Source organism: Wolffia australiana, chromosome 16, assembly GCF_029677425.1.
Source record: "Wolffia australiana isolate 7733 chromosome 16, ASM2967742v1".
NCBI lineage: Eukaryota > Viridiplantae > Streptophyta > Magnoliopsida > Alismatales > Araceae > Wolffia > Wolffia australiana.
This window is the reverse complement of record NC_135850.1, coordinates 3,256,683-3,319,270: the sequence shown is the minus strand read 5'-3', so window position 1 is coordinate 3,319,270 and position 62,588 is coordinate 3,256,683. Positions and strand designations below refer to the sequence as shown.

The 62,588-nt window shown below is 38.2% G+C and overlaps 3 protein-coding genes and 1 long non-coding RNA gene across 4 annotated transcripts; 2 read left to right on the top strand and 2 right to left on the bottom strand.

Annotated features, from left to right (window-relative positions):
• Positions 1–4,007: 4,007 nt before the first annotated feature.
• On the bottom strand, positions 4,008–6,408 carry LOC144713764 (heat stress transcription factor A-1a-like). Its single transcript, XM_078588440.1, has 3 exons — positions 6,086–6,408; positions 4,359–5,572; positions 4,008–4,283 (listed from the first exon to the last, which is right to left on the bottom strand). The coding sequence occupies exons 1-2, from the start codon at positions 6,299–6,301 to the stop codon at positions 4,760–4,762; spliced, it is 1,029 nt and encodes a 342-aa protein (XP_078444566.1). The 5' UTR covers positions 6,302–6,408; the 3' UTR covers positions 4,008–4,283; positions 4,359–4,759.
• Positions 6,409–14,914: 8,506 nt separating this feature from the next.
• On the top strand, positions 14,915–19,363 carry EMB2656 (ARM repeat superfamily protein). Its single transcript, XM_078588665.1, has 10 exons — positions 14,915–15,361; positions 15,725–15,928; positions 16,007–16,152; positions 16,236–16,504; positions 16,717–16,811; positions 16,997–17,144; positions 17,211–18,087; positions 18,152–18,452; positions 18,532–18,793; positions 18,889–19,363. Exons 1-10 carry the CDS (start codon positions 14,930–14,932, stop codon positions 19,140–19,142), a joined length of 2,988 nt encoding a protein of 995 aa, XP_078444791.1. The 5' UTR covers positions 14,915–14,929; the 3' UTR covers positions 19,143–19,363.
• A 4,737-nt stretch (positions 19,364–24,100) lies between these two features.
• On the bottom strand, positions 24,101–24,683 carry LOC144713768 (uncharacterized). Its single transcript, XR_013584140.1, has 2 exons — positions 24,389–24,683; positions 24,101–24,297 (listed from the first exon to the last, which is right to left on the bottom strand). It is a non-coding gene; the product is annotated as an uncharacterized LOC144713768 (long non-coding RNA).
• Positions 24,684–43,136: 18,453 nt separating this feature from the next.
• LOC144713919 (nudix hydrolase 18, mitochondrial-like) lies at positions 43,137–44,477 on the top strand. The gene is made up of 5 exons (XM_078588662.1): positions 43,137–43,504; positions 43,588–43,675; positions 43,752–43,835; positions 43,934–44,062; positions 44,140–44,477. The coding sequence occupies exons 1-5, from the start codon at positions 43,152–43,154 to the stop codon at positions 44,230–44,232; spliced, it is 747 nt and encodes a 248-aa protein (XP_078444788.1). The 5' UTR covers positions 43,137–43,151; the 3' UTR covers positions 44,233–44,477.
• The last annotated feature ends 18,111 nt before the right edge of the window (positions 44,478–62,588 follow it).

Sequence of the window (62,588 nt, the reverse complement as noted above, 5' to 3'; positions counted from 1 at the left end):
TTATATGCCCTGGTTTGATATCTGATATTTATTTTAATTTCTTTTTATGAAGATTTTTATTGGTCTGGCCAGTTGACATGGAAAAAAACATCCACAGTAATGTAGCTTCTAACTCACTGTGATCGTTGATGGGGACATCAGTTGTTGACAAAGATGGTGGCTTACGAGGGATGGGGAGCACATTCAAGAGATGTTCCATGTCTGCAATTTAATCACAACAGCAAACCCCTTTGGTTATACAGATCAAATGGCTAGGGGATACAGCTGTCAATCTCTACCTCCATCGTCCTCCTCTAGTCGAATGACAGTTTCTCGCAGAGAGAAATGCCAAAAAATATTCAATAGACTCAAAGGGCCTTTAAGGACAGCTCACACTATCTACAACCACTACAGACCCTCCAAAATCCTTAAAAACAGTATATATCATTTCAGGTCATCTTATGACGGAGAACAAAAGAACCAGCAGGAGACCCATCATATGACTCACCTATTGACCATGAAAAATGACAGCAAGGTGGCAACAAGCTTGGAGAGGCACAGGGGGATCTCTAGAAAGGCTTGTATCTGTGCTAGTATAGAGGAGGATGAACAAGGATAAAAGCTGAAGTTAAGAGATGGTGATCATGTACCTTACCCTTTGCTCAACTGCCTTAGGGAAATTATGAATCCCTCATGTACTTCTTCCTATTGATATTTATTCATTAGTCATCATTGATTAAAAATATTCAGATTAAATGGAACCTGAATCAAAATTTGATTCAAATGTATCAAAACAGCCCAACTGAGACATTTCATTGACCACTAATCTATTCATAAAACTTCCATCAATTTTTGCTTCCATTTTATATTAAGAACTACTATAAATAACTTATTAACTATTTCAAAATATCTGAAAATTATTTCTTTGACTAATCTACTCCCATAATCTTTCATTAATCCCCGCCTTATTATTCCCTGTGATCACCCACTCTTCTTTCACTTTCTTAATAAACATTTATCTTCACTAAAATACTACCACTAGTTCATATATTAAAACTAGAATACCTCTCTACTATCTTAATGCCTATCCATACTATAATACCCTAAATAGATTTTATTTTACAAGTATCCACCTCTCATCTATTAATAATAATAACATAAAAGTATCTTATCCCCTATAAATACTATTCCAAACGGTTATCTCTTCATTCTTTGCTTTACATAATGTCCTTCATCATCATGTGATCTTAATCCCTAACTTTTCCCAATTATTATTATATAATAATAATTTCTTCATAAATTTTATTATCATCCTAATTAGTATTCTATTGCGTTCTTATTTTGTTACACAACTAACTTCTCTTCTTATCCATATCATCTTATCCTCCCTCGATCAAACCCATATATTAAACAAGTCTAAGCAATAGTCCCCATGGATACTACCTCACTCACCATTAGAGATACTGAGTGAGTTTAAATATTTACAAATTTTATTTGATTAAAGTAAATTAAAAGTATGACAACAAAAGTATGCACCTAAGTTATCCTCATGAATGTATCCAAGCTAAAAAAAATTAATTCCATAAATAGAACTCAGAAGTCACATTCAAAGCACAACCATCAGTCCATGAGAGGTCTTTGGGGTCTCATGTTAATAACTTACACAGCCATGGCATGATTGACTCCAGGTAAAAAAACATTCATGGATTCTTAAGCATTGGTTTATTGAATGCTTTTCCCTCAAGAGATCCCCTTATCAACCCTTAGTGTCTCCACACTGAGAGGTACAATACCAACCATACTCATGTTATTAGTGGGACTAGATAGTGCTATTATATCAGGATATTTGAATGTCCAATATTGAATATCATTTGAATAATGATATTTAAATTACAAAATGAATAGATTTTATCAATGAACGTTAAATGAAATGTGCGATTAACTTGCCAGCTATAAATTTTTTCATCACCAATTAGTAGATGTAGGGGGAAGGGTGGCTCGAAACATGGCAATGCTTGCTCTAGAGAGAGGCTGAGAGAGAGATTGTAGACTCTCACAGTTACCGCCTAACTGAAAGAGAAAGAGAATTGGGGGAGGGAGGGATGGGCGGAAAGAGAGAGAGAGTGAGTGAGTGAGAGAGAGAGAGCAAGAGGGAGAGTGACAACCAATGGAGAGAGTGAGAGAGACAATGGGGACAGCAACATAGAGAGAGAAAATCCAACAGAGAGAGAGAGAAAGAGGTAGATAGAGCAAGATCGGGCGAGCGAGAGAGAGAGTTCAAGAGAGATATAGTGATAGAGAGATCAAGAGTCAGAGAGAGGGGCAGAGTGACATACAGCAATTTGATAGAGAGAACAAAAATTAGAGAGAGAGTGAGACTCTGACAGAACAGATAGATGGAGCAAAAAAGAGAGCAGAAATATGATAAGATTATGAGAGACAGAGCAATAGATAGAGCAGGAGAGATGGTGAGTGTTTCAGAGAGAGTGCGAGATTAGAGTCAGACCAGCTGTGGAAGAGAGAAGTGGGCCAAAGTTTCTTACCCAAGAGCTAAACTAAAAGACCCAATCACCCAGATTACCATATACTATTTGAAACAATTTATTTCATAATATGTTTCTTTTTGACAGACAGTGACGCCTTCCATACGATGTGGCAAAGCAAAGTCTTGAATCTGGAGAACTAGCCTTTTCCCCCTTTGACTCTAAATGGGAGTTGCACTTGAGTCCACAATCACTGAAGCACTCTTTAGAAAGGAGAAAATTTAAAACATTATCCTTCACAGTTATGATATAGGGCAGTAAGGCAAGAGGGTCAACCAACTTGAAAATTCCTATGAAAGACAACTTAAAACATTGGGGAAAACAATAGTGCCCAGATGAAATTGACGATTTGAAACATGATAGACCTGATATGTGATATTCTACAGATTATGGGACTCGTGGAATCTGTCAGAATATACTATGTCGCTGTATAAAATTCTAATGAGATCAAATATAAGATTTCCAATACTGAAAAGTTGTATCAAAGATGTTTTATCACTTATGACAATTTTAAAATCTGTTCAAGGTTTTGTGTTCCTCTAGGTGATTGCTACGTCTTGTAAGTTTTGACAAGAATCTCACCCTAGCCAAGCATCTATTATTGGGCTTCACAAATGGCTCCTAGGATACATCAGTGTGATGCCACTAGGCTGCATCCCTGGGGTCACATTATCTATGGAACTAGCATCATCAAGGACTGCCGATCCCTAGGCCCATATCATCCACATCACCTAGTCCTCATCCCATGCGTACATGGGGTGTGATGACATGATGGCCCAGATGCTATGGTTCCTCCAGTCTCGTTGCAGCAAATCAATTGATGACATGAATTCTGAAAAGAAATATAAAATGTACCTCTGTTGATCAGTGTCTCAGTCTCTCTTCATCTTTCCCTTTCTCTCACTCTCTTAATCTCTGTGCCAATTGTCTCAATATCCCTGTGAAAATCTCTTTCTCTCTCTCTCACACACATTCCAACACATATGGGACAGAGATACAGGCCTGTCCCATGTCTACAGAATAATTTCTCCAACGGCCAGTCATTAGGTCCACCAAATTTCTGGGATTGCCGTCCCTTCATCCCTGATTTCCCCAGAGCCGGATGATGCATCTCACTTTGGGCACTGCTTCCTTCCCTACATGTTTATCCAACCAAAAGGGGAAGTGAGGGTTAAACCTAGGGACAGGCAAACTTGGGGTCAGGACAGGTTCCCCCAACAAAGTTTTGGGTCTACTAAGGCAGGTCCAAGTTGTCTACACTTGAGGCCAGGTCAACTTTGAGTCAGGTTAACAGGCACAAAAGATGTGACAACCAACCCCAACTCGGATAATGCCTAACACTTGGTCTATTTGGAGTCCATGTCAGAGGAATCAGTTCTGATCCCCAAATACAGATGTTTAAATTACTAAAGAAACATGTAATGCTCTTGTTGTCCTTTTAAACTCTCAAAACACTTGATCAGCTTGAAATTTTCGTATGACATATTACCAATAAAACCGTATGACATATCATTCATTAAGGAATATCTCAAAAGCGATACAGAGGGAAAATAAAAGAATGTCTGATACTCGTTGACCTGGCCATCTTTGAGCCAATATTTATATTTTGTTAATTTGGGCAAAACCCATGAACAATAATGAATGATGAATTAGGAAACACCAACCATGTGTAACCAGTTGACAAAGCATCCATGGCCAGACTTCCCAAAAGCAAGAGATGACCTCCAGCACCCTTTTTCTAGTAAGGTGGCAGCAGCAGCTCTATCATCAAGAGAGAAAAGGAACCATGAACATCAATGGCACAAGGAGAAAAATTCGGGAGCTTGTCCAACTTACTCTCAAATCAGAATGTCCAATGAGGGACCAGGAACAGCCCCCACGCTCCCAGCATTGACCAGCGTTGACTTTTCTGCTCCCCATGACACAAATCTACACAGTCCGACCAAAATGGAGGGTCTCCCATTAAGCCTCTCACACAGAATTAAAAACCTACCCATCATCTGAAAATTCAAGAGCAGTTGACATCTCTCCGTGCGTCATTCTCTGCCATAGGAACATTCAGACGCTTGAACAAATCAAACTCAAATTCAATATCAGATTTTCTCTTCAGGGGTGCCACTAGACCCGCCTCAGAAATTACATTATCTTTAGACAATCTCAGGGTATTCATGCCAGTTGATAGCTGACATTGGTAAATAAAATGTCATTCCTTGAATTCTGTGAAATTCTTAGCAGGATCATACTGATGAAGGCGGATCCAACTTGGGGAACTCCTCACTTGACGTCTCTGGCACGAAATCAAAGTTTAGCCCAACATCTGTGAAGTCAAGAGCAGTAGACACTTCCCCTCGGCCATCCTCCGGAGTAGGACTATCCAGTAACTGGAACCAGTCAAAGTCAGAAGACTCCTCATCAACAATATCCATCTGACTCGTCTCCGTAGAGAGTGCAGATTGATCAGCCTTGGAAATCGTATCGTCTTTGATCAAACTTAGCTCATGCATCCCATTAGAGAGTTGACCCAGGTCAGAAAGCACATCCTTCTCGATGTCGGTTTGACTTAAAGTCAACGACTCGGGGGTATCAGGACCTTGTTCTGGAGCCGGGAGGCGCCGTCTTTTGTTCGCCTTGAATCTTAACAAGCTGGTCCCACCCTGCTGAGCGAGTTGACTCATTATCACCGGGTTCTGCACAGCCATGGCCAGGAATGAGAGCATCTGCTGCTGTTGTTGTTCAATAACCTGAATTCGATCTCTCATAAGGTGTAGCTCAGCCTCTGTGTTCTGTTGGTGCTGCCGGAGCTTTACTAACTCCTGCATAAGAAGAGACTTATCCCTCTTCAGCCTCTCTATTTCTTCCTCCAGCCCAAACTTTCCGAGCTCAATGCAGGCCTGAGATTGGGAACTGGAGCTTCCTTGTGCAGGTATCAGCTGCGTCGCATTTGATGGCACTGGTTTCCTTCGAATTATTGTCTTAAGGAGATGCTTCTGACCTTTCATAAACCCTTCGTTTGCAAATTCTAGCCGATCATGGTTGACCTTGTGAAAACCCTGACATCACATTTGAAAGAGTTGGTTCGAGCTGATTAGAATCAAACTCACATATTCTGCAATATGAAGTGCTTGGGATAATCCAGACTGATGAGAAGACCAGAGGTTTGTTCAAAAATACGATGGAAATAAGCATCAGAAAACTTTACACCCATTTACAATAGTTTGCAGTATCAAAACAATGTGCGACAGGCCATGAAAATTTAAAGCGTTCTTAAAGCAAGATACATCAGAGCTCTGACGAATCAAGTCGTCGAAACCCATCGCAATTACAGATCACGTAACATTAAAATGAAATATGAAATTGAAGGATTCCGGGAGACATTTAAATAAAAAGTTCAATGAAAATATAAAGCGTTCTTGAAGCAAGATACATCAGAGTTTTAACCAACTATCAATCGTGCCCATTGCTAAATAAATATGGCAAAAGTTAAATTGCGCGATCCAAAAGAAGAGTGAAATTCTAAAAATACTGAATAATTAATCAAAACATCCAAAAACTGAGACCCTCACGTAGGTGTTGAGCTGCCGCACGAAACTAGAGATATTATTGTGCTTGAAATACTTGGGAAGAAGGACGCCCTCGAAAGTGTGAGGATCCCACACGACAAAGCCATTACCGGCATCGTTCCAGGAGACCATTGCATCGGTGGAAGGGTCGTCCACCATGTCATAACATTTGCTGAGGAACGGAGGGAGCTGCAGGTATTGTAGAGGGGCGGCCGCCATCGCCTCGATCTTTACCGTCGCCGGAGCTCCAAGAAAGGGCGATCGCAACCCTACAGAAATCTCCTACATTTGTAATTCTTGAAAGGGTCAGAACCTTCCGCCATAGCCTATATATGAAGAGAAAGAACAAAATAAATATCAGCGACTGACATTCATAATATAAAGTTTTCGATTTTACGAAACATTTCACCACTCGTCATCCGTCCGTCAACTGTGTATTCTAAAGAGTTATAGTTCCGGATCGTCCGATACGTTAACGATGGACGAGACGGGACGAAAACCGCAACAAATGTATACTCGTCCTCCGTCCAGATCGTCCCGTCTGACGTCCGGAATCAACGCAGGGACGCAACGGGACAGTTTTTTGTCCGAGACCTCCGGACGGAACGATTTTTTCGTCCTGGGATGAAAAAACAGTCCTGCCCGCGTCCCTGCACTAGTATAGTTCCGAATCATCTGGGACGGGACGGTTTATTCATCGGATACCTTCGGACAGGAGGGGTTTTTCGTCTGAGTGGACGAAAACCATCCTGTCCGTTCGTCTCGGGACAAATTTCTGTCCCAATTTTCATCCAACCTCGTGGACGAGATGATTTTTTGGCCTGGGATGAAAAAACCGTCCCGTCCGCGTCCCTGCGCTATATCTAAAATACTTGGTTTTAATTTTAAAAGTTAACTTTGTGCATGAAACGTGACAAATAATATTTCAATTCTTAAAACTATTAAATTAGATCGTTAAAAACATACTCTGACTTGGAAATATTTTTTATGAATATAATGTTAGAGAATTCCATAGAAATATCTTAAAATACATAAAAATAGAATATCGCTCTATAAATAGATTTAAGCATTTATGATTTATAACACACATTTTGTATATATATGATAATTTAATGAAGATAAATATGTAAAAATATTGGAATTAATGTAATAATTTGTATGATATCAACACCTGCTCTCCACTGTCAGCATGCATCACTAGAGTATCGGCAAAGATTATTTCATATAGTTTATAATTCTCATTGTTTGCTCTAGAAAATTCCCATAAATTCTAAATCCCATGAAACTGAACTAAAGCATTTAAAAATATAAGTAATATTTTTAAAATTATAATCATGAGATAATTCCATAAATTTTACTAGCCATTGAAATCAAAAAATTGAAGACTTTTTTTCATAAATGTTTTTATAAGCGTTAAGTTAGTACATTCAGTAGTACATCTAGTAAATAGATAAACTGATTAGATAATGAGGATCCATCCCGAGCCCAAATAAAATGTCAAAATTAAAATTATATATTCTACATTCCACTACCTGTTTATTGGTTAATCTCTATTGTGAAGTGAATGAATAGTAAAAATTGGTAATATTTGAAGACTATTTATATATATAAGGTGATATATGGGTTTATTAACGTTTCAAAATAATAGCAAACTTTAGATAACTGTATTACAGATAAATGCATTTTTATTTGGTATACAGAGCAGAATAATTTGTAATGCCCGCAGATTACATTCAAGTTTCATAAAAATTCAAAATCTTCTTTATTGATCTATATTATTCTTCATTTTCTATATTTCAACCCAATTGACTGACCCCAATTTATCATTACATCTTATAAAAATATTTTCCATCACTAACCCCAATTGACTTTATCTAACTCGATGCTTTTTAAGTATGATAATATCTTACAGTTTCATGTGTGGAGAATTCAGGGGAAATGGATTTGATAATTATGAGTGGCTTCAAGACCAATGGTCCAAGAAGGAAGTGCTCAAATGGGCCTAAATAAGGGGGATGAAATAGGTTCAAATTTTGATTATAATTTTGACTTAAATGATGACAAAAAGATTCTATGAAAGGTTGCTTAAACCTTTTGTACCTTCTAGAACAAGTAGTATACCTTGGCACCTCACATGTAGGCGAACCAATCTATCCTTTGTATTTAATTGACATTTTATTAATTAATCTAAATGTTGGATATATATAGGTTATTAGTCAATAAGTTAAAGAGTTATTGGGCTTGTGGAGTCATTACCTAGACTAATACACGGGTCTAGAGGTTCATACACAGAAGGTTTATTGGACACTGAATGATACTCTAGAAATACAAGGATTTTAATGAAACATCCCCTTAAGTATAAAGAGAAAAAGGTCATTACCGAGATATGCTTTCCAGTTTATCTTGGGATATCTTTACCCTTTTCTCCTTAGGTTCCCTCCCCTCTAGTATAACCATAATGTCAAGAAGATCATCAATGATGGACGATGTCACTAATCAATTATAATATGAGGATATTCAACATCCCTAGGACTGCATGTATATGTCTAGAGGCCAAATAATTGTATATGTTTTAATGATTCATTCATGGAAATAAAATGATATCAGAATCGATTCAACAAAAGGGGATTGCATCATTAATTTGTTAAATTTTAGTTAAAATATCTCATTGGATTCATATTTCTTCTGCTTGAAAATATCATCTCAGCACCAATTATTGGTTTTTGTGATGGTAATTTACTCTACTTTTAAATCCTAATGTTATTTTAGTTTTATTTAGTTATTCATAAATTTCATGGGGTTAATGCCTGTGATCTCGCTGCCTTTTAGGACACAATTGAAGTTATTCTATCGGGAAAGGTATTACATAGGATGCTATTAAGGAAGGTGATTCGATTAGAAAAAATCACTAGATTAACCTCTGTTTCTTCTAGCTCAGACCTCAGGATAATATGGAATAGTTACAAAATAGTATCAATTACTGCTTAATACTTAAGGGAGAACTTTTTTATATATTTAAATCATCAAGCTCTTTGGTGTCATCTAGATAGAAACGCATATTTGAGCTTACTTCTATCACTTAGAAAATAATTAAATATCTAATTCACTGCTTCTAGGTTAACTAGTTTCTAGTTGTAAATATTTTATAATGTCATATTCATTGGGGATAAATATAATAGGCTTCCAGAAAATACCTTGAACCAATAAATCAACTTTAAATTTCATGATATTGTTATAAATTATAGATTTTAATTCAAGCTGAAATCACCTATAAATCCATGTTAGAATGATTTGTAGTTTTATAATGTAAATTTCTTATAATTTAAGGCTTGAGAGTTTGGTGAAAATATTCTTGCTCTAACAGTAATATAATAATCTCCCCAATTAAATCAAGATAGCTAAAAAATGCAAGTCAGCACCATTGACCACTCCTAGGGGTATCAGTAATGACATGAAAATTTATGTTGCGTTCAGACTTAATGGAACTTCATGTATTTCCTATGAAATGAACCGTATTACCATATCATCATGCATTTATATCATTAACAAATCAGACTTGATGACCTGTTTCAGCAAGAGAGACTGGTCAACTTGAGGACATATGATGTGGAAAAAGCAAGAGGATGTGAGATCAAGTCCCCTCCCTTGGAATACCTGACTTACCTCTACTCCAATTAAATATTTTTGTTTTAAAATTTATGAAAATTGTAGGGGTAGGAAAGTTAAAAGATAAATGTTGAGATGCCCAATTTCAATTTATTTAAATCTCTTATACAGATTTCATGCCTTATATAGACTCATGGCTACAACAAAATCAATACAGGACAATAAGGAAAGAACAAAATGGTAAAGTATGAACAAAGAAATGGAAACAGAGGTTGCTTATATTTCATGAAATGAAATCCTACATTCATTAAGAAAAATTAATTGGGTTCTAAAGTCCTTGATATGGATGAAAAAATGAAAATGATCCGTAGCATATGACTTTAAACATAATTGTAACGACATCATTAAAATATGAAACGAAGTGCATGTGTGCATATCAGATATGTAATTTCTTGGATCCCAGAGAAAAATGAGTTTAGCTGCTCAAGTGTGCAGCCTCAAGACATATCCATACAATCTTCCGCATGTCGAGTCTCCTCCTTCACCCTTGCAAACTCCGTTCACCCTCCATCGCTATCGTTATGTCGTCTTGATCCCAACGAGGGTGGAGAGGAGCCATGGGGATAAGGGAGAATAATGGGAATGCCCCAGAAAAATTCTGGCATGGGTGAATTTTGTTCAGAGCCTCCCCCTATTTACACTAAGTGGGTATTTTAAAAAAAAACCCCCAAAGCTTAAGTATATCATCCGATATCCAAAGACCATTTGTGTGTGACCCTCTTGGCCTATGTATTAGTCTACTTAATATATATCATCATGTAGAATAATTAATGCCAGACCTATTTAAACCCAATCAATAGGTTGAGTTTCTAACACGTGGGGTGTGAAGCTACACCTCATGCTCTATAAGATACAAAGGAGTGTGTATCAACTGACTCATGGAACCTGTTCGCCATTGGTTATTGTGTACGTATAGTTCCTCATCCACTCGACACTCCTACAATGACTTATGGCATGGTCAATTGTGAAACCCTAATCGGCCATCCGAGATAGTACTAATGCGTTCAGAAATCATCAAAGAACTCTTGTATGATATTTCATTACCTTAGCCAAGGACTTCCTATCATCATCTTCCTTGAGCTGTCACTTGTTATACTGAGGGTGGACGATCCCATCTCGACCACTCAATCGTCTTTGTGAACTCTTGATGCACCCGAACTAATAATGTTTAGAATAATGTGATTAGGGACTCATTGGCCATAAAAAAAGTACAGTTGTCCGTCCACAAGGCATCTTTGGTGTCTCAGGTCTAAGGACCACTTGCACAACCGCAATGTGAATCAACCTGATTGATAATTTGGTATAATTCCATTCAGAGATCCGTACATATCAATTAAGTGAACTCTTTCCAGTAAACAACACCCACTATCTATCCTTAGCGTCTCCACAATAATGGCTACGAGAAAGACCATTCTCATCATATGAGTAAAACTAGATAGTGTTATTCTATTCGGATACTTCGATGTCTTTCTTGAGTATATATTTGAATAGAATTATTTAGAACATAACCCTATAATCTAGTGATCTCCATATTACGATCTCATCATAATTCACTAAGTTCGATCATGTGTTCATGGACTTCGTTATTAGCTCCACACTTGCACTATAATGAATATGTTCAATTAATGAACATGGAGCGCGATATGGAATGTGTGATCGGATTGCGAACTACATATATTTCCATCACACTTTCACATCATATTTGTTTGTTATCTCATACCATCTATCACTTATAATGAACATGGTTATAAAAAATCTCAAGAGGTATTCATCATTTAATAATTTAAAACTTTGTTTATCATGCATGTCCACCTTAAGCATTATGCTGTGTGTCGTAATGGCAATTTATGGAGAGTTTAATGACATCATAAACCGCAAGAGCTATGGAGAGACATGTGAATGACATACATGATGATATTTTGTGGCATACAAGCCAATCCGGCTACCATGTCTCATTTACCATATATTTATTCATTATTATTCTCATGCAATGTTTAAATATGAAATCCTTGAACACATGCAATGACCAAGTGAATTATGATGATATATTAATACAAAAATTATTTCAGTTTAAAAATGTATTCTTAATATTCGTATTTGAAGGATACTCAAGAGAATGATTGAAATATATGGATAGAATAATATTGTCTAATCCTAATCGTATGAAAAGTAAGGGTGATCTTGTGGCCATAAGAATGGAGACACTTGAGATGAATAGTGGGTTCTCTTTAGGTAAAGAGTTCACTAATTTTTTTTGTATGAATCCCTAAATGATATTATACATGAGTATCAATCAAGTTGAATCATGTCATAGTCGTGTAAGTGGTCCATAGACCTGAGACACCAATAACTAATTTCGATGAACAATTGTACTTTGACTATGACTTATGAGTTGTTATTTATGGAATTCCAACACGTCTGAGCTTAAGTGCTTGAAGAAGTTCGTGAATATGATTGAGCAATCGAGATGGGATCATACACCCTCGGTATAAGAGGAGACATCTCATGGAAGATGACATGAGGAAGTCAACGGCAAATGTAATGAAATACGAAAGGTACATTTCTCTGATGACTTTTCAATTGCATTAGTAATCCTAGTTATCTTAGGAGCGTCAAGCATATGAGCAATCATATATACGCAATGACTGATGACAATAAGGTTCCTTGCTAGTGTTATCATACTCCTTTGTATCTTCTAGGGCGCGAGGTGTAACTTTGTAACACATGTTTATCAACTTAACCAATCGATTGGGTAAAATAATCCTCGATTAATTAATCTACATGCAATATAAACAATTAACAAGGTCAATCGAAGAAGGTTTATTGGGCTATTAAAGTCGCTAACTCGATGGATACATGGCCTTAGAGGGTCACATACATGACATTTTTTAATATAATTAATCAATATACTTTAAGTTGGGAGGATTTTATTAATTAATCTCAAGGACAAGGACATTTATGAAATTTATGCCAATTTTGGATTTGTAGTTGTGGGATCATGTTCAAAGATCACTTATGAAGTGATCGGTTGGGTTAGTTTTTCATAATCAATTTATGAAAAAGCATTTGGTTTTTAAGACATGCATTGATATACTTGGCATTATGTAATAAATTTTAAAATACTCTAGATGTTTTGAAAAATTTTGCCATTTTTCCTGAATGTTAGGCGTAGCATGTTCATGTATAAATCAAAGATAATTTTTTCTTAAAATGTTATATACTCAAGTGAAAACTAATACAATATTTTTATGTTCAAAACCATGATACTAATATTCTGATTAATCACCAAAATCTAACACCTTAGAGTAAAGGGTTTGATGGCCCTGGTCTCGTCCGGGGTTTTAACAAAGACCTAACCCTTACCTAAACTTTGGTTTGATTCCGGTTCGTTCAAGTTCAGTCTTGGTCTGGTCGCAGACCCGTTCCGGTTTGGTCAGGTTGACTAGTCAATATCAAAGTCAAAGTATAAAATTTATGTTCATAGTAATGTTAAATATCCTCTACATCAAGTGGGTGCCCACCGATGGTCACCTATATGGTGTCTACGCTTAGCTCAATAGAAACATCTCCGTCACGTTGGATTTTATATTTTTAGAATTTTATAAAAATATTAAATAAATATCAAATAATATACTTTCGGTTTTGGTCTGGTTTGACCCTTGGACCTTAACCTGATTGACAAACCGATCCAGCCTCAAATGGAGGATAGAGCTGGAGGACGGATGACGTTTCATCATCTGCTCGTTTAAATTTTTTCATCCGTCATCGTCCGTAGCGACGGATGGATGACTGAACGGTTGGATTTCCGTCATTCGTCATTAGTCATCTGTCATTCGTCACGAATGACGGATGACAAAAATGATGGATGAAACGATGGTAATGACGGATGACTTTCACCGATGATGAATTTTTAATGTATTTATTAGAAAACATAAAAAAAATCGTCAAAATTTTTATCGATTCAAATGTGCATTTAAATAAAAATCCATAGTTGCTTTCATAATCTTATGTCTGTATAAAGTATCATTTTGCTACGTCGATTGTCTATAGCCACATTTTATGTATTTTATTGAGGGGCTATCTACATTTGGGCAAATACATTTGTTACATGGTGATTAAAAACCCTTTTCATTTCAAATCATTACTTAAATTTTCCTCAACAACAATAGAGATTACATGGCGGTGGTTGTTAAGTTGGGTAAATACATTCATTACATGGCACATGAAGAGGGAGAGAGGCGAGAGACAGAGAGAGGGAGAGAGGCGACATACGAGGGAGGGAGAGAGGTGAGAGAGGGAGAGAGATGAGATACGAGGGAGGGAGAGAGGCGACAGCTGAAGAGGGGGAGACAGGCAACAACCGAAGAGGGGGAGAGGTGACAGACGAAGAGGGGGAGAGAGGTGAGAGACGAAGGGAGAGAGGCGAGAGACGGCGAGAGGGAGAGAGGCAACAACTGAAGAGGGGGAGAGCGGCGACATACGAAGAGAGGGAGAGCGGCGATAGACGAAGAGGGGGAGAGAGGCGACAAACGAAGAGGGGAAGAGGGGGTTCAAGGACGTCCGTTCCGTCACTGGGACATCTGTTCCGTTCCGTTCGGTTTACTTCAATGGACCATTGGCAGAATGAACGAATGATGGAATCGTGAAGATGACAAAATGGTGACTAATGACGAAAATGACAAAAAAATTTCATCGGAAGGATAACAGAACGCAAGTTCGTTCCGTTCCGTTCCGTCCGTTCAAAAGCGGCATTCGTTTTCGTCCTCCAGCTCAAATGGAGGACCTACGGTTCCGTTTTGGCCCGGCCAAACCGGACCTCAGTCCTAGATGTCCAAACCTATGAGTAATTGTCAAGTGGAAATTTGAGACATCGGTCTTCACGATCAGGTCAAAGGTTTAAAGTTGGTCAATCAACCTGTTAATGATGATATACACCCATTAATAAGAGTATTAAGTTTAAAACTATACTATTAAGCCCCTCACATTAATCCGTTCTGGTGAGCAAAACAACCCACCAAAATCAAATGAAAGAAAGTTTAAAGAAGAGAATTAAAAAATATCTTTAACTTTTAAAGAAGTTTTGCACTCGACGGCCCAGCCCAGTATAAATATAATCAAAACGGCCCAAATTCCTTTTCTCTGATCATTTTTCCCGCCCACAGATTTCAAATATCAACGAAGATGGTTTCTATGTTTCAGAGAGAGAGAGAGAGAGGGAGCGAGAGTTGCAGAACAATGGCGGAGAGAGTGGAGGGAGAGGAAGATGGGAAGCAACTGGCGCTTAAGATTGCAAGGATTCTGGACGAATGCAGGCTATCTCAAGCAGTTCATCAGCGCAAGCTTCGGGAACTCTCGGCAATTCGATCCACCGTTCAGTTCGATTTTTTTTCGTCGTTTATCCGTGCTTTGACACCACTATTTGAGGTCTCGCAGAAGACCGCCTCGGCTGAGAGGATTGTCCGATTCATTTCTGCTTTTGCCGTGCGGGGGGATGGGAAGTCCGATCGCGTCTCCTGCAACGCATTCCTTCTGCAATTCATGAGATTTCTTCATGTGGCGGCGCAAGCGGCCAAGAAAGGAGCACGGCTCCGAGCGTGCCAGATTATTTCTCAGGTGACGATTCCTTTTCAGTAAATGCCTGCGGCCGTTCGATTCATGTCTTCTTTTCACGTTTTTTTTCTTAATTATTTGTTTTCAAAGAATTTTTGTAATGCCAGTCTGATCTCACTTCTTCTCCGCTTTTCCCTTTCGATTCCTGGTGAATGATGTTATTTCTAGAAAAAATCGGCCTCAATTACAATTTTTTTTCACTAGAAGTAATTTTACCATCTCCATCAGCAAATCGAGGCGTTTCAGTTATGGTCTGTGAGCGTATCCATCTAATCTTCCGAACGTATCCAGCAGATCTTACTATACTCCAGTATAATTCTCTACATTTTCTAAGTGTTGTGACCATCATGATGTCTATACTGCTAGATCTTACTACTGCTGTCAGATGATGCTGATGTGAGCGATGAAGTCTGGGATGATGTCATTGAATCCATGAAAGAACGTGTCGAGGACAAGGTTCCTGAAGTTCGGATTTGTGCTGTTCGCGCGCTTTCACGGTTTGCAAACGATGAGGAAAGCTCTGATATTGTTGATCTTCTCCTCCGTGCTCTATCCCAAGAATCAAGCGCGGTACTTATCTCATTAACATCGTCTTTACTCATGATTTGGCAGCTTTTTATGCCTATATTAAATTTCACCAATGAACAGGAAGTTCGAAAAACGATTTTACTGTCCTTACCTCCTTCAAATTACACATCAGCATCTGTCATCAGTCGTACACTTGATGTTCACGAATCTGTGCGAAAAGCTGCGTACGGGGCTTTAGCATCTAAATTCCCACTGCAAAGTCTCAGGTTTTCATGTTGATTAATATTTCTAAATACTTACAAAATGGGTTTTGATGAATTCTCATGAATTCTTTTCCTATGATGTTCAGCATCAAGCTTAGAACCCTAGTTCTTCAGAGGGGTTTGACCGACAGATCGCCATCAGTGAAGACCGAGTGTCTTAAGATGCTGAAGGAAGTCTGGCTCGCCAAGTGCTGCGATGGTGATCCCATTGCTCTTTTAAGATATCTTGACGTGGAAACGTATGAATCGGTCGGGGAGACGGTAATGGAAGCTCTTTTAAAGGACGGAGCTATTCAAATTCATGAAGGTCAGAGCATTCGGCAATTTTTATCATCAAAATCCGACAACCCTGAAGGTAATGCGACGCTTTGAACCACTGTGTTCCATTATTTATCGACCCCAATCTTTATTACTCAACCTGAAGATTTCAGTTTTAGGATTTTGGACTCAAGTAACGATACTAAACCTTTTGAACAAAAAAATGGTTCGAATGTTTAAAACTGATGCTGCCAATATTTAAGCAGAAAAAAAGGTTGACTCTAAATTGTTATTAATTCTGAACATCAGGGGAAAAGGAAAGCATGACAGGAGTCCAACTTATGGAGCCAGAAGTTGCATTTTACTGGAGGACAGTATGCAGACACCTGCAAGTTCAAGCAGAAGTATGATTTAAAATATCCACAATTTCAAAACGCATTCTTTGAGGCCTAAAACGTATGGTTCTTGTGTAAACGAGCAATATCTCCATCAAAGTATTCATCTTTAAGTCATGACCCCCACTTTAGTCAACACAAGTTAATTCCTAATAACAAGAGTATTAAAAAATAAATCGAAATTTATATTTCAGGCCAAAGGCTCGGATGCAGCGGCAACAACAGGCGCCGAGGCTGCCGTCTACGCATCCGAGGCTACGATGAAGAACGACCTCCTTGAAAGCGTCCTTCCCGCCTGCGTCTCCCACTACATCGCATTGGTCAACGCCCATCTCTCTGCAGGTAACCATTTTCAACCGTCGGACTACGATCATCAAGCCCGGGGATAGTAATCAACGGTTGTCTCAGGTCCGAACATGCGTTTCTCGTCGCGTCAGCTTCTGCTGCTGGGCGCGACGCTTGACTTCTCCGACGCGGTCAACAGGACCGCAGCGGGCGGGTTCGTGCGCGGGCTCCTGTGCCGGCCGCTTGACCACGACGTGGACGAGATGGGCGAGAAGGTCCTGATCGGCGACGGGATAAGCCTGGGGGGCGACCGAGACTGGTGCGGGGCGGTGGCCGCGCTGGCCAAGAAGGTCCACGCCGCCGCCGGCGAGTTCGAAGAAGTGGTCGCGGCGGTGGCCGCCCAGCTCGCCCGCCCGTGCCGGGAGCGGACCGCCGACGCCATCGGCTGGAGCCACTGCCTAGCCGTCGCCGGCCTTCTTCTAGAGAACGCCGCGTCCTACCGCACCCTCGCCGGCCGCGCCATCGAACCCGCCGAGCTGCTCTCTTCTCTGCTGCTCCCCGCCGCGAAGCATGTACACGTGGACGTCCAGCGAGCGGCCACGAGGTGCCTCGGGCTGTTCGGGCTGCTGGAGAGCCGGCCCAGCGAGGAGCTGGTGAAGCAGCTCCGGCTCGCCTTCGTCGGCGGCGCGTCGGCGGTCCGGGTCATGGCCTGCCGGGCGCTCCTCGATCTGGTCACCTGGCATGGGCCGGATGAGCTGGACCGGGCCATCGGGCCGGACCCGGACGTGGGTCTGCTGGATCTGCTCTACGCTGGGCTCGGAGAAGACGAGGTCGGCCCGCCATGCGAGCCCGAGACGGTCCAGGGCGTGCTCGGAGAGGGCTTCTCGAAGATTCTTCTTCTACATGAGCATTATCCGAGCATTTCCCCGTCTCTGCAATCTCTGATCTTGGGCAGACTCATTCGCCTCTACTTCTTCTCCGAGTCTAAGGACCTGGACAGGTATCGCAGTCCGCTTGTTTTTTTTTTTTTGGTTTGAAATTAGTTGACCTTTTTCTCTCGACAGGTTGAAGCAGTGCTTGTCGGTCTTCTTTGACCATTTCCCTGCTCTCTCGGAGGCCAACAAAGCGTGCATCTCGCGGGCCTTCGTCCCCGTGATGAGGTCAACGTGGCCGGGGGTCAACGGCGGCGCAGGGGTAGGCGGAGCTCAAGCCCGGAAGCGGGCGGTCAACGTTTCCCGTTTCATGCTACAGCTGATGCAGACTCCTCTCCGAGCCAAGGCCGAGGAGAAAGAGTACAGCCCTGGGGAGTCAACCTTCGACGTGGAGAACGGCGAAGAAGGCCTCGCTATTCGCATAGCCACGGAGGTAAAGATCAAGTAAAAAAAAAAAAACTGAAAATTCCCAGAAATAGGACACGTGGCGATAACCCATCTGCTGGTTTCAGGTGGGGGGTTTCGCAGGGAAGAGAAGCGCCGCCGGGAGAGCGTACGCGGCGGCGCTGTGCAGGATCGTTCCGGCCCTTAAGTTCAGGAGCTCGCAGCAGGAGGCGATTAAGTTCATGGGTGGGCTTTTGGGCCCCTTGACTCAGGCCATGAAGAAGGACAAGGAGCTAGCGAGGGAGCTGGCGGAGATGGCCGCCGAGCTTAGATCTTTGGACCGAACCCCCGGCGAGGACCTCCCGGCGGAGACCGCCGCCCAACTCCGTCGTAAGATTTCCTTTAATTTTATAAGATTTTCAAGATGTTAATGTTTCGTTTTTAAAAAAAGATTTTCTGAGCTTTTTCCGGAATTATTGTCTCAGAAAGGTTGCAGCTGGACGAGGAGCTGCCGGCGGCGACTGGGAGGAGGGGAAGAGCGGTCCGGGCGGCTTCTTCCTCTTCCTCTTCTTCATCTTCCTCAGAGGACGAGAGAGTTTACTACACCCCGGCGGCGGCGACGGCGACGGCGCCGCGGCCGGCCAGGAGAAGCAAGACGGTGGCGATGAGCAGGATGACGGCCCGCGACGACGAAGACGACTCGGACGTGACATCCGCCGACGAGTCCGTCATCGACTAGCCACCTCAAGTTGGCTACTTGTCGACGGTCTTTCTCTCTCTCGTATGCACACGCGCACTTTCTCTCGGTTCTGTAGAGAGAGAAAGTGCGCCTGGCGGAGTTCTCTCTGGCCGAGTCTCCTGGGCTGGGACTGGGCCGAATTTCTTTTTTCTTTTCCTTTTGGGCCGGGTGTGAAAAGTTTTTTTTTTTAAATGGCAAAAATATGGTGCCGCATAACTCAAGATCGGTCCAGCCAGCCCTTTCGATGCTGCCCTGGGGGATTTTATTTATATTAGTGTTTGCAAGAGTTTGTAGGCTTGGAGTGAGCTTAAGTATGGGAATTTAGACATGGATCCCGCTCGTCCTTGCTGATGAAGGCACACAGTAGGCCTCGGAATGCAGAAGCGGAATCACGTCTTCTGAAGGTGTTGGTGCGTATAGGAGAGGAGGATCTGTTATTTTCTTTGTCAAATGCAGTTGTTGGAGCTTCACATTGCAAGTTATGAAAAGAAGTTTATATTATTTTTGGTGGAACTTTTGTCTACTCGGTGTGTAGTTTCATTTATATTTATTTTTGGAAACAAAAAATTGTCATGGTTTTGGTGCATTAGTTGTTGATAAGGCTAAGTTTTGGAGTTCAAAATCATTGAAGGTTAGGTTCTTTCTTGCGTCCATTTTTTTGCTTGTTTGTTTCTAGTCTCTCTTTATAATTACTTCGATGCGCTCCCAAGATCAGTAAAGATGAAGGCCAGATGAAGGGAGAAACTTCCTTTGCAGTATAAAGTATGATTTGCATTATTCCAAAATTAATTTAAAAATCATAAAATATGTTTTCATTAAGAGTTCAGATTCCAGTTATAATCTATACATAGTCATCTACTTTTCGCCATAATATTCTGTCTCTATTTAAGTTTTAACTGTTGCCATGTGATTTTTCAAGCCCGACTAATTGTTGACTATCAGCAATCAATATTAAAAATCTTCCAAACACTAGAATGTACATTTTTTCACTTAAAGGACATTTCTGAAGGTTTTAAATAAGTTAGAAGTGAAAGGTCAAAGTCTCTATCAGAAGTTATTTATATGGAGATAATGACAATTGATTTTCTTGACAAAAAAAATGCATCTGATAAAAACTATTCAGTGGATCAAGTGCATGGACGTCCTAGATGACATGATAAGATCATCCTTGTCCATTGTCGCAGTTATTTCATCACGTTTGACTTAATCCCTTCTCGCATTGTCCCATATGATAAGACGGTTTTTTCATCTGAGGACAAAATTAACATCCCATCCATGTCAACTCAGTAGGCCCTGCATAATGCACTTTATGATATTGATACGTTTTTCTTCATTAAAGTTATCTTGGTGGAAAAAATTATTGATTCACAATGTCTTGATGCTAGAAAGTATCTGAACAGATTTATTGTCTAGACTTCACAAATAATGTTGGTGGATTACCAGTAACATCAAATTAAGTCAATCATAATGTGCTTTTACACTTGAATTGTACCACTTATTTTCAGGTTAGCAAATACATTATTCATCATTTAAGGTTGAAAATACAGAATTCAAATTTATTTGATATATATATATATATTACATTTTATTGAATTTTTTGACTAACCCCACTTGCCTCCTTGGAGTCAAGTTGAATTTTCTCATATCTTCTTGGAGGTTCAATTTATATTCTGGACCTCTTGGCCGTTGGGAGAAGTGACAACAAGGTTTGTGTTATCTAGTATATTTAATTTAAATTTTATTGAGTAAAGTATTGTAGAATGTGCCAAAGATGTCAAGCTTTCCAACACTACAAACCACATCTAAAAATTGGTTGTGTGGCTGAAGTTATTGTGAATTTATTGCAATGCATGTCAACTTGATTCAACGATGCGGATTCAACTTGATCAGCCGCAACCAAACCGATCGTGAATTGGTCCGATCAGCCAACTTAACAACCATGGAGCAGACCTCTAGGCCGTCGACTAGTGCTACATGTTGTCCACTCAATTTCATATGCCCGCCACTTGCACCACAATGTGACAGCACCAGGGCACCAACAAAATGACTCTTTAATATTTTAAATAAATATTTTCCTTTGAAAAATCACAAAAAATCCCAAAATCATATTGAATTAGTAAAATATAATAAAAATAAAATGAATATTCATTTATTTTTAAAATTAATTCTAGTTTATGTGAATTTGTTCTCACTGAAATTAATACCTATAAAAATCAGAGAATATAAAAAAAATGTTTAAAAATATATAAAAAAACATTTCCGAAAAAGAAATTTTACTTCGGCATTACCTGCTCCCAATGGCTTACCTTGTAATAAGTGTGAAAAATTTAATGAATATTCCTGCATAAATCAGATATAGAAATGAGAAAAAAATATATATGAAAAAATCCCGAAGTAATGATTAGATACATAACAAAATTATTTGGCATTGAAAATGACTGGTAAAACATCAATACCACCTTAGAAGAACAAGATAATATGCAATATTAAGTAGTCCATGTTTTATTATCAACTTGACACATGAAAAGTTACTCACTATATTTAGTTAGGAAAATAATGTCAACCCATGAATTTAGGGGAGAAACTAGGAGAAAAAATATGGTTAGTGGCACTGGATTTGTTCACCAATATTATCATTTTTTGGAAAATAATTATCATTTTTTCTTAAGATGAAACTTCCATGTTTTTTATAGAATTTGACTATAATTCAGAATGACACATGTTATTATAAAATATCTATGAATGACCATTAAGTGTGACACTTATCCAATTAGAAAAATATTGTCCTGAGAAAAATGATAGAACACAACTTGTGAAATCAATTGAAAATGCATTCGTCAAGTCTTAAAAGTATCCATAATTTGTTATGCAGTGCAGAAAAAAGAGTTGAAGTGGGCCGTAAGGAAATCTGAGACAATTATAATTCTAATGACCTGAGGTGACTTCTTCATTCTTCTTTGAGGATTTTTGACAGGTTGATAAAATATAATTAATAATTCATGCATCATTTTTAAGGGAAATCAACATTCCAAATATTTGAAGGCACTAGGATCTTCCAATATTACAATGCCTCCCTCTACTATTATTACTTGTTTGCATATCCTCCCCTGAATTTAATGGACCATTATGGGTAACAACATAAAATTAGATATTATTTTTCCTACCCTCCAATAATTTGTTCTAAAAATACTATCTGTATGAAAAATTTAGCATATGTAAGACCAATTGGGAGCATACTTTCACTGAACGGTAGTTTTAGAGTCTATCATCAAAGATATTTATATATATCACTTTATATAAGATTCCTCTAATATTCTGGATCAGTTTGGGTTCAAATTTTCATTCTGACAAATATCCAAGGAAATTAAAGTATATTATAAGACTGGGGAATTTGGATTGATAACATTTTAAGTACGTTAAATATTATACCAAATTTATCCATCAGTAATTAAGGTAATGAAGTTTACCAAAAGTTAAATGTTAAAATACTAAACTTTTGTTGAAATCTTTCTAAAAAGGCCTTGATTGCAGAAAAGGCTATTTTCTTAAAAATAGGTTAAGTCTGAATGTAGGTTTGACTGGGCATATCATATCCCACCAATATGAATTCAAAATAAAAAAGTCCTTGTAATATTTCTAAAAATCTCAAATCATAGAATAATGATTAGATACTAAATTTATGTACTGAAGAGGTCAGATTAAAACTCAAATTATTGTAGTGGGTTATTCAAACCATTAAGAAATTTAATCCATGACATCTATGCTGAATCCAGGGGTGATTAGGAATATTCAGATTAGGAAATGTTCGTCCGATATCCGATATCGGACATTCGATATCCGATATGTGGAAAAAATTGGGCGGTGTCTGATATCAGATATCGGATATCAGACTGATATCGTTTGGCAGGTGAAAACGTATATCGGGGACGGATATCGCATGGGTAAGGATGAGACGGATGCCAGATACGGGATATCGGATTTTGATATCCAGATATTGGAACTGGTACTCAGATTTCGATATCCAATATTAAGAGGAAAAATCAATAAATTTCATAATTTCAGATGATTTATGTAAACAACAAGAAATGCTTTTCCTATTTGTTATCTTGTTTACTATATACAACTCAAACTTTTTGTTTTCTTCTATATGGGATAATAGGATTCGGAGTTCAATATTAAACTCCTAATCCTTTTGTCCCATATGGAAGAAAACAAGAATTTTGAGTTGTATATATTAAACGGGGTAGGATATATATTAAACGAATTAATAATACATTTAATATATATATATAAAGATAAATAATTATTATATTTTTGGTCGTATAATAAATACACCTCAGAATTTTTGTTTTCTTCCGTGTGGGATAATTGGATTCAGAGTTTAATGTTAAACTCCGAATCCTATTATCCCATATGGAAGAAAATAAAAAATTCGAGCTGTATATATTAAACGAGCCACTAAATTATTCAGAAAGTTTTCCGCTTACCTGCTGCCCACGGATTTCCTTTACAAACTATGTTAAGATGACAACTACGACGAATTATATTTATTTTTACAACCTTTCTTTGTTGGATATCAAAATCTGATATCCAACTCCGATATCCGATATCGCCTTTTTTCTTGAGAGATGGAGGCAGATGATGACATCGAGACGGATCTCGATATCGAGTATCGATACGGTAGCCACCGATAGCTGATATCTGATAATCCAGAAAAATTGGGTAAAATGTGTCGTTTAATTCCCAGATCAATCCAGTAAAATTTATAACCCTTGTTAGACTATAGAGAAATTATAGTAGTGAGCAAGGGGTCGTCCACAGGGAGCAGGAAATAAGTTTAGTAGAATTGTTATCAAGAAGATCTCTTTTGTGTGTTTTTCTTAGTAGAAAGAACTAGTGATAAAGAGACACTTAAAATTATAAAGAATTTGATAAACTATAGTGAAATGAGACAGAAATGCAAAAAGAAATGTAAAATATCCTAAGAGATGGTTAAAAAACGTGAAAAAGTTACAAGAAGTAGCGCCCGTCGGCGGCAGCGGCGGTCTTCGCGGTGATGGAGGTTCCTCCACTCAAACTTGAATATCCGGAGCTGCAGACCTCCGTTTCAGGCAATCTTGGAGGCGTTGGAAAGAGGAGACACAGGCCTATCCTTCTGGATAGGTTGCTGGTCAATCTGGAGTGGAAAAAAAGAAGGAAACTTGGCAGGGAAGAAGGGGGTCGTTTCTCTAGCAAGGGACTCTCACCTATGACAACGGTTTACAGGATTCCTGCAGAGCTCCTCTCTTGCCTGAAGATTCCTGAGCTGGGATGTTGCTTCTATCCTCTCTCCACTCTCAAGATCAAGATCCAGAGCTGAAAAACTCCAACAATTTCTCAATAGAATCAAGATCCCTTACAAAGAGGAGGAAGAGAAGCTTAAGTAGGGTTTCTTGGGACCAAATCTGGGCTGTTGATTCCTGACATGGAATGAACGACCAGATTTGGTTCTGGGGCCCTACAGCCACGTGATAGGCCCCCCTCCAATCATATTACAGTCTTCAGAAACCATTTTTAGCTAGATAATGATTCCTCCCTTAGTTAGGATTTCTTCATTTTCTCCTTGATCCTTCCACATTGGGAGCTGCTTTGGTTGGTTTCTTGACTCTGTTCCTGGGCTTCTCTCATAGAATGGGGCCCATGGTTTTGGGCCTGTGTTGAGTCTCCTGAAGTCCTCTGAAGAGCCCAGGACCATGGCTTCAGCTCCCTTCAATTTCTTCATGCCGCCTCCATCATTTGAGTCAGTCTTTCATCCTTCATTCAGAACACTTCATACTAGCATTAGATCTTCGCCACTAAACTTGATGAGTTGAGTGGGGGTTAGTGGTAGAATTCGGGAATTAACAGCAATACTGAATCAGGGTGAAAATGTGAGGAAGACATGAAGATCAGTTAATTAAAGTATATACATGTATTTAAGTAATGATAATGACGCATTTTAGCATAGAAATACATATAAAATCATGTGATAATCTGGGATTATCAATATCATCATCTGATATCCGGATATAAGAAAAAACAGATACCAGAAATTTGATTTCTGGCAACCGGTACAGCATTTGTCTCGATACCGGCATCAGGACGAGAGATCCCTAATTCAGATCTTTCCCCGGTATTGGAAAGATAAGCTAGAAAAGCTGGATATTTAAGCCATTATTATTTATCATTTACCGCACATGGAGACTTTGGCATCAGACTTGGAGGCTTTTTCAAAGCTTTATAATAATCATTGTAGACAAATATACCTGATAACATGATATTCATAAGTTATAAACATATACAACTCAGTAACTTGATTTAAATATTATATGAATAAATGTTATCGATGATAATTTAAGAATTATCATAAAATTTTTTGGTAAAACTCGTATGAAATAAAATTATCAAAAAATAACATTACTAGAAAATGATCCCATCTTGACCACTTAACCACCTCCGTGTATGTCTTACTATATCTGAGCTAAGCCATTTTTGAATCTCATGATTAGAGACTCATAAGCCTTAGTTAACACATTGTCTTACATCCATAAGATGTCCTTGGTGTCTAAGTTCAATATATCACTTATAAAATCGTGAAATGAGTCAATCTGGTTGACATTTAGGAATAATACTATTAAACAAGGCTCATAAGGCCACTTCTTTCTCCTGTCTCTCTATGGTGATTATTCCCACGTGGGTTAATCTAATTACTCTCACTCTCTTCTTGCCTATATCAAGGTGTGTATCCTTGCATTCTAATTCACTCAATACAATCATGTTTCACATTGTATCAGAGAACTAGGCTGCACTGACCCTCCTGTCCTCTCTTTCATTCTCCGATCATCCTAATTGGCGACCCTCCACCTACACTCCAACGACTCTCTAATCGCCGATCTCAGGCCACCGCACCCCTTCAACCGGCCTCTCCTCGTCGCTGGCATTCTTCACTATGATTGCTCATCGTCGTTGGTAGCTGATAAGCCAAAAATAGGGGTGAAAATTACGCAAATTTTTTAGCCCTTGTCGTTGTGAATTTTTGGCTTATGCAATAAAATTTATAAAACTCTACTTAATATGTATAGTGATAAGTATGAGTGTCGTCCAAGGGAAGCAAGTAGGAATTTCAATTTGATTTTATTTTTGGTGTTTTAGATCCTAATTAGAGTGAATTTGATCTTCAATGAGGATCAAGTCACCCTAATTAGGTGAGAATTTAGAGAGGGGGGTAGAAGAGATGAGATGAAAAGAAGAAATGTGGGCTCTAGATTGAATTAATTGATCCAATTGGATGGATCAAAGAATTCAATTAGAGAGGTTGGAAGAAATTTTTGATTTAAGTTTTGGTTGGTTTTGAGAATTTGCTAAATCAGAAATAAAAAGGGAAATCTTAATCTCCTAAGAATTAAAACTAAATTTTTTAGAGTTTTCTTTTGGAATGCAATTGAATGCCAAGGTAAATCCCTCAATTTCTCCTCTCAATCCTAATCAGGGCTTGTACATGCCGCTCAAGCCAAGCGATTTAGAAGTTCAGATCAGAATAGAGATGAAGAAACAAACAACTTAACCTAATTCATTCAAAATGCATAAAAGTTCAAATACAATCAAGGAAAAAAAGTACCAGATAACTTGATCCAAGCTAGAGCTCCTCCCTGTCTTGCAGCTGTGATAGAGCACCATCCAGAATGAGCTCCCCCTCTCAAAATTTAGCTTTTATACTTAGGTTATAGGGTAAAAATCACCATTTTACCCCCTTTTAGCACTTAATATTTATCTATCAATGTAGGCTAGATCTGAATGATCTAACCGTACAGATAGAAAGAGGGGATCAAGACGAACAAATCCATAAAAAATCATCTCAATCGAACTTCAGGATCAAAAGTTATTAATTAATCAATTTTAAACCAATTTAATCCATTGGATTTAAAATTGATTTATTTATTAGTTTCGTTTTTAAACACGCAATGACGTGTCGCTCTCTCATTGGCTGGCGCATTTTGAATCCTCCTTTTTGCAGAAAAGTCCTTAAAAAGCCTGGAATTGCTTTTGGACACCGCCCAAAAGTAATTGCGTATATGCCCCTGGCGCACTCTCTCTCCTCCGATTTCTTCTAAAACATTAAAAATATATATTAAAAATTGCAATAAAACCCTGAATGATTTTAAATAGGATCTTTACGCCTGCCGTGGCGACCGAGAGCTGTTTTCAGGGTCTTTTTGCAACGTTGCCCCGAAAAGTCTAGAAATTGCATAAATACATTTTTTTCTCTTATAAATATGCCCTTTTTTCATAGAATAAATGCATTTCTTCTTGAAATAAATCCCAGAAAATTCCTAAAACTTCGTAAAAAATTCTATAAAATTCTAGAAAATTCCCTGATTAATTCCCATGTTGATAAATGTCGAAATAAACTTTTTAATGTGCCATTTTCATCCAAAAATAATTATTTCGAGCTTCAATAAATCCTTAAAAATTCATATAATTAACAGAAAATTAGGGAAAATCAGAAATTACTTGGAAGCATTATTTTTGTGTAAATATATGATAACAACCCAAATTTAAGCCTTTTAAATGCATAAATCATGCTAATAACATGAAATAAAGACCGAAATTAGGGTGTTATCAGTAGCCTCTCGCTGTTTGCCACTCTAGCCGTCATTGGCATCTCCTGTCATCGGTCCTCACGGAAGGTCTCTCTTCCAGCCACTGGTGCCAATAACATCTCTAGCCGTCAGCATCTCCAGGGGTCGGCATCTCCAATAGGCGGCCTCCCCAGCCACTGTTGGAACCCTAGCTGCCGGCAGCCCGCACTGCCAGCCCTATCGCCGGCAACCCACACCGCCATTGGCATATCTAGCAGGCGGCCTCCCTAGCTACCGCCAAACCCTGCAGCCCGCACTACTATCGCCGTCGACACCTCCAACATGCGGTCTCCCCGGCTGTCTCCAAAACCCTAGGCGCATGCCACCGCCATCATCTTCAGCCCTCGACGTCGGCACCTCTACTGGAAGCCTATGCTTCCTTTGGAAGCCCACGCTGCTGCCGCTGCCGACATCTCCACCGACCTCTCCAAACATCGACATACCTAGCCGACACAAAAAAGGGGAAGGGGAGTCATCTCAGAAGCCATCCATTTCCTCCTAGCCGTAGGCCACCACGTTGCTCCATCCAGTCAGTCATGTTGCCACAACAGCCATCCTCTCGCCGACCTGATGGAGGACCATCTGCGAGCCGAAGCACAAGGTCAACCCGCGGCGGCACGCCAACGACCACACCGTGAAACCCGAGCCGATGAGAAGGACCTTGCATTCAAGTATACAACCTGACGCTGTCCTCCCGGCGAGTTCTTTCTTTTATGCATTTTTAATTTTCCCTAGACTTGTGCGCGTGTGCGTGTTTTGGGAGGACCTTCGTCGTTTTTGGGCCCCTCCTGGTTTTTTTCCAGACCTGTTCTGGGGGTCCACTAGGGGGGAAGGGATTGGCCTTTCTGGACCACACCTTCCCCTACAATTACAGGGGTTACCCTTAGGGTACCCTCCCCTCTCTCTCCCCTATATAAGGAGAAGAGACGACTGATTAGAAGTTGCTGTTATTGTTGTTTTTTTTTTTTGAAGAATGACTCTTGTAGTTAACGCTTACCCTTGAGAAGGTTGCCGTGAGTTTCGCAAGGAGAGAGGACTCGTCCGAGGGAGACTGGGCTTCTATAGTGACGAGGAGCTGGAGCCGTCGCTGCTACGTTGTCACCGCTGACCGTCTCTGCCGTTATGCCGCACCGACCGCCGACGCCGGAGGGTCCCCGCGCTTCGCCGCCGCTGCCATTCTCCCCCCCCCGTTTTCCAGGGGGAGACAATACCACATACGTCGCTGCGACCATGTGTCTCTCCGCTTGATGCACCGGTTCCTCTTGACGTAGGCGGGTCGTCCGACCGCCCTCCATCGCCCAGACGAATCCCGAGCAGTCAGGGCACCGTCGTGAGCTTCGTCACCGGAAGAGGAGAGGCTCGCCGAGTCACGGGCGACCAGACTCGGTCCCGATTGTTGCCTCTTCCCAGCAACTTGCAAGTATCTTCACCAAGAGTCTGTCTGGACTCTCCTATGACACAACAAACACCAAGCTGGGCATGATTGATCTATTTTCTCCAGCTTGCTGGAGAGTCTTAAACAAGGCACATTAGGCCACTTCTATCTCCTATCTCTCTATGATGATCAGTCCCACGTGGGTTTATCTAATTACTCTTTCTCTCCTCTTAACTATATCAAGGTGTGTATACTTCCATTCTAATTCACTTAATATAATCGTGTTTCACAAATATCATGTAGGGATTATATGGATCAATTTAGTGATTTTTTATATCAAAAGAGCACCCACCATATGTCCTTAATAACTCTACACTATCTGAAAGAAGATCAAACATACTTATCGTGTAAGTAGGATCAGATAGTGCTATTATATCCAATTAATTTGATGTCCATCAAATTGGAACAATTAAAATACTGAAAACATCACACGAGAATAATAATGAATAAATATTTCTTTTAATCAAATAAAATATGGTAATCTAGTTCTATCACTTATGTCTTCTCAAGGCATTAGGTAAATGTCACATATCATTTTAGCTCTCACAATAATTAGAGCTTCAACCATTTTAGGTCTTTTACATGAAGTATTATACATGATGAATCTTATTATTCTGGTATAATGGACCTCCCTAAGATTTTTCCCTGTCCTAACATGTTTGGTGATGAATCCTATGTTCATGGATTTGGAGAATGCTGATAACCTTATTGACATATCTCTATAGATCTATTTTCCCAATGCATACATTGCTTCTTCCAAATCCCTTAATGAAAAAAGATATTTGACAGCCATTCCTTTATTGAGGACAATATTTGTACATCATTATCAATGATTATAATGTCTTCTGTATAAAAATATGACAATTAAGATAGTAGTTGTGTAACCACTGGTTTTGATGTATACACACATGGTTGATCTTCATTCTCATTCAACACATAAGATTTGATCACTTAGACAAATCATATCCCAACTTAGGGAAACTTTCAGTCCATAATTGCACACCTTGGATGTATAATACAGGTTGTATTATATACTCGTTCATCAAATTTGTTGATTCCATAATCATGGTGTGCTTTTATTGTGAAAATGATTCTGGCCAATCTTGTCACGTCAGCTAATGATAACCCTTTGATGGAGTACCATCCAGCAGATCAAGCTCAAAGTCGTCAACAATTGCGTCATGGAGCCCAAGCTGATGTGAAGAACCCAAACTTTGGATATCAAGTTTGACTACAACTTCCTTAGTGTTGTTTTGTTTTATCTCTTTTCATTCCTTTGTCATTAATGAGCCCCCCAGTGTGTACAGGCCTCCTCTGCGTTCGAGGTTTATGTCTTTTATTTTGCTTTGTTTTGATCCTTAGGGGAGAGGCTTTGTTCGGACTCCTCCTCTAAGGTGGCACATTAGGGCAACCACACCCCTCTCCTCCCAGATAAAGGAAAGGGTGGAGGACATTTTTTTGGAGACTTTTTGAAGAAGAACATAATTCGTCGTTTCTTGCACCAAGGAGTCTCCACCTTCCCCCTCCTTGGAGGAGCACTACTTGTGTTTTGCAGGTTAAGATTGTAGGAGCCCTGGTTGTTGGCCTCTACTGCCGGTGATTCTTCGCCAATCGTCATCACAATAATTCACTATTGATCTTGCACCATCGGCGTTGTACCAACGTGCTGCTCGCACGTCTTCGCATCAGCCCGTTTAATTACACTACTTGCGGGCCTCCTTGCTACCAGCATCCTCAGAAATCATCAGGTGCAGGTTCCCCCCGCTGCTCAAGAACCACACGGCGTGACTCGACCCTCCTCCTTTGCCACCGACGGTCTCACCTGGCCATCATGGTTCCCAATCGCGGCTGCCACAACCGCTGCCGTGGGCTATCACGGGTACCTTTGCATCTCCGTGACTCAAACCCCTGTCGTCAGAGGTCCAACCGTTGGACCCAAGTCCCGTCTTGCAAGTCCTGTGGTCCTCCCGCACCTCGACAGTCGCTCTTCTCAGCTCCTGCGGCCCCTTACAACCCATCCTAAATGCCAGCGACCTCCGTGCACGGCCCAATGCACAATGACACTCAACTACAACACCAACCCAATCGCGCCTCAACCACCTGCACTACCTGCAGCCCCACCCATCATCATGTGGTCCTGATATACTCGGCTTGTCCCTCCCTCCCTACGTGCAGCCGTCGGCTGCGCCCTCCACTACAACTGATCACTCCACTACGGCCGATGACCATTGGTGTGTCGACCCCACTGCGCTTGCCCAGAGCCCGAGATCCTCGTCCTTCCCCTTCTGTCCCCTTGCTTCCTTCCACGAATTTCTCTGGCCTATGCGCAACCTCTGCGGCCTCCACCCCCCACCTTGGAAACCCTTGGTATGTCCGCACCCGGCCCTTGGCAACAATGATCACGAACTGGACTTCCTCGTCAATTTGCTACAGTTGGGCTCCGTCTCGAGCACCCACGGCTGCGCTCACAGGTCACTTCTTCCCTCCCCTCCCCCCACTTTACAATATCATAAAGTTCATCAGTGTCGTCCTCGACCGCGCCGCTGCCAAAGGTTTCCATTTGTCATCCTTGAATTATAGGATTAGCCTCCCAAAATACGTGTTAGGGATTTCTCTCTTTGGTGTCGGATATGCATCGCTCTCGGCGATGATCGTGGACGCTCATGGATGGTGATCGTCCCCCACTCCGTTGGTCTTTGAGCCGATTGTCTGGGTCATTGGGAGCCTATCAGTTGCTAAGATCCCTCGTGTCAACTATCGGCCTACCATCTTGGGTCAGTTAGTTTCCTGTCATTCTTCTTGTTGATTCTTCAAAAGATCGCATCACTTACCCATGTTGCATCACACATTTCTCGCCTGCTCACTATGGTGTAATACGAGTCGTTCGATCGTGGGACTTTGTTTTACATCACCCTTCATGAAGTTTGAGTTTTGAAAATTCTACCTTGTCTATCAGCTCCAATATTTATCGAAAGTTTTACTTCCACCCCCCGCCATAACCTTCAAAACATTACCAAGTGATAAACTTGGTTAGGTGGGCAGATTAAATTTCGGAATCCATATGTTCTTTTTCATAACCAATGTTTGAATAACATCTTCATAAGTTGTATTTCCATCTCTAAGATAAAGTATCTCTCTATTTACCTAAATCATTTTTTCAATCATCATGATCAAGTAGTTTCGTCCTACATATCATACATGAATTTCTTTGGTATACATCTTAACAAGTTCAGGAATTAGTTGTCATTAAATGAGCTTGTGATAGTTATGGATAGAATTTATTTAAGACTATTTTGCTTCTTATCTTCTCACAGAAGATATATGACTTCCAAAAAGAAAGCCTCTTCTTCTAAGATTGCTCTTCATGACTGTAAAATTAGTATCGAATGTTTCTAATTTGGAAATCAAAATAAAATCCATACCTCAAAGCCCTTGAATATCTTATTTGAGCCATTCCTCATTTCATGGGCTAGAATTCCCATACTTTATTTTAGTTAAAGCTGAATTTCCTTTTGTGTCCAAAAACCCTTATGGATTATAATCCACAGATTTACTAGGTAACATGTTAAGCAATTGTGGAGCTAAAATGAGTGAAAATACCCATGAGATCATGAACAATCTTCAGTAGCTCGACCTGGATCACACTGTGTTCATCAATGTGTAATATGATATGTATGTGTTTTCAAAAGTTAAATTAAGATATTATCCTCCTTCATGAACTATGTGAATTCAATAAGTATTGTTATCCTTGATCTTATCAAAATTTTTAAAATATTGTTTCAGGTGGTTAGACACATACATCAGTGTGTATTGAATCTTACATATCAATCACATGTTTTTCATTCCCAAGATCATAGATGTATGTACTTTTTCCACAAAACTACCACTTATGAGTCTCTAACCATGGGATTCAAACAAGTCTTAGCTCCGCTATAGTAAGAAGCACCTTGAGGGGATTGAGTGGTCAAGATGGGTCATCCACCCTCAGTATAAAAGGAGATTGAATCAAGGAAGATGATGCAACAAATTCCCTGGCCAGGGTAGTGAGAATATTGGAGAAGGTTTTCTCCAATGATCCCCACACACAGTAATACTCGAATGATGGATTACAATTTGATGATTATCCATACCCTAAGTCATTTATGAGGCTCACATAGATGAAGGAATATACATAAGCGGTAATTGATGGAAGTAAAGGTTCAATAAGAGAGTTTGAACATTACTATGTATCCTCTAGAGCACCAGGTGTAGCTTGGCACCCACATGCTGGAATCTTTACCCATAAATTGGGTTAAATCAATAAGTATCAAATCAATATATTTATTGATATAGTTAATTAATAAGGTAGGTTAATAATTATTTTGGGCCACTAAAGTTATTAACTAGAATGATACATGGGCCTAGAGGATCACCACAAGATTATAGGAGCATTTATGGACTTAATGGATTCTTAAGTGAAGGATAAATAGAGGAGGGGCATCCATTTTAGGCAGCCAAAGCTGGTGCCCCCCTTTCTTTCATCTGAGTTTCTCCATTCATTTAAGAAGAGTGTCTTCATGGTAAGACGATCTAAAATAGCATCAAGAAAAATTAGAAAAGAAGAAGTGGAGATCCAAGAGCACCTTGATTGCGTGGACACTTCTAGAGGATGGACACGCAAATGACTTCAGAACAATCTCCACGGGAGAAAGTCAAGGGTGGAACAAGTTCCCCACAATGTACACATGGTGTGTAATGTTTTAGAGATGATTTTGGAATCGATTATCACTTATCTTGCACAGAAAATAGCTTTCTAGCCCTTCAATCAATACACCAAAACCCAATAGGTACGATTAGCAAGTTGTATATGAATCAAAATCAAATGCACTATGTATCCCATGCATTTTATCTAATCTACCTTTGTCTATATTTTATAGCTTATAAAGATAAGCCTTACTCAAATGGTTTTTTATCTTCTTAGTAGAAATATCAAATTTAGGTTATGATAAGATATATCCAATAGATTTATTACCATATTATTGATGCTGAAGTAATATATTTATTTTCAAATAAACAAAAAAACTATTGTTCATAATGATTAGGGAATATTTAAGTCTTCTCCTAATACATAAGATGTTCTTTATCACTCTAGGGGAAAAATAATCTTCAAAATATCTCGTATCTCCCAAGTCAAGCTTGAGGTTCAATATCTTCACCTTTTCCTCCAAATGGCTTCCATTGGCCTTCCAATGAAAAACATATCTAATTTTTTGTCTTAGGTTTGAGAATCTTAAGATGTTTTGGAAGTTTACCTAGTTCACAAAGTATAGTATGGTTTCTCTAAATATAATAATATTCTTTTTCTTTAAAAATTATTTCTGGTTGAAGATGATTGACAAGATTCACCAGCTCTCTTTTACTATGTTTACATATATGTAATAAATTGGTTGATAAATAATTCCTGAGTCTGTATTATTGTGATATCATCTCAGAATTTTCCATTACCACCTCCTTTATTTTCTCAATGACTTTAAGAATCATTTTGTTTACAGGTCCTTCCTCTGTCATCCATCATATAAAGTTTCATGAACTTCTTGGAGGAACCCATAAATAACTTTCTCAACGAATTTTCTATTCCCAAGAAGTGGTATTTATCCAAGAGTTCATATTCAATTTCTCCTAAGTGTCTAACTAAACATCTAGTTTCAAAAACAATTCTCAAGTTCAATCCGTGGTTTAATTGAAATACCATAATCATCGACTTGTATCACAGGGTGCTACCAAATTGGTTCATCTCATCAACCATTGAAAATTATTCAATGTGCTTGTATTATTCTTCCAAATATATTCCATAGTACTATAATTTATTTATAAAGTGATAAATTAATTTTCAAATATTGGTCTGTCAGTGCTTTGAAATTAAATTAAGGCATATAATTCACTGGCGATCCATTAAGATTTTTGTTTATTACCTCTCTGATTTGTTTGGTTCTGAACCATGGGTAGCGGCCTTGAACTGAATTCCTAAGGAGGTGAAAAGAATAAAAAAATCAGTAAAACAGAAGAACATGTGATACATTTCTTTATGTACCAAAATCAGGGATCTATGATTTTTGCCTACTACCCAAATCCCTATGTAAAGCTTTCTAAGCCTTACATGGAGATATATTCACTCCTTCAGGGAAGTCCTATTGGTTTGTGGATACGGATATTTTTTTTTGCATCCATGGAAAGTACATCTCTATTGAAATCCCACACGCAATTTCTCTGGAAAAGGAGTGATATAGTAGATCCAATAACCCAAAATGAAGTAAAAGGAAAAACAGTGAATTATGGAAATATTTTATTTATATCTGAAATTAAATAAATTATAGTTTATTTTTTAAAAATATTTTATTTTGAATTGTTTCTCAAATTTTAAAAGTAAATATAAAATTATAATAATCAAATTAATATTAAAAATGTGTAAGATATAAATAAATATATATTTCCAATATACATGAAAGTGAAACAAAGATGATGGATAAACAACATAATATATATTTGACATTAATGATTCTCATAAGTATAGAAGTGATTCAAAATTGAAAATATATGGATAATAAAAAGTTAGGAACTATGATTTATCTGGATCATATTTGTTTATTATTTTACTTAAAGTGACATAGGTAAGAGAAGTTGGGATTATTATAGTGCCATTCAATGCTGACTTTGGTTATATGAATGGTATGTTTTGACTCTTCTTTCTATGGACTTATCTTTGGGGTTTGAATTTTACACATTAGATAAAATGAATTTCATAACAAATGTTTTTTGACTTCTTTCTTTTGGTCAATTTGACTTACTTCTCCAATAGGACCTACTTCATACATATTAGATAAACTGATTTTTGTGTATTTGTTCGTTAATGTGGAGTAGCTTTGCCAACAATTGAGTGTCTAAATATGAGCAACTTGGAGCACATGAAAGAAAGATAGATTTATAAATATTCAGTATTTTTCAACTTCTGACCAAAAAACTAAGAATAGAACTTATTTTTAGATTTTCTATTCGTAATTTTCTTGTTAAAAAACGTTTAGAAATACGTCTGATTTATTATTTTGTCTTTTCAATCTGATCATTGGTACACTGCGTTTCCAGTTCTGTGTTCTTTATTGCGAAACTGTCACTCATGGGATGTAACTGCGTGATATCATTTTGGACAAAGCCTTTAAGGGTGATTCAAACTAGTATGGCCGGCCAATGATTTCTCCTCTCTTTCACTCCATCAAAGCCTTAGCAAAGAACAAAGTCTAATTTTCATTCCTACGCTTCGTAACAGAATCGACAAAAAACAGAAAATTTTAAGTGAGAGAAATGGAATCATCGATTGTTATACACACGGTGCTTTATCGTGTTAACTTAACATACTCGGAGTATGGTGTTATAGAAAGTCTACTTTGAAGTTTTCCAGTCGAGCTTGTGGTTCCGAGCACACACTTTCCAAAATCGTGTCAAACAATTGAAACATGGAAACCGTCCCTAGACGACTCCCTTCGTAGAAAGGACGCGCAGGTTCTTGCCATCAAAGCATCTCTCACAGTAGCCAATCCAGAAGAGAAAGCGGTCAGCAAAAAAATTCCTCGTCAAGAGAAGATTTTGACCAAATAGCCTTTCTCTAAGTCATTACGAAGGAAATTAGTGTAACTAACCAATCTACTGACCAACCCTGGCACGATTATCTTTCAGACCATCAAGACTGGATGTCATTCAGGTCATCAAACACGACCCGACTCTCAATCGCATATAGCCGCCGCTGGTCGTCAAAAGAACCTTCAGCAGAAGTCTCAGAGAAAGAGAGAGTGCCACGAACGACACTACCTTCATCGGGGAAGGAGCTACTATTGATTGAAGTAGTGGCATAACAACAGAGATTGCCTACTTTAATAAAGCCTACAGTACGTGTCCTTTTTCACTGCCGTCGGTTGACAGATACCTTCGGGAAACGAAAATTCAAGGAAAGGAGAATGACAAGAAGTGGATCTTCTTGCCTACGGCAGGTAAGATTTGCGTCGTTCGCTGTCGGAGGTTACGACTTACGAGAGACCTTTCAGAAGAGGAAGACCCATCAGTAAAAAGGTGAATTGACGGCACCTGTCTTCGTGCAACATGCAGATGATCGTTACTTTGGGCAGTCAACACGGTTTCTTAGTCATGGTTTTGCAAACTGTTAGCGGGAGAAAGTACATTCAATCATTTGTTATTCTCCTGTACGAAGGTGAGCAGTACTGTTGCAGGAGTTCTTTTGTACGATAGAGATGAGCTAGTAGTCATATGTAAATACAACTCCTGAATTTGGAAATGATAGAATAGTTTTGTCAATGGATTCAGTAAAAGTTTTCATTCCAGGCCAAAGCCTGTTTTGTCGTTACAAATAACTGATAAACCCTTCAGACTAGTTTCAGACGAACTAAAAATCTTTCGCAACATTCAATTTGTTTTCGAGAATCTTTTTCATGGTCTGTTGTTGAGGCCGTCTGTTGCATTTGGATTCGCATGAATTTAGATCCGCTGTATGTTGCTTGTGTTCTTCGCAGTCCGTCATTCATGTTAAAACAGCAATTGACGTTGACTTTCCAGCAGTTCCAAGTTTTCGTGTCTGCTATGTGACTCTCCAGCACAAAATTTTAATATTATGGCGATGTCTTGGATGTGAGCTTTAACGAAAGTACCAACTATGTCACCTTTCATCTCTTTCTCTCTCGCTCTCCCTCTTTTCCCTCTCTCTCCCCCACTCTCTCTCCTCTCTTTCGCGGTCTTTCCTCTCACCTCTCTCTTCTCTCTCCCTTCCTCTCTCACTCTCTCTCCTCTCTCTCTTTCACACTCTCGCTCCCTCTCTCCCTTCCTCTTTCTCACTCTCTCTCCTCTCCCGCCTCTTTCTCCCTTCCTCTCTCTGTCTCTCCCCCTCGCTCTTTCTATCTCTCCCTCTCCCACACTCCCTCTTCCTATTTCTATTTCTATCTCTCCGTCTCTCCGCTTCCCTCTCCCTCTTTCTATTTCCGTCTCTCTCCGTTGCTCCTATCCCTCCTCCCCGTCTCTCTCTCTCTCTCTCTCTCTCTCTATATATATATATATATATATATCTATATATATATATATATCTTTTCCTCCCAACCTCTCGTTCCTTTGTCTTACATTGTAGGTTTCTTAGCCCGCCGCGCACGAATCAGAGAGTTGTCCATCTTTTTTTCTGGATAAAGTAAGATTCTTGAATCATATGCTCCCTAGCTTTTTCGTGTCCCTTTCCTCCGCCTATCTTGTAGTTGTAACAGTGGCAATATAGACAGACAGGTAGATAGGTAGAGATAGGGAGAGAAAAAAGAGAGATTGCTCGGCCTTTTGTCTTTGTATCGTAGAAGGCACACGATAATTTTGATGAATAAATGCAGGAACCGAAACCCAAGTTAAAACGAACAGCGACTGAGTTTCTCGGAAGTAGCAGAAGAAAAACTGACTACATTGCGGAGTTGATAGTCCATTTTAGAGTTTCTAGAAGGTGGGCCGCTACAGAGCCGGGCGAAATCAAGAAACTTACAGACCTTGTTTGGTGACGTTTACTTTGATTCACTAATCCACAGAACCGGCCACAATCAAGAAACTTCTAGAAGTTTACTTTCTTTCACTAATCCTTGAGTCACTGTCTAATAACAAGAGATACACCGTAACCATGAAAGCCAAAGCTCTCTTTTCAACATCTAATTTGCATTCAACTCGAAACTGGGACGTCGCTGATTAGAAATGACCAGATATCGTTGGTATTTGACATCTGTTTGGTTCTCATCCGTATCTTTTGTAACATGTGTCAGCATTTTGTCATTGAAAGCGAGCCGCCCAGTTGGCAACTTCCGGGAGGTACGAATGTAGAGAACAGCCAGCGATGACCTCTTTAGACAAAAAAAAAAAAAAAAAAATAAGATACTTCTTTCTTTTGTCTCGGAACCTGGAAATACCCCGGAAAAACCTCTCTCTTTCAACATCCGAGAGAAGACGATGTGTGAGGGGGGTAATTCAGCTTTCCTGATAATGGATTAAAATATGATGTCCAACCCTTCTCAGTTTTATTCGGTAACCATCCCCCACCACTCGATTTTGCATTGAAGTCAATCGATGATGGCGATGGAAAATAAAATATAGGTATAGAACAGATAATGCCGTCTGAGCCGATCTGGATACGACAATCTGGTCATACTACCAGAACCCCACCCTGAGATATGATGACTAGATTCCAACGTGGAAAATGCCCATGCAGAAGAATCTAGGGGCCTTCGACGGCATCGTTTCTTCATGAGAAGGGTAGAACATGACCCACTCTGAGTGATACGCGTGAATAGTTAATGGACAGCATAGAGTGAAGAAGGGAGATAGACTCCGTTGTCTTCCACCTTTTCCACGTCGAAGCGCCTTCTCTTCTAACACTTTAACCTCCATTGTTTAAGCCGGCAATATTTATCACTCTATATTGGCTGCGGTTCGGCACGTCCCGGACGGATGACGACTGGTAACCTGACAAACTGTGGATTAGTGATGGGTTTTGGATGATGATTGATGATTTCAATAATCGTTTGAAAATAATATTGTCAACTCTGAGGAAATAGGCTCAATTATGAGTGAATGCATGGTGAATTGCTTCTGGTGTGGCCCCTGTTTTAAGGATCTGTCTCGATGGATCTTGAGCCTACACTTATTATTTCTTTTTTAGATTGTGAAAGAAATAGATGAGCCTGAGGGTTGACCTCCATCTGGAATTAATTCAGTTTACCCTGAAGATGCTGAGAGTGATGGTTTGCTGAGAATTCCTTAGTGAGCAGTTATTATCGCTCCAGAAGGTTTTCATGTGTTCGTTATGTTATCATTTGTCGGTGTATGTTGTTGCCTTAACCCTTTTCCTAAAATATGCTTGTCCCTTAACATCGCTGCTTTAGCATTTGTGAGTGTCACTTTGAAAAATGGGACAATCAGTTTTCAGAAACAACATAAATTTGTCATTTTTAATAATACTAAGTTTAGCTCAAAAACTCTCTTTCATGGTTATTGGATCCATTGGAAGCATGTGTGCTCGAACGTGATAGAAAATTATTGATGAATGTGAGAAACAAATTTATCGATCTAGATACTGAAGAGAACCTTTAATTAGAAAGGCGATCCATTAGTGCGTGTAATTTTCTATCATTCCATGATATTTTTTTGTATTTTCTTCATTTTGTTCTCTACAGTGATGCACTAAAACGTTATACCATGTTCTGATTACATATTTGTTACTTCATATCTATCTATCTTGTTCTTGCTTCCATTAATGTTGTTTGTTTGCTTCAGAGAGTTTTGGTTAGCTTTATATGGGGGAATCAGTAACAGGATTGCTCTGTCTATTGCATACTTTGTTATGGCTACCTCTGGCAACGACGTGCGAGTTGAGGCTGGGCAAGCATCATTGACAGACGATGTAGAAGAAATCGTTCCGTGTTCGTCTTGTATCTCAGGCTAACCCCCTTGGTTGCTAGAACATGTTTTCTTGAATGTGCCCCGACCAGACTTTTCCATTTGCACGCATGTTTTTTTCTCCGGGGTCTTTATCCAAGACTTCGCTTTGATACCATTCATCATGGCCAAGTTAGTAATCTTGATTAAAATACTAAGGTTCCGGGATGGCGCAACTCTACTCCTTCACTGTTATTGTCTACATAATTATAGATAGATTCACATTTGAACAAGTGTGGGCAAGCAACCGTCTTGGACGACTCACTGATTTTTCCCACTATTAAGATGGACCTTCTCCTCGCTAGTGCTCTCCACTGCATACTGCTTGTTGGTAGTCGGAAAAGAAAGTCCGGAAAGAAGCTCGATTCTCTGCCCAAAGAAAATAAGATGATCTGCGTGCCGCTGCTTTTTTTTCCATTTTGGATATAATTCATTACCCACGTCAGACTCGTGAGAAGATGTTTTCTTTAAAAATAGTAAAAATGGATAACCTTCAATTGAAAAAAATGTATATTCCCAACCCGAGGTTGTGGAATGGAGGTCAAAACTTGAGAACAACACCGACGGTTCCCGAGGAGAAAAGTCAAGAACTACGAGCTGGTCATAGAAGTGCGGTACCAGTCAACGGGTGCTCAGATTTGAAGAGAATACTCAGCTCTGACGGCTGAGATTAAGCCAATCTTGAACGTCCGCATAAATACTTGAGAGATGCAAAACCCAATGATGGGCATCTCCCGAATTCCAAAATCACCTTCACGGAAAGCGATCTTAAGTGACCGATACTTCTTTAACTGTGCTTGTGTGCTGCATCGCGAATTATTTATCTATTCGATTGACTAAAGCCGACGTATATGGCAAACCTTAGTAAGCTCTTTCATGAATGCTCAATCGATTATGCGAAAGAAACTTGGACTTCTGAGTTTGATAACATATGAAATGGAATACTCTCCATACGGTCGATAAATCCGCCAAGAGCAAACTGTCTTGGTTCCAATTCCAAAGAGGCAGATACGTCGAGTCTTCGCGGCTCTTCTAAGAAGAGTCAAACTTACCAGACTACAGTCTAGGTCCAGCTAACGACTCTCCAATTTTGACCCCAGTCAGACCCATCCCTTGACGGTCAAACGAGATAATCTTTAGTTACCAGCGCCTACCGCGGCAGCGACACCGATACGAAGGAATTAATTCCATTCTGACGCGGGCCTTCAAATCAACACTGCTCGGTAGACTTCGTTGAAGGAATAGTCTTCGTCATTCATTGAGCGTGTACAATGGATAAGTTGAGTCCTGATTTCAACGCGATGAGAGCTCAGCGTGACGAACATTGGCTCATTATTCGGGTCAAGAGATGCATATTTGTTCGATGATCAGCATTTATTGAAGGGTCCGTCTCCGCTTTCAGAGAAGCCGCCTCTTTTGCATTTTTAAACCGCCCCCCAGATCAAGATAAACACAAACGTAGAGGGAAGAATGCGCAGCTTTTATCGGTTTGATAGATAACATGGGCCTTACTCATCCCCTCTTTCAAGAGGATTGCTGCTACACTATTTTTAATACATGCTAGACGAATTTATCTCACTTCTTATTATGTTAGAGGGAATAAAGCCTTCTTCCCTTCTGAAAAACTTAATAAAGTGATAGAGGTGCACTGAACATACTAGACCCTCTCGTTTCCAAGCCTTCCTGTTCACTACTCGATTATTGATTTTTCTGTTTTTGGCTGGCTATAGTCAATATTGGTTGTGCGAATAAAAAATAAAAACTGACAGGTGAAACCCATTTACTTACAAAAAAAAGAAGAAAAAAAAGAAACCCATTTACGCACACACAAGTACCATTATTTTTGTCGAATATTAGGTCGGAGCCGTATGAAGACTTTCATTTGAAATTATTCTGAGAATACTTCAATGGTGCAATTTTAGTTGCAGGTGAAAATCACCGTAGTTAATTCATCAGCAACAGGGCACTAAATCGCGTCTGGGGACACACACCAAGTACCATCTGAGGTCGAGTTTCACCAACATGGACCCCTTGGAAAAATATATTATAGTACATTCATTAAACTCAAAAGACCGCAGAGAGTATCTTGGTTTCCAGATTGGATCTCGTCTACGGTTTATGACGTCTTCGTTAAATAATTTCCACTAACATGAAAAACCCATAAGCAAGTGAGGGAAAATATACGCATCAGTAATAACTATTGTCGCAATGATAAACGCCAGATTGAAAACCTGGCTATCCGCTTATCCCGTTTATTTATTTCGTTGGTACGCGCTCGTTCTTCGATGAACTGTGTGCCTAGACCGCGGAATCCAACGTCCTCTATTAACCCGAGACGACTCAAGGCATTGGGAAGAGAGAAAACGACGTTGACGGCGCGTTCATTCCCATCCAATAGCGTGGGTCGGGCAGCGAGGGCTATAAATGGAGGGCCAAGGCAAGTTCGGTGGCCTCGGAGATAATCGTCCAGAAACGAAAGGACGAACAGCGTCAGACACGGATTGCAAAGGGAGAGGCAAGGAAGAGAAGATAGAGGAACGATTTCAGAAGAGTCCCGAGAGATTAAAGGAAATGGTTGCTGTTGTCGCCCCTCAACTGCAACAGTTCGTCGCCAAAGGTCCCCGCTCGATCATGCCGGAGTCGGAAAGCGAAGAGAAGGAGCCATCGAAATTTCCCGAGCAGGGTTCGCCGATCTCGAAAGGCAATATAGTCCCTGTCGCCCGCCAAGGGAGGGAGTTGCAGCGCTACACCAGCAAAGGCCGACGCCTCGTTGTTGGGTATGTTCTTTCGCTCAATCCTTGGTTTAGATCGTGATTCATTTGTAAAATGTTAATTTGTATCTGATGATCTTTTTCTACAGATGTATTCCCTACAAATTCAAGGCGGACAGGTCTCTAGAAGTCCTTGTTATCAGCTCGCAGAAGGGTCAGGCGATTTTATTCCCAAAGGTACGCGGATAACTCTCAATCTCTGGCCGAAATTTCTGAGATAATGAATTAATTGTGCGAAGCTATGGATTTACAGGGGGGCTGGGAAACCGATGAATCTCAGAAAGAGGCAGTTCGTCGGGAAGCGATGGAGGAAGCCGGAGTTGAAGGAGACGTTGAGGTCGGTTCTTGCGAGCCGTTCGATATGGGATTGATACTCTGGATTCTAAGCGATTATCCTCTCGCCATTATCTAAAACATGGGTTTTTTTATCCGCAGAATCTTCTGGGTAAATGGAGATACAAGAGCAAGTCACAGGACATGTACAAGGTGGGCTTCATGTTTCCTTTGAACGTCACCGATGAACTCCTCCAGTGGCCGGAGATGCAAACCCGGCGCCGGAAATGGGTATGCCGAAGGATCAAACCCTAAAAATCCCAACTTTGTGGCGATAATTTTTTTCTTATTTTTCCTTTGTTTAACAGGTAACTGCCGCGGAGGCGAGGGAGAAGTGCAAGGAGGCGTGGATGAAGGAGGCGCTGGATAGGTTGGTGAAAAGGCTCGAGGAGCAAAGTTAAGAACTGTCAATCTTCTCACAGGGCAATAGGGGATAGCCCCTCTCCTGCCGTCTCTGAAGCTGATTGGTTTGACCCCGCTTCTCGATCAGAGAGAAATCCACCTCTGACACGGTTTGAAACCGTAGACGAGAAGCATACGCTGTAAATTGTGCCTTTTCTTCTTGAGTCTAGATAGCCCATACATAATCTCTGAGTTTGCCAACCTTGAAAGAAAAGAAAATTTGCCTGAGAAGGACATTTGTAAATCTTTTGTGGCCTCACACACGCTGCCGTTCTAAAAAGAGCCTCGGAAATCTCTACGCTGGTGATGGGACGACCCCTTGATTAGCTGCCGTCGAAGCAAAGTAATCGGAGAAGCGAAAGATTGAAAACGGATAAAAGATTCGTATTGATGATTCAAGTGTTTGATATTTTTCATTATGAGGAAGATAGTTGAGATAAGAAATGATTGAAAACTGATAAGAGATTTCGACTGACTGTTCAAGTGTTGGATTACGTAGAAGAGAACCAAAGTCACTTACGTAGTGGCTTGCTGAGGATGAACGCCAGTTGATCCTAGTTTGAGAGAAAGAGAATTTACATTTGGTTGCCGTTCTTTTTAACAAAGTTATAATAAATTACGATGTCTTATGTTCTTGTGTATGACATCGGGTTAGCAACAAAGTTATAAACTTATAATGCTTCGAGGTTGTCACAACACAACACACGCCGGGGGCGAATTTGGATATTAGTTTTCTGATAAAAGGGATTCAAGCCAGATCAATTCTGCCATGGAATTTCCCATGGTTCAATTCAGCTTGTATGATCGATCTGCCACCATGTATTGCTTCTTGGAGCTCCATAAAATGAGTCAGTTCCCCTTAATTTTACATATTCCTTGTTTGACTTGCGATCTTCTGATGCACCTGTCTAGTCTAAGTCACTAAATTACTGAGTCGCAATATTAGTTGTTCCCAAAAGTAATAATGGTCAGATATCGTTCTTCATAAGTATCAAACCAATCCTTTCTCACCATACGATGTGCCAATAAAGAGTGTGCATAGTTTGTCATGACGATTGACATTAAATGTAAGCTCTTGTTTGGATAATTCAAGATATTAAGGCCCACTAACAATGTGTCAAAAATTCGTAGCATCACAAGACAATGATGAGGAAGTTTTGTGGCTCATTTTATCTACGTTAAAGTCGTTGCATTTTCAGATTAATCCATTATTTTTAATTCAAAATGAGTCTAAAAGTCACCAAGTCTATGGATTTTGGAAGTTTGTGCTATATTTATCTGATTGTTTTGGTGGCAAGATCTGTATATGAAGACGGAAGATGATCAAATTGAAATCCCAGAACAAAACTGGTTATAAAAGGTCTTTCAATTGCCCAAATTGTCCAAAAACTTGAAATGACAGAGGTCTACAAAAATGAAGCTTAACCTTCAATCGTTATTACTTTTTTAAAAAAGCTTACGATTCCCCATTCTGTATTCACCTTCGAGATATTTCAGTTCTTTTGGCCCGTCTACCTTCTTGGGCCAAAATATTTTGGGGATATATTATAGGTTTTTGAGCTTATAGATAATGTAGGAAATATATTATAGAGACTATATCTCAGCCATAAACTATACCAGAATTTCCTCCCTAAAAAATCTCTAATGGAAGATATCCTCGGATAGTATCTTTGTCAAAATATTTAACTCAAAATCTACCTGGATCTCTTGTCAGCTCTGCAGGGAATATCACAAATCTTCATTTTATCCTTTTCACTACATGCTAGGTCTGGCAGGGGATAGAAATATCCTTTTGTCATTTTCAAAACTCGTCAGCTTTTTTCAGTTTCAAGATCGTCAGCTTTGCCAAGGGAAAAGTATCTTACTTTTTCCAATTTCTAATTCGGATGACATTTGTCGCCACATCCCTTTTAGACCCCCCCTGTACTTTTTAAATTAAATATATTTTTTCTGTATATTTAATTAAAAATGCCTCAATGTACTCCTTTTTATCATTCAATATATTTTTTCTTCATTAAATATATTAAGTGCCAGAAACTGAATGTCACTTATCTGAATCATGTGTCACCTTAATAGACACATTTTATGTGCCATAAAAACTTTTTTATCCCCTTGCCAAGTAAATTCACTTTTTTAATACTTTTTTGCGACTGAGTAGTCGTACAAACTCTACATCTTGGTGAGATGTTTTATTAAACCTACCGCATGATCTTTATTCCCCCTGATGGAGTACTTAAATAATTAGCTCTACTAACTCAATTGCTTTCCCCACCTAATAGTTGCAACGTTAACATTGCCCACTCTTTACTATTTCCTGATAACCCTTGAGGATCTTCCTTGTAGATGAAAAAAGAGATTATGAAATGTGTTTGCTTAACTGCCTACTGTAATAATGTATTGTCCTTAATTCACAAGAAAGGAATCAGATTGACCAATCCCTGAAAAGGTGTGTTTATCACTTTTGAAATTAATCTTTAAGAAGCGCAGAAATTAATCTTTAAGCTCCTCTCAGTAGTCATTTTGTCTCTAGTAACTCACAAGGCCTACAACTTTATGGTAAAAAAGAAAAATAAATTTCAAATAAGAACAAAGGGGAAATGATAATTGTTTGAGTGAGAACTGTCATATCTAAAAAACATCAAATATAGGTTATTAACGATCCACCAAAAGTATTTGGTCTTAAATCTTCAGCAAAATGTGTGCATGCTCATGAGAGAACAAGTGAACTTCTCAATAATGGATTTAGTCTTCCATATAATGTACTACAATGTTACTTTATGAGGCTCTAAAATGAAGGTGGTATCTATATTTTCTATGACTTTAGGATCTTCATCATGAAAATGATGGAATAATATCTTGTTGACAGCCAAATCACACATTCCACATCACCTTCAGTATTCATAAAAATGCAAATATATTCATTATAATGAATTCAAAGAATACATACAATTATTGGTGAAGTATGATGCCATCCGAGTACCGAGATATGCATCTTCAATCATAATCTAGACCTTCATATTAATTGGATATGTAAGACGAATATCAAATTATCTACATTGAATAACAATATCTACTCCTCACATGACAGTATGGTTGATCTTGTAACCATTGGTATACATACTAAGAGCTATAATGAGTGATCTTCAAGGAAAGAATTTACTAAATTCATTTGGATGATTTAGACGTAAATTGAACTTGTTTGATTGAAGTCACAGTTTTACTAATGGTACTTAAACCAAATAAACCAAGCACATAATTTGGATGCAAGATTTTGTAAGACTATTGATGAAGGCAAATTAGGATGTTAATTTACTGTCTTCATAATTTTAATTTGCCTAAACCAAAAAAAATTAAAATAAGATTTGTATAATGGGAGTGAGGTCGTCTCCACAGGTAATGTTTATTAGAACTTTATTTAATAGTTGAATTAGGGTGATGGATAATTTAGGATGATTATAAGAGTAGGTAAAGATATTAGTTATATTTGAGTTATAGAAGTAATATAATAATAAAGATAGTGAAAGGTGAAGAATAGTAGGTAAAAAGAGGTAGATAGGGAAGTGGAGAAATTAGGATTATATATGATAAAAATTAATAATAAATAGTGAGAGAAACAATTAGTAAATGGATGAGATGAGATTGTTATTAGTAGGATGTCAACTAGATCATTTATTATGATTAATAGTGGATATAGTAAGTAATTACAATTGTGAACTTTATTTATGGTATTATAATTAAGGGATGTATTAAGATAGTTAGTGGAAGAATTATATAACATTAATAAGCTATAAGGAAAAATAATAGAAAATAATATTACTAGATGATTGGGAGATTATTTCTTTAATTAAGAAATTATATTTATGATATGAGATATGTATAGTAATGATGGATATTAAGATTTTTTTGGATAGTGAGTAGGATTATTTTTTTTAATGAGATGTAAGAAATTAATTAATAGGAGTATTTATTTTAGTAAGAAGTAAGAATAAGAATGAAGAATAAGGGGATAAGTATTATGATTGATAGCGAGAAGAAGTGCTTATTAATTGAGATATAGACTAATGGAGGAGAGAAAGATTTTCATCTATCTATATGATTAGATTTTAGGGTAAGGAAGATAGGAGGGAGAATAAGGATTATCAAATTTAGAAGAACATATTTAATTAGATACAAATGGGAAGGTGATAAGTATGCACCTTTAAACCCTTGCCGTCGTCAATTTTAGCTTATACAATAAAATTTATAAAAACTCTACTTAAGATGTGTAGTGATAAGTACGAGTGTCGTCCAAGGGTAGCTAGTAATGAATCCAATTGATGTTCTTCTTGAATAATTTGAACCTAATTGGGGTTAATTTAATTTTCAACAGAGATTAAATCACCCTAATTAGATGAGAAATTTGGAAAGGGGGGTAGAAGAGATGAGAGGAGTAGATGGAATAAGGGGCTCTAAGCTGAATTAATTGATCCAATTGAAAGGATCAAAGAATTCAATTAGAGAGATTAAGAAGAAAATTTAGAAGTGTTTTCGTTGGTTCTTTAGGTTTGACAATTCAGTAATAACTACTCTATTGGATAATGAAATGGAAAATTTAATATCCTAGAATGTTAACCTTTTTTATAACTTTTTTTATAGTTTTCTTTTATATGCACTTGGAATAGCTAGGAAATCTCTCAATTTCTCCTCTAAATCCTAGTCAGGGCTTGTACATTCGGCTCAAGCCAAGCAATTTAGAAGTTCAGACAGGGATCAATAAGAAAGATTAAGAAATTCAAATAACAACATCCAAAATACACCAAAAGTTCAAATACAAAGAAGGAAAAAGTACCAAATAGGTTGATCCAAGTTGGAGATCCTCTCTGTCTTGCAGATGTGATAGAGCACCATCAAGAATGAGCTCCCCCTCTCGAAATTTCGCTTTTATACTTAGGTTACATGGTAAAAATCACCATTTTACCCCCGTTTAGTAATTAATTTTTATCTATCAATGTAGGCTGGATCTGAATGATCCAACCATAAAGATAGAAAGAGGGGGTCAAGACGAGCAAATCCATAAAAAAAATCATCTCAATCGGACTTCAGGATCAAAAGTTATTAATAAATGAATTTTAAACCGATTTAATCCATTGGATTTAAATTCATTTATTTATTCATTTCTTTTTTTAACACGCCATGACGTGTCGCTCTCTCATTGGCTGGCGCATTTTGAATTCTCCTTTTTGCATAAAAGTCCTTTAACAAGCCTGGAATTGCTGATGGACGCCGCCCAAAAGTAATTGCGTATATGCCCCTTGCACACTCTCTCTCCTCTAGTTTCTCCTAAAAACATTAAAACAAATATTAAATCATTGCAATAAAACCCTGGAACAGTTTAAGTAATATCTTTAAGCCTGAAACCACGACCAAAAGCTGTTTTTGAGGGCATCATTGCAACTAAAATTTATGAAAAGCCCCTCAAAGTTTGAAAATATTCTTAATACTAAATTTTTCCTTGTAAATATATCTTTTTCTTCATAAAAATGCATTTCTTCCTCAAATAAATCCCAGGAAAATCCAATAATATCCTAAAAAATCCTAGAAAATTTGAGAAAATTCCTTGATTCATCCCCGTACTAATAAATCTTGAAATTAAATATTAAACCTGCCATTTTTATTTAAAAATAATTATTTCAAGGTCAAATAAATCCCTTAAAATTCATACAATTAACAGAAAATTAGGAAAAAATCAGAAATCACTTGAAAACAGTATTTTCATGTAAAATGCATTAAATTGTGCTAACAAACCCCTTTGATCTCGTTAAATGCATTAAATTGTGCTAAATTACTTGAAATAAAAACCAAAAATTAGGGTGTTATCAGTAGGCTAAGAGAATTTAAATAGGATAAAAAAGATATATTAATAATTAGATTGCAATATGGTCAGGGGGAGTTTATGATAATAGGTTTCAGCTTATATAGTTTTATTTATTTAATAATTAATTTTGAAGGAATTTTTAATTAGGTTAATTGAGAAGAAAATAAGATAAATCTGGGGAAATCCTAATCGGTCGTAGATGTTTGTGAAAATGCCTTTTAGAGGCCAAACTTGGAAACCATATCGAAAACAGATTTAGACTTTTATTTGAATCAAGTTTATGCATCCAGAGAGGGTAAACCCATAGATATCTACCTCACAGAGTTTAGAAACTCATTTGAATCACCCTAATTGAGGTGGTCGGAGAATGGTGGCACTGATCCCCCCTAGCATTGGTGTGAAATCTTCCACCCTTTCTTCATGGTGGCACACTCCAAGCAGCTCTTGCCTTCCCAAGGCACTGTCCTGGGAAATTGGAGCTGTTGGGAAGGTGTCACGGTATTCCCTTGGCTCGTCCCGCCGCAAGAAGGGTTTCATGCCGCCACTTTTGTCTTGATTGGGAGATAAGAATTTTGGGGCCATATTTCCATTTTTAAGTCCAATGAAGGACCTCCCATGGCCATCTATGGAGTGGGACGACCTTGGGTGTCCTCCTGAGCCATCAGATTGGCCCTAGCGGTTCCCCTAGACTGGAAACTACCGTTCGACCAAAGGAGAACAACGGCTATGGGCAATGATAGATGAAACCGCCCCTGGCCATTCGATATCCTGTGATAAGGGATGAATGGCTGTGATTCTATTGCATCCATGGACCCCCTTTAAATTTGGTGCACCCTTAAAGCCATTAGCAGCCCCATTAGTAGGCATGTCACCCCCTATTGTCAACAATGTCACTCATGATTCACCGTTCATGTGGCCCAGCCGTCCTCGTTAATTATCATGACTATTGAGATTCCGACAAAAGAAATAGGAAAAAAGACATACAAATAGTGAACATATAAAAATGATAAATGAACATATATTTTCATACATTTTAGATGTTTTTAGTATTATTAACTTATAATTTATCATGTTATTACTTGAATTAACCAAATATTTATGCATTTGCTAGAAATTCCAACTTTTGCACATTATGATTATTTTTCACTAACTTCATTGACTTCGATGAAGTCAATTAGTTTGATTACTGATGAGTATTTTATAGTTCCAAATGTGCAGAAATTTACAGGAATTAGAAGATACAATTCTTAGGAAATCGGAGGATTTTTGGGAGTTTAGTGATTATCAAAATGGGCTACAAATGATGAAACGGTGTTGTGGGCTTTTAAAGGAGAGGTCAGAGGGCTTGGGCCAAGACCTGACCTACTTATTGGGCCTTCAAACACCTTAAGAAACAAACTGGAAATTACAGGGCAAAGCTCTCAACCAATGGAGAAAAAGAGGCAAAATGGCAAGAAAAGAGAATAGATAATGCCCAAGGGGTGTTTTAGTAATTATCCCACTGTATAAATAGACTTTTCTCCCTCATTTTTCCCTCATTATGGATGTGCTCTAGAAAGTGGCTGGCCAGCAGGACAAGGCATTTTTCAGAATCCAGGCTGTTCAACCTGCTTAATGTAATTTTATTGAAGTTTTCTCTTAATCTTGTCTCTTGTTTGCATTGAAAATGCCTGATTCTGGAAAAATATAAGGATCCATACTTGAGAGGAAGCATTGCGGACTCAGCAAACTTGCATTGAGGCTTTAGGGTCTTAGATTTCTACTTTCTCCATCATTTCCCATCCATTTACCCTTAAAATCCATCATTTTCCCACTCTAAACACTCACTTTCTCTACTTTCTCTCTCTAAAATAGTTTTTTCTCTCAATAGACCTTCATCTATATCCCTAATTACTCCCCTAAAAATTTTATAAAAAATCTTCTTCATTTGCACATTCAAATTCTATCTCAAACTCCTTCTACACTTTCTCTTCATTTTCTTTCTCTCTCTCTCTCCTCATTTTGGCCCTTTCTCTCTCTACAATCTGTTCTTTATCTCTCTAGACCTTCATCCATATCCACAGTTCATCACCTCAAAATTTCATAAAAAATCTCCTTCATCTACACCTTCAAATTCCCTCTCAAACTCTCTCTACACTATCTCTTCATTTTCTCTCTCTATCATCTCATTTTGATATTTTATCTCTCTAAAAATGTTTATTTCTCCCTCTAAAAATATATCCCTATCTCTCTCTAGATCCTCAAGCATTCCCTACTTCCAATCCTAAAAAAATTGCATTAAAATATCATTTTTATCCTTTCAAAACTCAAATTTTCTGTCCTCTAGCCGCCACCGTGTGGTGCCTTCCGGTGCCCGTGCAGCAGGGATAGCCCTCTGCCCGCCGGTCCGCGCACAGCCAGCGCACACGACCGCAGGGCACAGGGTAGCCATGTGCAGGACTTATCCAAATCGGCTAAGTCCTGACCATTGGGTTAAGCCCAATAAGGCTTAAGCCCATTTGGCTAAGTCTTCACTTAGCCAAATTGGGCTAACCTTAGTGGGCTGACCCACAAATGCCAGCCCTATACGGGCCACACCAGGCCCCCGACCCATCTGGCCTGCGGCGGCCGCCGCCGCTGCTCAGGCGATCGCCGAAGTAGGTAAATACCATATTGTTAGTATTTAAAAATTATTCATAAATAGAAAAAAATCAGAAAAATTATTTGCTGCATTTATAAATTTGGAAAAAATTATGAAAAACCCAGAAAATTCATATAATCAATTTACAGTCATTTTAACCCCTAAAAAATTCTTTAAAATCTTTAACTCTCGTTTTAATATTTATAGTGGTTTTTGGTGTAAATTTAATTCCAGAAAATTCTAAAGATATTTATTTCTGATTTGTTTTGTTAAGAGAAATAGAAAAATTAGTGTAAAATTATTATTTTGTGTTTTTCTTTGTATTTTGGCTTCAACTTAAATCATAGGGAATTATGAAAATTACCTAAAAATCTATAAAAATCCAAAAATTATACTGTTTCACCCGAAGCTTGAGAAAAAAATTCTGAAATATAATTTCTGCCTCTTTGTGGATCGACCCCTTACTTTGCCTATATTAAGTGTAGAGTATTTAAGTGGAAAAACTTCATAAATATTGTTTTTTAAGTCTGAATCATAACGACGACATAAACTCCTAAATTTGGACTTATTAGTGGCCCAGCCGTCCTCATTAGTCAGCATGACTATTGAGATTCCGAAAAAAGAAATAAGAAAAAAGAAAGGGTTACATATAGTACAGACTGCTCGATATTCCTTACGGAGATTGGACGATTGCAATTAAAATAATATGTTGAGTGTGCGCACTATGACACAAGCTTCAGGTTGGGTCAATTTGAAGCCCGCTCATCACTTCTTTGTTCTTTTTTCACATCGCAGCTTGTTGGGCTACGATCCATCTCCTTACTTGTCGGCCCAGTCCGGTGGGAATATGAAAGGTTTGTTACTTTGGCAATCCCATATGGAAAAAATACAAAATAAATTTTGCAATATAAGTGAGATTCAACATTGCTAATTGAATTAAAATACCTTATTTCCTGTGCGCATGTGCAGGCAGCACTCTTGACTTTGGTCCACTTGAGTGTGCAACTTGTGGGCTTGGTGAGGCTTGCACTGGGCATAGGCGTTTACCAGCTACAAGTAGGCTTGAACGCGTTGTGATCACCTCCTTACGGCTGGCTTGGTCTTGCTGCACCTGACTAAACACTAGCTGCCTCGCTTATAAACCATTTGTTCTATTATATATATACACTTTCTCCCTCTATTTTTTTTCTCTCTCTCTCTCTCTCTTTATTTCTTTCTTCAACTTTATCTTCATCCCTGAAAAAATATAAATTAAAATACTAGATGGATCATTAATCTAATAAAACCTATTAATGTTTTAAACACATTTTTACTAATAAATAATTGTACTTGCAAATATTTTAAAATTACTTTAACATGTATTATTTTACTAACTGCCCGATTTAATGCATGAGATGAAAATTATTATAAAGATGAAGGTAATATTACTAGAATGATGTCAAAATGTTGTTAAAATATATATAATTACATGCCTCATTTTGGGTTTCATCAACTATGATCTACGAGTCTCTATCATGAGATTCTAAAAAGTTGTGGTGATTGTCTGATCAAGATGAAAATTTTCATCAGTGGTATAAGATGAGACGACTAAATAAAGATAATGTGATAAAGTCTTTAGCCATAAGAACAATTAAAGAATTATTTTCTTATTTCCCAATCCATGAATCCTGACCAGAATGCACAATTCATTTTTGACATATAACCATAACCTTAGTCATTCTAGGAGTGTCACATATATAAAGATTATACATATATGGTAACATATGACGTAAAGGTTCTATGAAAGTGTTTGATAAAACCTTTTACCTTCTAGAGCATACGATGTTTAAATGTACCTCAAGGGTTGGTCAGTTAACCTATTGATTGGGTTAAATCAACTCAAACTTCATTAATCTATAAGTTTGATCTAGTTAATTAATTATTTTTATTAAGTAATTAATTAGGCTTTTACATGGGTCAATGGGCCACTCATATGCGAGAAATGCAAAAAATTTCCGTGCGAGTCTTTATTTTTTTGCCCCTTTATCTCCGTCATCTCCTCTCATTAGATATTCTACCCTCTCAATGTGACAAAAGGGAGAATATTATCTCTACATTAGATTATCAACTTGAAGACTTGTCAACTTGAACTTATCAACTTGAAAAGAAATGGACATTAGATGTGTCAAGGAGTGTGTGAATATATCTAGAGGCCAAAAACCTATGTGGCTCATGAAAAGTAATTCAATGAACCAAAAGAATCAAATTTTTATTTTTAAGGTGATATGATTGTAGAAGTTTCTTATTTGTTTTAAGGTATTTTATGATCCCACTGTTCCTTCCACTATTTAAATTATCATCAGGTCATTGATCACAGCTGTAAAAACCCAATACAAAGTACTACTCTCTTGGTTTCCAGTAGCCATTCATTTTCCAATACTTATAATTTCGTTATTTTTAATCTTCATGCTTTGATTTTATCACCTATAGTGGAGTCTGTTACTGATTTTATAGTCATGCATTGTGATTTTATTGCATCGAGATGATTTTTCAAGGTTTCTTAATATTTCAAAAACTTCTCCATTTTCTAGTATTATTTTATCTTTATCTGCTTTGAATTTAGGCCTTTCCTTTTTAGGGAATATAGTTTCCTATTTGTATAAGTCCCCAACTCTATTAACTTTTAGCAAATAATATCTTCATGTATCATATTCAATATTTAGTTCTACAAGTGTGTGATGAACTCAAATCTAGGGTGTTATTTTTTTATTGATATTTGAGTTCATAAGTAATAATTTATAAAAATTTACTCATAAATAGTTTGGCTAGTTAGTGATGAGCATTGGTTGTCCCACTGGGAATGTATATTAGGGCTTAAATACTATTTAAATGATGATTCAAGAGCACTGAGTGGAGACACAAATAAAATAGAGGATTGTGATGTGATGTATCTAAGGTGGTGAAAAGGTGGTAGTTATTATATTATAAGGATTATATGAATATTAATATGATGAATAGATAGGAGGGCATGGATAGATCAAATGTAAATGAAAGTGGGAGGTAGATGAAGACTTGAAATGATGATGGATGTAGAAGATGAATAAGAAGATACAATGATGGCATGGGTGAATGGATGTGAGTGGATGTGGATGGATGATGGTGAAATTAAATGGTGGACGAGGAAATTATAATAATCTAATTTGTGGATATGATGTTGAATGGATATGTGGTTGTGAGATGGGAAAAAGGATATAGATCTAAATAAAGGAATGTAAAGGAGAGAAACCTATATAAGGCAAGAGATTAACCTTATATCCCTAGGTTTTTTTGGTATCAAGGCATTATGCTGTTGAGGATTAGCCTCAAACACTTATCTGTTGATCTTCCCCAGACACTCAAGACACCAAGAACACCCTTGATGGACCTTCAAAACATCACTCCCTTTCAATCCACCTCTCTAGGAGGAAGTGAGTTTAAAGACAGTTTTTCACAAAAACTTGAGGTTCTATTTATTCATCCAATCATATGGATGGAAAGAGGCAGGAAAAGGATACTCCGCTCAACATTTCAGCCTGAAACTCCTTCTAGATCTTCAGATATTGTGATCTGAATTTGCATCACTCTTAGTTAGATGATTTTCTCTCTCCTTTGACTTAGGAAGTCCAGAATAAATCAAAGAGCTATCAAATAATTCTAAGATATGCATTCATAAAAATGGTAGAAGTATGTAATTTTATTTTTTAAAAATATATATCTATATGTCAGAATATAATGCAAAAAATTCAGGAAAAAACAATACATTCTGACTCCAAAATTTAAGTTTTTTAAGAATTTGGCATCATAACAACCATTAAAATTACTTAAAATTTTATAAAATTCAAATTGTCATTCTAAAAATAAATATAATCATTTTAGACTTTATAACACACATATATAATAAGTTTAATGCTAATAAACATGTAAATGTTGTCATATTAACCTACTAAATTGCGTGTTATTTATATAGTGATTTTTAGTAGTAAAAATTTACACATTTTAGATTATTTTATGCATCATTTTATTAATTTTATCATTATTCTAATATAAATTTTCCCTCAATGCATTAATTCTTGAATATCTTCGACATGTCCATTTTTTGTCACTAAAATCCTATCTAGCGCATGAAGGCCAATTTTTTTAATCCCTTTTAGAAAATATTTTTAAATTAAGTGGATTCAATAAAAATAAAATAAATAAATAAAATAAAAAATAAAAGGGGTTTTAAGTGGCCAGCTGAAGGAGGCGCCGACGACACTTAAGTCAGCCGCCAGCCAATGAACTCACAATGCTCAAGTTGGCCAACAGCTGGCGAGAACCGGAGCACAAGGAGATCAACTGCTGGCACACTAAGTGCACAAAGAGGCCCCATTTAGGCTCAATATATGCCCTCATGGGCCCATAGAGAAGTGTGCACACGCACAAGAGAGAGGTCAAGTAATTTCAAAGGTAAGAGGAAAATGGCATTTATATAGCATGCTGTATTTTTTACTTCTCCAATATGGGATAAATAATGGTTTATAACTTTCAGAATCGCGTCGGGCCGGGCTCAAAAGTAATAAAACCGATCACGGCCCAACAAGCCGCTATCTTACAAAATAATAGGAGAAATTGTTACTGGGCATCGGGCTGACCCGACCTGAAGCCTATGTCATTTCCGGCCGTTTCAAGTAGTTGGACATGATCTCAACCATCCGATCTCCTTAAGGAAGATAGAACTATTAGATATGTTCGTAATATCTAATCATTTTGTTATTTCTTCTTCAGGACTTCTGATTGGCTGTCGTGAATGACGAGGATGAAGGGACCACCAAATGGATGAATCACGAGGCCAACAATGACGGGGCATGCTAAGAGGGCAGGCTAACGAAGCAAAGAAGGGTAAAATGGTCAAGACGGTTCCACGACTGTAATCTATTCACAGCCTTCAACTAATCAAACGGTGGGGGTGAGGGGGGGCAAAGGTGTCTTTTGCCACCCGACCATCTTGTCCCCATCGGCCGGGCGGCAATGGCCAGCAACCGTTGGGTCAAGAGATAAGGAACAAAGGGTCGAGCAACATTGTTGGTTCTTCAATGTGTGGGAATTTGTTAGGAAGACAAGACATGCAAGGATGGTTGGAAGGTAGTTGGGAGGCTGATCTACAAGCATCCAAATAGGTGATGTGAGCAAGAGGATTGTTTGTTCGCAAAAAAGCCACCAATAGATATTCTGACATCGTTCATAGTTACATGGAATTGAATGGGAAAAAAACTAATTTCATGTCAACATATTGCTTCCATTAATAAATATAAATAATATTTGTTACTATCCATGTATGATTCATCACAAAATCTGTGCCTATTTGCAAGGATGAGTGAATTATGATGAGAGCAGGCAATGGTTATCATTTATTATTTTAAGACATATCCTGAAGTTTTATTGGCTGTTTCTGCTCATGTTTATTCATAATAAGCTAAAAAATTTTATCATATTTTCCCATTTTATTACCATGTAATAAATTTATAAGGAAGGAATTAAAATTTGTATACTTACGTTCAGAAATAACATAAATGTAATTGTCAAAAATATGTTTTTATTTTATATAGGTGTTTATGGAATTCATTTTTATGTAGATGGGAGAGAATATCCTTCAATATAATTTATAGTATTCTGAATATATTTATACTTTTATTTTGAGTTGAAATGGAGGAAAATAAAATAATATAATTTATATTATTGTATGTTTTTATTTAATTTTCAAACCTAGAAATGTCAATACTTTGCCTTGAAGCCCGCCAATTCCAGACCTCAAAAAATTCTGAACAATTTTGGATGGGTGCTCCCTTTGGACGAGCGAACTCCACTAACATACATGCAACAAGAAGACATATCACTACACCTTACGTTATCCTACTTCTTGAGCAGTCCACGCAAGTGCAGTCGGCGTGTTGTGGAGGACCCTAGTTTTGAAGGAGTAAATGGCAGATTTTCTTTAAAAAGTTCTTGAGAGAGAAACTATTGATATAAATGAGATAACTTAGAGATAAAAGGATGGATATCATAGAAAAAGGATTAAACTAATTATATGGAGAGAGTAAAAAAAGAAGGCAATGATGGAGATGAGTTTGGAAGCACAAATGAATGAGCTTGTATGATTTTTTGGGGAATAAAATAGATTTACGGATGAAGGTTTATAGAGAGAAAAATATGATTTTAGAGCAAAAAAGAGGGAAACAAGAATTTAGAGAGAGAAAAAATGATGGAATGAAGGGAAAAGGGACAAAAATAAGAGAAAAAACATGGGTAAAATTTTTAAATCATAGTGTTTGAGATGTAACACGACAATCGGAATCGATACGCCGTGTAGCGTTTATAGTTTAGGCTCTAAGTACAATGGAATGATGTGAATTTAACACAGATGATTTTGAGAAATTTAAAATGAGAAATACTACGATCGTCAGAAGACGCCGTGTAAAATGATCCACGTAACCAGTTAGAAGGGACCGACGTGGTGGGGGACGTTCTTCATCCAATAGTGTCCACACAACCAACGATTACGAAACCATTTCAACACCGACAATGATAAAGCCTATCTCGAAGAACAATGTCTATTCTAAACAAGTTTAATTTCACTCGAGACGATGAGCAATTTAGAAGTCGGCACTGAAAGAAATAAAGAAACACTGTAAGGTGAAGGGGAGAGAAAGTATTGACCTTTGGATCCAGAATGAAGTGCTGTGGAAGAATCCGTAGGCTTGGAGCCGTTCACGTTCAGCAGGGTTGAGGGTGAAAGCAGGAAGGTACAGTTCGAGATACTGGAATGCCTCTTGACGGATGTAGTCCTCCTCAAAGATAGATCAATATAGGTTCTCCCTTTTCAAGCTCGATGGATCAACCAGGAGATCTTTGACATATTGCGGAATCGACTTCAGCAGGACAGCAAATTTCTGACCGTCCCCAATGTGCATTGAGTTTAATGGAGAGAAGAGTTCCCAGCCACGACTTTAACGATGGTCGTCAATGGAAAAGAAGTATGAACAACCTGTGAAGAGAAGATTATGTCGGGTGTCGTTGGGAAGATCCACCGTTGCCCACACAATTCCCAAGGAGATCCGCTCCACAGGAATCAGGCCAGCCACCCAGATCAGAAGCCCGGGATGAGGTAGCGAAGTTGGGTCTCAATCGACGGTGGGATCCTATCACCGGGGAGAGAAATATTGTGAATGAGAAACGGCGAAATGCAGCTCCAGTACTCTATCCACGATGGTATCATGGATATCTGCGGGATTCATTGGATACGAGCAAGGCAATCGATCAACAAGAAACTGACAGCGTGGGTCGTTCCAGGGTCGGAGAATTCTTATGGAATACCCGATATCGTTGGCTGTCTTCTTCTACGATTTCGTGCTCCAAATCAGATCTCAGAGATACATCGGAAGGGCCAGATAACAATGAGAGAATCGGGAGGTGAATTGTCGATGTCGGAATCCCAATCGGGAGAAAGAGAACGGACTTCAATGAGAAAATTTCTTCTTTAGAAAACGATGAACAACATGAAATAACTCCACACTAAAATAAAAAAAAGACGAGATCTGAAAGTTTCACAATTGACTTCCTCTCCTAACTTCCACTTCTCCCTCTTCTTCAAAGGTGGGGGAAGTGGCAGTTATGGAAGCCCAATTGGGCCCCCTTTAAGGGGAAGGCCTATTGGGCCTCCCCTTAAAAGGTATTCTTTAGGGGGAGAAGAAGCCCATTATGGATTTCCTCCCCCTAAAGATGACAATTAAACACGATTAAAATAAACACGAACGATGGGGGAGGCCGGTACTCACGCAGGAGAGGCCTCCGAAAATCCAAAAACGATGAAAAGAAAAAAGAACACCAAGACGTCTCGGCACTCTCCAAGACGACGCGACTGTTGCTTCAAGCTTGATAGTGGAAGTGTTGGTTCTTCATGTCTACTCGGGCTTCACGATGTGGCTGGCGACGGATCGGGGCGTGATCGACTAGATGGTTCTCCATCAGTTTGCCTCCTGGTACTTCAATACATCCACTCAAATCCGTATCCTTATATTGAGATAAGATTAGACCCTTTTAACTGAAAAATATAAGACTTTGAAAGAAAACTTCAAGAAATTAACATGAAGCAGATTGAATAACTTGAATCCTAGAGAACCTTGTCTTTCTTGTCAGCCTCTATTGGAACACATCTAGAGTGAGAAAAAGATATAGTTAAAGACAGTTATTTGTACGAAGGATATAATTACTAATATGCCCTATCAGTGTTTCTCATTATCTTTTTTACTGTTTTTATGTCTTATCTCATTGATTGAGTCCTTCTCCTTCTAATTTTATACTCCCTCTTTTTGGAAGTACTGAATGATCAATGGATGGGTCAGGTTGTATCCTAGACTCTTTATGAGTGCTCCTTTTAATTCTCAGAACCATGTATGATTCCTTTAATCCCATTTGTTCAATACATTAGCTTCAAAAAATGATCCAACTTATCATTGATAATTGTCCCATTTAATCGTAAAAATTTGTACACATATGTGATAACATGCAAAATTAATAGATTAATGTCGTGAATTTTTTTATTTTTATTTGCACTAAAATGATTATATGTGTGGTATAAATATTAAAACAATTAAATCTATTTTTAGAATGAGATTCTAATTTTTCTATTTTTTGGATATGTTGATGATTTTTCAGACATCATATTCATGAAGAAAATAATTTTCTAAGTTTGAATATTTTAGAAAAAATCATATTAAATTGTAATATATATTTTATGGTCAATATTTATCTATGATATTTTATGAATTAAAATATATTTTATGGAATTATTTAAGACACTTTATGATTGTATACAGATATTCAAAAATTTTATGCCATAATTCAATGGAGTGTTGACAATAATTCAACTTAGAATAATAATAACTGATGACATCATTTAAGGATTTTTAGGATGAACTTTTGAGTGTAGATTTGTCTTTTCCTCCACTTAATCCATGTAGATAGATCTATAAATGGACCCCTATGATGAATGACTTTCAGCTAAGGAAACTTTTTTAAGCGATGAAAGATTTTTACTGGAATTCATGTAAAAACATCTTAAAAGTGCTCCTACTCTTCTAGCCTGAGTGAAATAAAATGGTTTCATGTCCCATCAATTTTTCTTGGTGTTATTCATCAATTGAAGTGAAAAAATGAAAGAAAAGAGGACAGGCTTTCCCCCATTACTACTATTCATGATCTTGATGGAATATAACAATCTATAGTGAGTCTTCTTGCAATTGTTTTGTTCATTTTTTCTCAACATCATTAACATCCATCCACATTCATTGACATATATTCATCACATATATCCATTCACATCCCTCTAATCCATAATATTCATACACATCATCCATCCATATCTAATTTATTCATCATCGTCATTCATCACACCCACTTAATCCATTCATTTATAAGCACATATAAAAGTTATATATCTATATATTCAGTTATCCTCCTTCTCATCATAATTTACTATTAATTAGGTAATATATTTTCTCATCCTTTGATCACCATATATAAATACAATGAATTCTTAATATATGATCCTTGTGGAGATGACCCTTGCTCATCATGAACTATTCAAGTTCTTTTGTGAGTCGAGGTTTATAATTTTTTCTTGATTAACCCAGATGAAAAATGAAAATTTTTTCCTTAAATTTGATTTCCTCTACATGTAACTATAAATTATTCATAAGTAATAAAATGGATTTTCTGGGTTAGATAAAAATTCCCATAATGTGCAGAAACTAAAATTTATAAGTGATGCATGGATATCGAGTTAATCAAAGTAATAAAATAATAAATATAAGTTTAATGGTTCTCAA

Bases quoted from the DNA above. Each gene is read 5' to 3' on its own strand.
- LOC144713764 (XM_078588440.1), bottom strand. From the start codon at position 6,301: ATGGCGGCCGCCCCTCTACAATACCTGCAGCTCCCTCCGTTCCTCAGC. The intron at 5,573-6,085 runs GTGAGGGTCTCA...ATGTGATGTCAG, and splicing joins TGCGGCAGCTCAACACCTAC to GGTTTTCACAAGGTCAACCA.
- EMB2656 (XM_078588665.1), top strand. From the start codon at position 14,930: ATGGTTTCTATGTTTCAGAGAGAGAGAGAGAGAGGGAGCGAGAGTTGC. The intron at 17,145-17,210 runs GTAACCATTTTC...CGGTTGTCTCAG, and splicing joins CAACGCCCATCTCTCTGCAG to GTCCGAACATGCGTTTCTCG. The intron at 18,088-18,151 runs GTATCGCAGTCC...TTCTCTCGACAG, and splicing joins GAGTCTAAGGACCTGGACAG to GTTGAAGCAGTGCTTGTCGG.
- LOC144713919 (XM_078588662.1), top strand. From the start codon at position 43,152: ATGGAGGGCCAAGGCAAGTTCGGTGGCCTCGGAGATAATCGTCCAGAA. The intron at 43,505-43,587 runs GTATGTTCTTTC...CTTTTTCTACAG, and splicing joins GGCCGACGCCTCGTTGTTGG to ATGTATTCCCTACAAATTCA. The intron at 43,836-43,933 runs GTCGGTTCTTGC...TTTTATCCGCAG, and splicing joins GAGTTGAAGGAGACGTTGAG to AATCTTCTGGGTAAATGGAG.